This window comes from Scomber scombrus, chromosome 11 (assembly GCF_963691925.1).
Source record: "Scomber scombrus chromosome 11, fScoSco1.1, whole genome shotgun sequence".
In the NCBI taxonomy this organism is placed as follows: Eukaryota; Metazoa; Chordata; class Actinopteri; order Scombriformes; family Scombridae; genus Scomber; species Scomber scombrus.
The window spans coordinates 14,528,152-14,600,240 of NC_084980.1; the positions used below are offsets into that span (position 1 = coordinate 14,528,152).

The 72,089-nt window shown below is 39.4% G+C and overlaps 2 protein-coding genes across 3 annotated transcripts in view; one reads left to right on the top strand and one right to left on the bottom strand.

The window, feature by feature from the left end:
- Positions 1 to 16,879: 16,879 nt before the first annotated feature.
- On the top strand, positions 16,880 to 47,507 carry LOC133990838 (collagen alpha-1(IV) chain-like). Its single transcript, XM_062429244.1, has 51 exons — positions 16,880 to 16,951; positions 19,587 to 19,640; positions 23,502 to 23,591; positions 23,782 to 23,826; positions 24,015 to 24,059; positions 24,168 to 24,230; positions 24,474 to 24,527; positions 24,621 to 24,647; positions 25,553 to 25,621; positions 25,708 to 25,770; positions 26,063 to 26,098; positions 26,203 to 26,247; positions 26,400 to 26,477; positions 28,010 to 28,063; positions 28,235 to 28,300; positions 29,071 to 29,115; positions 29,218 to 29,271; positions 29,367 to 29,424; positions 29,646 to 29,717; positions 32,272 to 32,307; positions 32,475 to 32,639; positions 32,784 to 32,861; positions 33,143 to 33,217; positions 33,352 to 33,422; positions 33,518 to 33,706; positions 33,856 to 34,000; positions 34,120 to 34,299; positions 34,578 to 34,672; positions 36,715 to 36,865; positions 37,343 to 37,465; positions 37,657 to 37,815; positions 38,162 to 38,248; positions 38,742 to 38,873; positions 39,209 to 39,298; positions 39,531 to 39,661; positions 39,810 to 39,936; positions 40,044 to 40,124; positions 40,309 to 40,407; positions 40,535 to 40,582; positions 41,291 to 41,473; positions 41,741 to 41,868; positions 42,203 to 42,260; positions 42,537 to 42,608; positions 43,809 to 43,928; positions 44,196 to 44,291; positions 44,784 to 44,996; positions 45,079 to 45,256; positions 45,370 to 45,484; positions 45,585 to 45,757; positions 46,145 to 46,218; positions 47,494 to 47,507. The coding sequence occupies exons 1-51, from the start codon at positions 16,880 to 16,882 to the stop codon at positions 47,505 to 47,507; spliced, it is 4,776 nt and encodes a 1,591-aa protein (XP_062285228.1).
- A 13,543-nt stretch (positions 47,508 to 61,050) lies between these two features.
- fgf12a (fibroblast growth factor 12a) overlaps positions 61,051 to 72,089 on the bottom strand; it is a 20,938-nt gene continuing 9,899 nt past the window's right edge. For both annotated transcript variants that reach the window (XM_062428379.1, XM_062428378.1), the window contains 3 exons: positions 71,048 to 71,151; positions 62,133 to 62,331; positions 61,051 to 61,166 (listed from right to left, as the gene is read on the bottom strand). In XM_062428379.1, coding sequence (XP_062284363.1) covers positions 61,051 to 61,166; positions 62,133 to 62,331; positions 71,048 to 71,151 — 419 coding nt within the window. The remainder of the gene's footprint in view (positions 61,167 to 62,132; positions 62,332 to 71,047; positions 71,152 to 72,089) is intronic.

The window sequence follows — 72,089 nt, forward strand, 5'->3', positions numbered from 1 at the left end:
ATTAATCAGGTACTATTTGGTAATGTACCATACCATTTCTTCATACATCTGTTCTGTGAAATAACATTTAATTTGCAGTTAATGTAAAGCACACACTCACTGGTGGTCCAGGGTATCCTGCAAGGCCAGGGTGACCATTTAGTCCTGGTGCACCACAATGACCAGGATATCCAGGGGCTCCTTGGTCACCCTTGGCACCTTTCAGTGACAAAACAATCTGTACATGTTAGGCTGTAAACATTCAATAACCCTGGCCATGAGTAAAATAAAGATGTTTGGGTTTTTTTTGCCAAAAAGCATAAAGTCACCAACAGACCAATAATACATCTTAAAATAAATTTCAAACTACCATTGTGAGAGGGATACTCAGAACACAATGCACTGTGATTGCCTTGTTGTAAGTTCTTGCACTTGAAAACTAAATATGTACTTGAATTGAATTATATTTTTTGAAATGTTCCCATTATTATCTCTATTAAACCAAGATTTCTTGACATTTAAAATACCTATTAGACACAACTTTCTTTGTGTAATAATACTGTGGATAGTGCATGTTTGGCTTTAAAAGATGCTCACCTTTAACTCCAAACACAAAAGAGTCCCCTTTCTGACCCTTCCGTCCTTTTACACCAGCAAGTCCTGGAAATCCCTGCAACAAACAAAATAAAATACAAAACTATGTTTCCGTGGCTACAACAATGAACAGATTTATTATATATAGTTTGAGTTCTGTCCTCACCTGTGGTCCTCTTGGACCCTCAGGTCCTTCCACTCCTCGGTCTCCCTTCAGCCCTTGAATTCCAGGTAACCCATGAGATCCTGGATAACCAGGTGGACCAGGGGGGCCTATGCTTCCCCAAACAGGTGTACATTGACATTCCCCTGGACAGCCTGTGGTAGAAAGAAATATCAAAAGTGTATGACAAATTTACTCAGTCAGTCTCTCAGACATATGGATCAATGATGTGACACAATTTTTTTTTGTGTCCCTGTGGTTTAGTCAAATTTAAAGGGGTTAAAATTTGAAAATAAATGCATGAATACCTTGCACACATTCTTTTCTTGTGTACCACGTATAACATTTCTGCTTCTAATCCATTTTGAGAGAAAATATTAGAGGATTATGGCAAAAATGTCCCAGTCGTGTAACCATCAAAACTTGAACCAAAAAAATTATAGTTCTTAAAACCCCTCAAATTCTTAATAAAACAGTGCATCAACTAGTTTGGCATAATGTTACATTACATTCGCATTTTGTCAAAATTGTGAAGAAGGCCATATAACAGGAAGTGGTTTTACACTGGACTTTATCAGGTTTGGACTTAATCAGGTTTGCTCAGTTTACATGTCACATGGTGTAACCCTAAAAATGTAGTTTTTAATTCATAAGAATTCATTAAAATGAATATTTACTTTAAGAATTACATTTCAAATATTGAAACCAAAGCCATGTGCTTGGACAGGGGTCAAATTGATTTTTAAAATGAAATGTCAAAATTGTGTAAGTGCTTACAGTACATCACTTGAGTCCTTTTAAAAGCCTTTCTTTTAATATAAAAAAACCCCTAAAACAATCAAACTAAAAAAATAAAATGGATTTTCCCCGTTAGATGTCATCTTCTAACAGGGGAAAAGTGGCTAATGACAGAGCATGCATGAGTGCTGCTGCATGAAACAGCTGGGTAGTAAGAATGTCCTTTACCTGGCCTCAACCACCTAACCCCTTTATAATATAATATCATCTCTGAATCAGAATCTCTGAACTCATGATGGAAGAATGCAACCAGTTCCACTCTTTCTCTCCCTGCCCATACACATCTTTTAAAGATACGTTATCCAAAATTCTTGTTGTCAGATACAATTTTTCCATCCATCCATCCATCCATCTTCTTTCCGCTTATCCGGGGTCGGGTCGCGGGGGCAGCAGCCTAAGCAGGGAAACCCAGACTTCCCTTTCCCCAGCCACTTCGTCCAGCTCTTCCCGGGGGATCCCGAGGCGTTCCCAGGCCAGCCGAGAGACATAGTCTCTCCAGCGTGTCCTGGGTCTTCCCCGGGGTCTCCTACCGGTGGGATGTGCCCTGAACACCTCACCCGGGAGGCGTCCGGGAGGCATCCTAACTAGATGCCCGAGCCACCTCATCTGGCTCTTCTCAACGCGGAGGAGCAGCGGGTCTACTCCGAGCTCCTCCCGGATGGCCGAGCTTCTCACCCTATCTCTAAGGGAGAGCCCAGCCACCCTACGGAGGAAGCTAATTTCGGCCGCTTGTACCCGCGATCTTGTTCTTTCGGTCACTACCCAAAGCTCATGACCATAGGTGAGGGTAGGAACGAAGATCGACTGGTAAATCGAGAGCTTCGACTTTCGGCTCAGCTCTCTCTTCACCACGACGGATCAGTGCAGAGCCCGCATTACTGCAGACGCCGCACCGATCCGCCTGTCGATCTCCCGCTCCATCCTTCCCTCACTCGTGAACAAGATCCCGAGGTACTTGAACTCCTCCACTTGGGGCAGGATCTCATCCCCGACCCGAAGGGTGCACTCCACCCTTTTCCGGCTGAGGACCATGGACTCGGATTTGGAGGTGCTGATTCTCATCCCGGCCGCTTCACACTCGGCGGCGAACCGATCCAGTGAGAGTTGGAGGTCACGGTCTGATGAAGCCAACAGGACCACATCATCTGCAAAAAGCAGTGACCCAATCCTGAGGTCACCAAACCGGAACCCCTCAACGCCCTGGCTGCGCCTAGAAATCCTGTCCATAAAAATTATGAACAGGATCGGTGACAAAGGGCAGCCCTGACGGAGTCCAACCCCCACCGGAAACGAGTCCGACTTACTACCAGCTATGCGGACCAAGCTCTGACACCGGTTGTACAGGGAACGGACGGCCTGTATCAGGGGGTCCGATACCCCGTACTCCCGGAGAACCCCCCACAGGACCCCCCGAGGGACACGGTCGAATGCCTTTTCCAAGTCCACAAAGCACATGTGGACTGGTTGGGCAAACTCCCATGCACCCTCAAGGATCCTGCAGAGGGTGTAGAGCTGGTCCACAGTTCCACGACCCGGACGAAAACCACATTGCTCCTCCTGAATCCGAGGTTTGACTATCCGACGGACCCTCCTCTCCAGTACCCCCGAATAGACCTTACCAGGGAGGCTGAGGAGTGTGATCCCCCTATAGTTGGAACACACCCTCCGGTCCCCCTTCTTAAAAAGAGGGACCACCACCCCAGTTTGCCAATCCAGAGGCACTGCCCCCGATGTCCACGCGATGTTGCAGAGTCGTGTCAACCATGACAGCCCCACAACATCCAGTGCCTTGAGGAACTCCGGGCGGATCTCATCCACCCCCGGGGCCTTGCCACCGAGGAGCTTCTTGACCACCTCGGCGACCTCAGCCCCAGAGATAGGAGAGCCCACACCCGGGTCCCCAGGCCCTGCTTCCTTACCGGAAGGCGTGTCGGTGGGATTGAGGAGGTCTTCGAAGTATTCCTTCCACCGATCCACGACGTCCCGAGTCGAGGTCAGCAGGGCACCGTCACCCCCATACACAGTATTGACGGTGCACTGCTTCCCCCTCCTGAGACGCCGGATGGTGGTCCAGAACCTCTTCGAAGCCGTCCGGAAGTCGTTCTCCATGGCCTCACCGAACTCCTCCCATGTCCGGGTTTTTGCCTCAGCGACCGCCGCAGCCGCCCCCCGCTTGGCCTGCCGGTACCTGCCTGCTGCCTCCGGAGTCCCACAGGCCAAAAAGGCCCTATAGGACTCCTTCTTCAGCGTGACGGCATCCCTCACCGCCGGTGTCCACCAGCGGGTTCGGGTATTGCCACCTTGCGGCCACAGGACCGGTCGGCCGCCTTGACAATGGAGGCGCGGAACATGGCCCACTCGGACTCAATGTCCCTTGCCTCCCCCGGTACATGGTCAAAGTTCTCCCGGAGGTGGGAATTGAAGCTCTCTCTGACAGGAGACTCTGCCAGACGTTCCCAGCAGACCCTCACAATGCGTTTAGGTCTGCCAGGTCTGACCGGCATCCTCCCCCACCATCGGAGCCAACTCACCACCAGGTGGTGATCAGTTGACAGCTCCGCCCCTCTCTTTGCCCGAGTGTCCAAGACATGCGGCCGCAAGTCCGACGACACGACTACAAAGTCAATCATCGAACTGCGGCCTAGGGTGTCCTGGTGCCAAGTGCACATATGGACACCCTTATGCTTGAACATGGTGTTTGTTATGGACAATCTGTGACGAGCACAGAAGTCCAATAACAAAACACCGCTCGGGTTCAGATTGGGGGGGTCGTTCCTCCCAATCACACCCTTCCAGGTCTCACTGTCGCTGCCAACGTGAGCGTTGAAGTCCCCCAGCAGAATGATGGAATCCCCAGAGGGAGCACTTTCCAGCACCCCCTCCAAGGAGTCCAGAAAGGGTGGATACTCTGAACTGCTGTTTGGGCCATAGGCACAAACAACAGTCAGGATCCGTCCCCCCACCCGTAGGCGGAGGGAGGCTACCCTTTCATCCACTGGGGTAAACTCCAACATACAGGCGCCAAGCCGAGGGGCAATAAGTATTGCCACCCCTGCCCGGCGCCTTTCACCAATGGCAACTCCAGAGTTGACAAGAGTCCAACCCCTCTCGAGAAGACTGGTTCCAGAGCCCTTGCTATGCGTCGAGGTGAGGCCGACTATGTCTAGTCGGAACTTCTCAACCTCGCGCACCAGCTCAGGCTCCTTCCCCGCCAGAGAGGTGACATTCCACGTCCCTAGAGCTAGCTTCTGTAGCCGAGGATCGGACCGCCAAGGTCCCCGCCTTCGGCTGCTGCCCAGCTCACACTGCACCCGACCCCTTTGGCCCCTCCTACGGGTGGTGAGCCAACGGGAAGGGGGTCCCACGTTGCCTCTTCGGGCTATGCCCGGCCGGGCCCCATGGGTGCAGGCCCGGCCACCAGGCGCTCGCCATCGAGCCCCCTCCCCAGGCCTGGCTCCAGGGGGGGGCCCCGGTGACCCGCGTCCGGGCAGGGGAAACGAGGTTCCATTTAAATTAATCATCATAAGGGGTTTTTGTGAGCTACGTTTGTCTGGTCCCTCCCCCCGGACCTGTTTGCCTTGGGTGACCCTACCAGGGGCATAAAGCCCCCGACAACGGAGCTCCTGGGGTCATTGGGACACTCAAACCCCTCCACCACGATAAGGTAGTAGCTCAGGGAGGGGAGATACAATACAAAGATACAATTTTTATCAACTGTATTCACAATAGAGGACAAGTTATGAGTTGACTTATGAGCTTTTGTCATGTTCCTTTTAAACTGAAATAACTTGTTGACTGTCATATTTAATAACAATAATAATAGCTTCGATTTATATAGCGCCTTTCACATACCCAAGGATGCTTTATATTGAATAAAATAAACAACCAAACAAATAAACAAAACAAACAAACAAAATAATAATAATAATAATAAATCAAATAAAAAACAGACCAAAATAAGAATGAGCAGAAGATTGTCAATGTCCATTTCTTCAATAAACAATAGCATTTGACTGTAGAAGGAACATGGTCAGGCAGTGTATCAGATTTTTAATGAAAAATACTGGTAAAATCCATTGATGCAACCCAGTAAATAAAAACGTGAAAATAAACGTGAACTAAAATGTGGAATAAATGTTGTCCACTTTTGCAATGCAAAAAATTGTTTTTTAACAGATTTTACATCATTGGCCCCAACTTATTTAGAATTAATGATTGTTTTTAGTGTATATCCTGTCAGTATTGACAAAACACATTAAACATTTAAAATTGAGTATAATCACATTTTCAGGACCACTTTACTTTTGGTTAAAATAAAATGTTGCAAATGTCATTTCAAATGACATAAAACCAACAAAAACACAAAATATACATATTAATAAACCTGATGCTTGCTTTTAAAACTATTTATTGTATTCCCACAGGATGTTTATATTCTGAAGATCAGTGAGCACATTCTTTGCTTGTGGGATGAACAAATACACAAAAAACCCACCTTTTATTCCTTTGTTTCCTTTAGGTCCTTGGTTACCTGGGTGCTCAGGATCCAAAGGATCCCCAGGTTTGCAGTAGTAAACTGTGGGATCAGGCAGCCACAAATATTGACAACCACACACGAATGGTTAAACATTTCTGCTGAATGAAGGCAAGAAGTTGAATGAAGGGAAAATTGAGTATGAAAATGAAGAGACTTTTATCAGAAATATTTGAAATCTCACCTCGACATCCTAATTTGATCATGTGCACACACACACACACACGCACACACACACACACACACACACACACACACACACACACACACACACACACATCAGAGGGTAAAAATCAGTAAAAATACATTCAAATAATGATGCACAAAATCATGACAAACTAGCAATTATTCAAATATCTTTGGTGATATTATTATGACACATGTAACAAACTCTGGTGCTATTTCTAATATGTGGTAGGTCCAGATATAATGTACCTGGACGACCAGGCTGGCCTATGACACCTTTAACTCCCCGGATTCCTTTAGTGCCCTTTGGTCCTCCTAATGGATGGCTGATGTACCTCCCTGGCTCTCCCTTTTGTCCCTTGAGCCCAGGGAACCCTTGAGTACCAGGCAGACCCAGCTCATCTTGAAAGGTATGAGAGGCAATATAAAACTTCTAATAAGGTAGGTTCAAGACATATTAAAAACCAGACCACTGATGTGAAACAAAGAAAAACAGTATACGCTGGTTCAAGTATACAGTGCATAAAGTCAGGAGTACCTTCAAAGTTAGAGACCATAGACAAAGGTTAAATTCCAACCTGTTATTATTAACCCTGGCAAGCCAGGAGGTCCAGGCTTGCCCATATACCCGGGGTCCCCTGATGGCCCAAGCGTTCCAGGATACCCACGTTCACCTTTAGCACCTGAAATAGACATATAACCAGGATTTCGGAATTCAGAGATGCTTGATTATTCTCATACAGTAAGTGGACTTGTACACAAATCTACATACATCTAAAAACAAAACAGTGTATCTGACTATTTCATTTCAATTGACGGTCTACAGAAAGTAAATTTAACCACATCTTGGTGCTTAGAAAATAATGATGTACAGTGTATTGGATTATGTTGCATGACTGTTTAAAGAAGTCTATAGTACTTCATACATTTTCGTGTTTTTTTTAATGTGTTGTAACTGACATTATACAAGCTGAACACAACTTGAAACAAAAACTTTTCACCGCCACTATGGCAGACCTAGAAAACCATTCTAGGATTGACATCTACAGTGATGAGAACATTGTTTTGTCGATATATAGTCATGATCAAGACTACAACAGTGATACCAATATTATACATTATTGGACCAGTCTACAATCTTGAAATATAATGTTTCATAATAATGTTTAAAATAAAATAATTTGAATAGTAGTGCTTCATGTGGCCACATTTAGCACAACCCATACTGCTATCATCTCACCTCTGATGTCACTTCCATTAAGCAAGGGACCTGGGAGACCTGGATCTCCTGGGTAACCCTGTTGGATGCAAGATTACAAGAGTGATTTACATAACATTTCTTAAAATGAGAAAAATGATCAAGCATCCCTGATCTTGTCCATTAAAAGTGACCGTCCCACAGAGCACTGGGGGACGGTCACACTCACCTTCGTTCTATCCTTCAAAATAAAATCACAATTTCACTGTGTGAATGCTCAACCGGATTAAACATAAATTGACTCTATGTGTTTGTTATCTTAGCCCAGAATCACCATATCATCCTAAGCATCCGGATTTTGAAAAGACATTGCAAGAAATTGGGTCTGTTTCGGAGAAAAACCCATACAATGTCAGAGAATATATGAGTTTATTTCTCATAAATTTGAAGGAGTAGAATGGAAGTGAGTGTGTATGGATGTGCAGCAATTGACGTGTGATCAGAAAAGTGAAGTAATAAATGTGTGGCCGTCCTGTTCAAGCAGCAGAGCCTCTGTTTTTATTTTACAACCTATTTAAGTATAAGGCGCAGTTACACAAGTATCTCCTTATTGTTAAACCCAACTGAAAAGTACAATTAGATCAGTTCTTCCATGGCAGCATAATGCACAAACGACTCCTCTCCAGTGTTGCAGAGTGAGGTGATTGCTTGATATATACAGTCTATGGGTAGAATAAAACACCTTTTTACACCAGTTTTTTTCTGGCAAATTTGTGAGTTTTTTGAGAGTTTAATCTCAGAAATTCAGTTTTTTTTTTTGAAATATTACCCCCCCTCCTGCAGGTCAGTATTATTATTTATTTATTTTTTAACATATGGCCCTAATACGCCGTCGTAACCACCAGGGGGCAGTGAACAAGTAGAGTTTTTTGTTTTTTTCCACTTTCTTCCCAAACTAGTGCATTTCTACTTGTAAGAGGACCAACAGTGAACTTCATCTGTCCTGCTGGATCCATGTTGTCAATTTCAAAGTCAGTGTAAAGTGTAGAAAATTGAAAGCTTTATACTTTTGCACCAAGTTGTGCACCGCTCACCTTTGGTCCAAGTCTTCCAATGAGACCTGGAAGTCCTTTCTCTCCATGGAAACCCTGAACATAAAAAGTACGTTACTTTAAATATCTCAGTGTAGTAGCATAGGGAAGACTTTTAATTATGTGACAGGTGTACCTCAGGTCCTGGTGATCCATCTGTACCTTTTGTACCTAGGGCACCCTACAGATGGAAACAATGGATAGATATGGATATATATATATATATATATATATATATATATATATATATATATATATATATATATATATATATATGCATGTGTGTGTGTGTGTGTGTGTAGGTATATGTTTATTTAAATGTCTAGTGCAGCATGATGAAAGTCACCTACCCAAATTCCAGGAGAACCACGATTCCCTTGCTCCCCTTTAATTCCACCACTCTCACCCTAAGGTAAAAAATTAAAATGAAATACCTTTCTCTCTCCCACTGAACAGACATATCCTTACATACAGGATAACACTCACGCTTATGCCCTTTGATCCACATAATCCAGGAAGACCTTGTTCTCCCTGAGATGCACAAAAGACAATAATTGCAAAAATATTGCATGGAGAGGGTTAAGTTTGAGCTGCAGCTTTTAGATTATTATATACTGCAACATGATGATATTGTTTGCACAAATTGCACAAAAACCTTAGAGACAATAATCAAGTTTGATTTCCTTTTAATACAGATCTACATATGACCAAAAATGCGGAAGTGGGCATTTCCTTCACCTTGTAACCTTTGGGTGGGAGAATATCTGGAGGAAATTCAAAAACTTCTTCTGGTCCTTGTGGGCCAGGTGAGCCTTGTTCACCCTGGGATATCAAATTAAAGGGGTAAAGACATTTGTCGGAGTTGTAAATTGGATTAATCCACACACACAAGGAGAAAATTCAGTGTATAGCGGTCAATGAACAAAATAGTTTCTTACATCATCACCCTTAATCCCTGGCGGTGAGCTTCCAGGGTCACCCTACGAAACAAACAAAACTATTTAGTATGTGTTTGTGTAAATCTATGTGAGCATGTAAGTGAGGATGTTCTAATACAACATGTACTGGTGAAAACGTAAAGCAGGTAACTTACTGGTGATCCTCTTCCACCTTTATGTCCTTGTGCACCCTAAATGGAATCACAGGTAGAAACATACTCTTTCATAGATAAAGCACTGCATTTCCTTTCATTATTTAGATCATGAATATTAATGGTCTAATAATAATGCTGTACACTGTGCAGGTACATTAATAAACAACAACGCACTGTCTTGTTGTAATTCTAACCTATATAAAAAGAAAGAAAAACAATTCACCATAGGTCCAGAAGGTCCAGGAGGGCCAATTTTGCCTTTAGACCCTGTGTGGCCTTTTCTTCCCTTGGTAAAAAACAAAACATAAATAAATAAATAAACAAACAAACATATGTTAACAAGTTAAGTTGACCACATGAAGAGAGTGTAACATTTGAGGCATTTAATCTCTGCTTCGTTTATGAGCACAATACTACTTAAGAATACGTCTTTAGTGTCAAAATAAGAATAGAAAACATACAGGTAGGCCAAATTCTCCATCTGTACCAGGGTCCCCCTGTAAGATAAAATAAGAAAGGAAAATGAGAATGATGACAGTCTTTACAGACATGGTAAATTGCAAATTATTATGGAAGTGATCAAAAAGAAAAGTGAATCGAAACCAAACTTACACAATGTCCTGGGAGGTTACCATTAAAAGGTTCTCCCTTGATTCCTTTAGGTCCAGGCATTCCCTGACAAGTAGAAACAATAAGAGCTGACATCAGAAAAAAATATAAATAAAACCTAATCCTAATGGAATGAAAGAGCTGATATTTTATATTTATCGATCATAATACTGACAAAACATAGAGTAAGCGTCCTTGGGTATGTGAAAGGTGCTATATAAATCGCACCTATTATTATTATTATTATTATTATTAGTAGTCAAATATGTAGCCTACTTTATTAAAAATAATAATAATAATAATAATAAAGTAGGCTACATATTTGACTATTTAATTCAACCTAAAACCTTATGTTCTTTGACAACATTTTTTCAACATTCACTGCCAGTGTTTAATTAATTATTCCTAAACTAGACACATACTCAAACTTCTGTATGGTTAGGATATGGTTAAGATTCCCATGTAGTACTTTACCTAGCTGCATAACTCTGTTAGAATGCCAACATTTTGTCCAAAAGCTGGTGAGGAGCATTTGAAGGTCTGATTCGTAACTGAATTATGGCAGAAAGATCAGAACAGTGGCTGCTCTACTCACCGGCAGCCCATCGATACCTCCCCGACCAGGCATACCAGGGACTCCTGGTTGACCCCATGTCCCATTACAGCCATCCACTCCAGGCAAACCAGGTTCACCACCTGCTCCAGGGTGACCCTCAATAAAATAGTACAGAAATGGTGTTGAATTGCAGTGTATTAGACAGCAGTTATGGGCTCCCTGAATTTTTTTTTTTTTTTTTTTAAAACATCCTGACCTTCAGGCATATATTTAATGTTGAATATTTCACAATTATATAGGGGTCAAGATAAACAACTTGAGCTCTTGTTCGTCACAAATTCTTTAACAAGCTGCATTAGGGAATGAAGATAATCAGGCCCACATCTTCAGTGTGTCATGATATGTCCACTAGATGGCACACCAGACACATACTTTAAATCACTGCACCAGGCACAGAAGGTGTCATCATAGGTTCAAATGGATACTTTTTGGTTATCCATTAATAATCCGGCTCCTGCGCCATTTATGGTTGACTAAAAGTACTGTTGTTCTTTCTTTAACAAAAATGTGCTGATGCCAATTTAAAATTGGCATCAGCACACCAGTTGTGTTAGACACTTGTTCGTGAAGAGCAAATCTGTTCTGGTCGAATAGGCTTAAGTTGTGTAATTAAAACTGTATTGGAATTCACATATTAAAAATAAAATTTCTGCCATGTTAATTAAACCTAATTTCAGCACCTTGCACTGTCTAATTAGTATGGTACAACCATGGTATTAAGCCTCTTGTCTGTGGGCAGTATTACGTGTGGCAAGTTAATATTCATTGGGATTGCAGGAAACTACTACAATAGATTTGTGAAAAGTTATAAACAATTCATATAAACAATGAAAATCAAAACTCAGGCTGCCTTTTGCCTACCACTGATTTAAAGTAAGGTGGAGCAGTGATTTGAATTGGGTGGTTATAAAGTTGGTAACATAACATGACATATTTACAAATGGAAGCATCTCAGATCTTACTATCAACGGTTTATTTTTGATTTATTTTTGAAATTGTATTATGAAAAATAAGTCAGACCATGTTTTGAGCTGTGCAGGGTTTGGAAAGTTGGTGCAATTCCTTCAGAGGTTTACTAACCTTTATGGGATTATTGTAGTCAGTGTGAGTTGTACTGTATGTGTGTGTTTCTAATTTGTAGTTAAAGAAATAACAACAGTAGTTTACTCACTGCCGACCCATTATTACCAGGAAAACCAGGAACACCAAGCCTCCCCTGAAATGTAAAAAACAGGATTTTGTTCATTGTTCACACTCACCTCATTCATTTATCCTTCACTAGCACTACGTTATTTTTGAATGACTTACTGTGATTATTATTAATTGTATTTGCAAGAATTATCTGCCTTTCTTTCTGTCTCTCTCTCTTTCTCTCTTTCAGACACAACACACACATGCATACACAACATGCACGTGAATGTGAAAACTAACGCGATCTCCTTTGGGCCCGGCTGGTCCATGTGATCCCTCTGCTCCCCTCATGCCTTTCTCTCCAAGATGCCCTTCATATCCCCGGGGTCCCATTTGTCCCGTGGGTCCTTGCTGGCCTTCTTTACCTGGAGCCCCCTACAAAGAGAAATATAATGTAAGAAAATCCCCCTCCAAAAAAATAATCATATACTTAAACTATGGTTCTTAGTGACAATTTTAGATATAAGAACTTTTTTTCCTCCTAAAGCATCATTATGATATTTGATATTAAGGGCTGTTATCCAGCATATCAATAATGTTGCACCACATGGATGTGTATTCATATTATAGCAATTAATTAGAAAATGTAAGTATGTACAATAGCTATTGCATCATTAAATCTATTGTTTTATTATCTGTTCTGCCACTGGACTTGTTAGGCATCCCTGACTAAGACGGGAAACATTAAAAAAAGGACAATTTAAACATTTTCCACAGTTTACTTATTAGTAAAAAAAATCTACTAAAATTCAAGATCTCAACTTTAGTATTGAGAGAGCAATTAGTACATACCCGTGCACCTTTGGCAGGGAGACACCGACATACAGAGCAGTCTCTCCCTTGGCATGGGCCTTCAATCTTACCCTGGAACAACAAAGAAAGAAAAACCTTAGACGTCAATTACAGATTGTCGACCATTATTGCACTGTATTTCAGACAGAGACATCAGCAGGCACATCATGGTTGTGAACTGGTTAGATGTCTGCCAGTCTTGTATATGTTTAGAATATATGTTTGAGAATTAGCCTTGGACATGAGCACATTTCCCTTGGGAAACTGGATGTCCCTGATTAGAAAACTTTAAACAAGTCAGTGTTCTCACATAGACGAAATAACAAGTGTCCTGACATTCATGAAAATAAAAGTCCATTCATAATGCTTTGAGATTGTGTGTTCCTGACTCCACACCTCCAAATGCCAAGTCTCTCTCTCTCTCTCTCTCTCTCTCTCTCTCTCTCTCTCTCTCTCCCTCTCTCTCTGTGTGTGTGTGTGTGCACGCGTGTGTGTGTGTGTGTGTGTGTGTGTGTGTGTGTGTGTGTGTGTGTGTGTGTGTGTGTGTGAGTGTGTGTGTACTGGAAGTTTCACATAGCTGAGAAGTCTGTGTCTCAAACATTAAATAATGTTTTTCTTAATGCACCCTAAATATTTGGACAAGTTTGGGCTGTTGAAATTCTACCGCACATCTGTTGTCTATCCTTCCTTAAACTTTGCTCTAACACAAATTTTAGCTTGTCTGCTGAAACATCTAGCAATATATTTCCATCTAATTAATGTATCCGGCCAATATTTGAAGCATACAGCTATTTGGATACTTGAAATACATATTATACCAATACTAACTAATGCTGTGTTCAAGCATAAATAGGTGTTACATCAGCTGCCCTTGAACAATATTGGCCAATTGTTTGTTTTTTTGCAACAGTTATTACACAAACATTTCCAATGTTTTCTTTGAGAATTTTGACTCCAGTTTCAAAGTTTTAAAATAAACTTTTTGCTTTTTGTGTTGGCCAAACTACTGTATGTAGTAGTGACACTGGGTTTGCAGTCCCAAATATTAGCAGTATTTTGGCATTTCTGTACTGCAATTGTTACTTATCAACTAACATATCAACCAATACACTAGTCTACAATAAATCAACTTGACCAATATATTATCCTGGCCAATTTATTCTTCTAGCTCTGGTATGCAATCTTATACATGATGTTCCCATAAGAACAACAAGCAGTCCTGCACAAGTGTTACTTTGGGACAAGTACCGGTACTATAATAGATAGATAGAATATACTTTATTGTCCCATAAGGGGAAATTTGTCATGGACTCAAAGTGCGTAGTGCATAGTAGTAGCTGCCCTTACAGACAATAAATATGCATAAAATACATATAACAGCTAAAGATAACAACATAGAGAGCAACATATACAGATTCCAGGTGCATCAAGTACATCAAGACATTTTGATAGAAAATACTGAGCCAGCACTAAGTGTAGACCATCCGCTTTTGGGATGATCGACTGTGTTTGGGCCAACATAAGTCATGTGTATACAAACAGGAACACACTGACTTATACAAAAAAAACACAGAGATATAAGGTAAATTGAGAGCATCAGGGTCAGGGCTATCATGGCTGTTAAGTTGATAAATTGTTGTTTATGACAGGTCTAAACTACATTTCAGGCTCCTGTAGCAACATCAGCTGTGTTTACTGTGTTGTTTTGTTATTAGAGACACCTCTTGTTCAGCAAGTGTCACAGAAGCACTGACCCAAAGTTTTGAGGCTGTCTGTGATGGTGTTTCATTAGAGTGCATAATATTTTGGTCCATCCCCTTTCAAATAATTGAGGAACACCTTTAAAACATTTTCAAACAAAAATGTAATGTGATAAGCATTGCACTGGTGTAATGGGTTACATTAGGTTATAGAAGTGTGCATACTGCAGTAAACCAGTAACTCTGGCTATGTTGTAAGGTGGTTGTAATTTTTACTCCATTAGTATGTAAGATGCCAAAATTTTAGAAACATATCTCAGTATAATACAGCCCATTACAAAATGTACCATAGTCTGTGTCAACAAAAAACAACATAAGCTGTATTTAAATGTAAACATAGTCTTGAAACGTAGTTAAAGTCCTTAGGCAAAAGGTGTAATGTGTGTGCTCTTCCTAGTCTTGATCAGAATATAGCCTACTGTATGATGTGGCATTTCAAATAGTTAGCTGCTTATCTAAATTAAAAAACACTTTTAGAACAAAAAGAGGACACTTCTTTCTTTGGCAATATTTGTGGAAAGATTAGATGTGAATCAGCAATACAATATGGTCATACTAAATCTACAAAACATCATTTGTCGTATATTATTGTGATTAGACTGTATTGAAACTATTATTTACCACGTTTTTAGATTTAATGGCTGTCATAGTAGTATATTATGTTTACTTGCGTATGAAGACTTAAAAAGCAAAATCTTACTGCACTGAGCTGTTGAACAAAGATGACCAGGACAAGGATCCACCTGTGAATGTAACAATGGTAATCAATTAACTGTAGTCTCGTTTAGCCCCAGCCACTGGATGTCTTTTTGTCACACAGTTAATGTGACAAAACGACAAACATACTTGCTGGTTATGCCATTACTCTGGTTTCTTGCCAATCTAATACAAACCTCACAAGATGTGTGAGGTTTCATCTACAAATATTAAATCTCAAATAGAAAAAAAGGCACCTCCATTTGCTAAATTGCTGCACATTGGTTGCTCTTGTAATGACCTGATAAATGTATCAGGATAAATGTAATCTACACATCACGTTGCAGGTGATACCACAGTCCAAGTGTGTCTATGTCTGTGTGTAGAGGTCAGTTGTATACAGAGTCTATTGGAATGCAAGTATGCAGATGTGATGAATACCTGAGTAAACAGGCAAGAAGTGTGTTTTTCTTCAGGGTAATGGGCATGTGACTTGCATTAAACTTTGTGAGACGTATCTTATAAATGTTTACAATTGTTTAAATGATTTTCAGTGTAACAACACTTACTGACATGTATACAGTAAACTGTAGATGTGGGGATTTTAAAAACAAAAATCTTGCCATGTGTTGTTACAAAAACTCTCTCTTTCTGTATCAGTTCTTTATTTTACTGTTAAAATGTGACATCATAATTTATTGATCTACATTTTTTAATGTAAGGATATATAAAGATATCATGCATAGCTATTGAGTTAAAATAACTTAAAATGATTAAATATCATCATCATTGCAGTTGGACGTACCTGAGGGAGCACATTGTCACAGCAGTTTGTATGGATCTCATCTTGGCTTCTGAACAGGTGAGCGTTGGTCTCAGTTCTGCCCCCTGTGGTAGATAAAAGGTAGAATGAAACACCAAAGTCACCAACAGTCAACCTTTGGACACCTGTAATGCATGGTTAACTTTATGTGAAAGTAGTGAAAAAAACTCCATGCAGATAATCCTACTTTAATATGAATCACATGCTATCATAATATCAAAAAATGAGAATATACAGCAGATGACGATGTTATTGTTGCTGCCCTCTCACCTCATTCATCTATTTAGATTTGTCTCTACGGTCTATACATAGCAGTCTCTCATGCACAAAGAACAACTTTCACAACTCACCCAAATTCAGATACTCAGAAGAATCTCAGTGCATCCTAAACAGGATAATCTCTGGCAAGATACAGATTAATCTCCTGCCTCCATATCAGTAAAATACCAAATGAAGCAACTGCCACTGTTTGTAAGTCCTGGAGTGAGATGAGGGGAGGAAATGATTGACCGCATCAGTAGGTTCAGACCACCTCCTCTTCAGGGTGAAGTTGAACAACTCTGTGCTGTCTTGTCTATGAATGCACTTGAAACCCAGACAGAGAACTTTAATCCAACTGTAGCAATGGCTTAACATCACAGTACAGGAGTGGATGGATGTGAGGGCTTCTTGCTGAGGAGGACGCTTAAAAAGACATTCAGCATCCCCAGGGTGTCTTACTCATGAGCTTTTGACGTAACTGCAGCAAGAAAAGCCATGGAAAGGACAGTGTTTGTAGTTCTTCTGATACTGTTTGCTGTGATACTGATGGGCACTGGGGCCAAAAATGTAAGCTGTTTTTTTTTTTCATTACTGACATAACATTTTATTGGCTGACCTTTTCCATTGTGCTGTATACTGTATATACATGGAACACAGTCGTGTTCTCTGATAATTTCTGGATTATATTGTACCTTATTATTAATTTTACAGTAGACTGCACAGGCTGAGTTTAGTTACTGAGTATAGTGGTTGATTGATTTGTTCAAGAAAAACCCTAGCATCCATTCAGCTTCCATCATAGTAGTTTCAACTTGCCCTTTTAAGCAGTGCATTAGTAACATTTTACTTGTGCATTTTTGACATGATTGTTAATGATGTTTGGTATAACTAACCTTTTTCCTGTATCTCTCCCAGGTCCCATAAAAACAAATCCATTAAATCACTATTTATTGGAAACTAACATAAGTCGTTATGTGCCTTGTGTTTTCCCTGTTGTGTATGGGTCAATGATGTATCAGGATTTTCAACAACTCAATTTTAGAATAATAAAAACCAGCATATCTAATGCAGTAGTTCAAACATTCAGAATGTTGTGTACCTGACAATTCATATTACAATTTGAAAGTGATTTTAGTGGAGGGTTTTTCAAGATTAATTGGCACTGGCCTTAAAAAAAAGTCATGTGGTGCGACCATGATTCATCTTGAAATATCTTATATAAATAAAAGATCATAATTTACAAAAATTTAAAAAAATGCAAATACTTTGTTTCCAACCACTTTATATTACTGAAATCTTGTAAAAAAAAAAGATGTGAAGCGTGTAAAGTACATGAATTTATTTCAAGATAAATCATGGTCCCACCACATGACTTTTTTTAAGGCCAGTGCCAATTAATCTTGAAAAAACCCCACTAAAATCACTTAATTTCAAATGTATAATATGGATCTTCAGGTACACAACATTCTGAATGTTTGAACTACTGCATTAGATATGCTTGTTTTTATTATTCTAAAATTGAGTTGTTGCAAATCCTTATACGTCATTGACCCGTATATGTTAGCATTAGTTATTCTTTAGAGCGTTCACTTTAATATACAACGCTGTGGTGTGTATGCAACTGAAATGTCTGTGCTTATCTGCAATCATCTTGTATCCAGAGTAGAAGAGGTTTGTTTCCCATCTGTTTGTGCATTTAGTGCAGTGTGTACAGTGTTGTGCACTGTCAAGTTGGTGGTCCTTTTTATGGGAGGTCATGAATAAGCACAGGAAATGGGAGAAGGAGAACGGAGAGGTATCTGAACACACATGTCAATGTTTAGACTAAGAGGAGGAAAATGTTATATAACTGCACTAAAACACATATAAAGGTCCAAGCTGGCTTTTTTATATTATATTCCGCCTGCCAAAAACAACACAAGCTGTGGTGTTAATTATTGAATGTAGCCTCTTCTGTATATCAGTGAGCATCAGCTATTAAGACTTAAGGTCACTAATGATGAAAAAATATAAATGTTTTTAAGGGGGAGGAACTCTTAGAGCCATGGCAATACAATGCACCTCCTCCCCTATTATGCAAATATTAAATTTCCAATTAGTACTATTTTTTTCTGACCCATTAAGACAAAACAAGAACAAAACACAATCCAAGCAGATACTCCAAGTCTTATGCCTATGAGCAAAACAAAACAAAAAATCACTGGTCCATCTCATAACTGTTAGCTGCAATATTTTGTTTTTGAAGAGTCTTTTGAGTTTGGATAAAGTCCCACATGTTTTCAGCACAGCATTGCAGTTTTTCCACAAACTGACTCCACAGTGTTGTTTTGCATTTGTTTTTAATGGTGGTTTAATGAATAAAGAACCCTTGGATACTGGGCAATTTTTGATTTATTACTCTGAATTCACCTTAGCCTAGTGGAGATCTAGCAATAAACCAGTGCGCTGCTGAAAAATTAAACCAGATGGTTCCTCTGTTAATCCAGGCGCAGTGCACTGTGGTTTATACATCTCCATTAGGCAAAGGTGAACTGAAAGAATGAACTAATCTGAAATATGTTAATGTGAAATGATACAGGTTCATGATATCAGTGGTTCATAGCCTTGTAGTTTTGAAGCCCATTGACATCCATCTGTTAGCCTCGGTGAACATTCAGCTCTGCTGATAAATTCCACCATGTTGAACAGAGACGGGCTTTTAACCTGGAGAGTGATAGATGGTATTTTAAGGAAATTATCTTCATAAATCCTCTACCACTCCTCTCAAAGTAAACTCTCTTCAACGTTGCACTTGCCACCATCACAGCAATAACCTGTTTCATCACTTAAAACAACAGACAGAATCTGATTGAATTTATTCATGTGGGAACAAAATTTCAAACAAAAATGTATTCAAACATTTTAAATATGGACCCATTTTGAAAATGAAGCTAAACAAAAAAGCAGACCAGTCAAAACCAAAGTCAAGAGAGTGTAAAGATGTTTATTATGAGGGTTTACTGTCACAATAGTGGGAGAGCATTGTCATTTCTGTGTTTAAAATGAGCATATTTCATATGCACAACAGTACCTCTTGTAAAGATGAAAAAGGATCATGCATGCTCGTGTTCAGTTTGACTTATTTGCTCCTAGTGCCCTCAACATTCTTAATGGTTGACAAAAAATAATTTGATCTACAGTGGGATTTATTTTATTTTTTTAGTGTGTGTGCAATGGAAGATCAAGGTGCCGCTGTGAGGGAGTGAAAGGCAGCAGGGTAAGTGAATCATCTTTTGTCTGTGCAAAACATTATATGAGTGCTGATGTTTACTATGAATGAATATCACTCCCTTCAGTTTTAAAGAATGTGCCACAAATGGTATTGCAAAATACTTTTTCTATTGGCAACACTGTTATATAACAATACAAATGCTTTTACAATATAAATGAAATCAGTAGCCTACACTTGTCACATTTGATGCGAATACATCACACATATATCATCTAAGTGACAAATCAGTGTACATGTCATGATGTTATTTACCTTTAGTTATCACTTCTTTAAACAGGAAAATAATCACATGATCAGATAGAGGGCATGATGTGTGCCTCTCCACACACCAGCAGCGGACCATTTTATGACGTCGTGGTATAAGGAAAAAGTGTAGTAGCCTACGTCACAGGGAGTCCACCTCAGCTTGAGACCAACTATGACTTTCACGTTATAACGTGATAAGTTTCATGTTATAATGTGATTAGTTTGACGTCATAGCGTGATTAGATGTAATTAGATTAGCAGTAACAGGTTACTTGCAGGTGCGAGCTTCGCGCTAGTGATGGTAAGTTCGGCTCTTTTCAGAGAGCCGGCTCTTTTGGCTCGGCTCCCAAAGAAGAGCCGGCTCTTTCGACTCCCAAACGGCTCTCAATTTAGGATCTTTTGTAGCCCTATATTTTACCTTCACTTCGCAAAAATGAATGGTTTGTGTGTTGAAAACCCTTTTGCATTCATTATTTTTATGAGAAGCCTTATAATTGCCTAATTTCGTGCAGTTATTCTGTTACAAAACCATTCTTGTTTAATATTTTAATCAAACTTTTTTATTGCACAAATTAACAAAAAACTGCAAACAAATCCACAGAACCAGAACAGAACAGAACAGAACAGAACCAGAACTTAACTCAAGCAAACAGTATTAATGTCCTCAGTGCAGATTGGCATTCAGAAAAATCAGATGCCTCAGCTTGGATGGGCTGATCCGATTTCTTCTCTCTGCCTGCTGTCTCACTCGCAGTGGAGCATCTTCCCCCCCTCTCTGTTTTCACAAAATGGTATGATCCTATATCCTCACATGTGATTGGCCGCATGGCTGCCATTCTGGCCAATCAGAACAAAGTTCTGCCATGAGCAGAGCTGGGGCTGAGCACTGCTAAGCAGCGAAAGGAAATAACTGGGAGCTGGCTCTCACTCGATGAGCCGGTTCTTCTTATTCACTACAAAGCATGTCAATCAAAGCATGTCAATCAAAGCATCTTTTGCGCATACATCACTACTTTGCACAGGATTTTGAAGTATTGCGTTAATTCAGAAAAGAATTGCTCTGAAAAACAGAAGAAAAACAAATTACTCCGAAAAACAGAAAGAAAAAAAACCCTCAGAAAGACAGAAAAAGAAAAAAAATATACTCCGAAAAACAGAGCTTTTTTTTTCTAAGTGAATGCAATACGCTTCTGTATTCTGTTAGCCCATCAATAGCATATGTAAAATATCTGCAAACATTACGCAGTATGCCATGATGTTTATGGGTTGAATGTACCTGGTTGCATAATGTGGCGGTGAATCCTTTGCATTCCCACACAGCAAGTTCATTTTCCATCTCTAAGGAAAGTTTAAACTTCGGATGTAGTCTAAGAGCTTAAATCCTCCATGCTGTAGTCTGGGTAAAATGAGATTTCTCTCTGGCTAACCGGAGTAGGCGGCCTTGTCCTTTTCCCTGTAATAAGAATTCCACAATGGGTCTTGTTCGGTCAGAGTATCTTCCCAGGCGGTGAGCTCTCTCCAGAGTAATCAGTGATCGTAAAGTTATCATTCCTTCTTAGTTGTGGGATAAACCGTCCAGGTTAATATGTTGACCTTTTTCACACTGGTTTAACTGAATTTCCTAGTTGTTTCTTGACTAAATTTTTTTATGCATTCACTGAAATACAATTGCGGAGTTCACCCAACTTTAAATATGCAGAAATTCAACCAACTCCTAAAAGTGGTTGGAAAATATGGCCTCATATTAGTGTATGTTTTAGTAAAGTAACATTTACACTGTCTGATCATATCATTGCCCTCCGATTGCTCCGGGATTTTTATGATCTTTATGTTTGATCTCCTGCTCCAGTGTTCAAGATCGTCTGCGTTATCTTTCAGAAAAAATAATGTCCTTTTCCTTTTCCATCTCTTCAACCCGGGTGCAGGTGTCTCTCAGGTTATCCTCTTTAGCACTTGCCCAGGATATCGGCTGTCCTCTTGTTTATATGACAGGTCAGTTTGTCATTAGAGCCCTGAATCACTTTCATACGAGATTTGAGCGATCACTTTTCTTGGTCAGCTTCAATCATTGCCATGCAGTGGGTCTCAGTTGGTGTGCTGAGTTTCGTTATATTAAGTTTCTCACCCTGTACTCCGTCTCAGTAAAATGACCAATCTTCCAGCAAAAAGAAAAAGGATCAAATTCATTTCCTCACTTGGAGTTAAGTTTATACTAGTAAAATAGTTGCGACTGTTGAGGCACACAAGGAAGTCAACTACAGTGGCTGCATCCAGCCGAAGTAGCTTCTTATGTTTGTTACAGCATCCTTCATCCTTCCTCCTTGGATTGGAGGAGCCATGAATCAAACCCCCAATCTTCCCATTAGTGGGTAACCCACTCCACCTCCTTAGCCACAGCCATCCTACCAGTAAGCAGTCATTTTATCAATAGCAGTGTTAACAAATGTTAAATCCACCCATTCAAAATAGTAAAAAGACATTTTTTAAAAAATATTTTCTCAACTAGTTTATTAACCATCTGCTTTAATTAAGAAATACCGTAAATAGTTATTGCAAAATATCAAAGGACTTACTATCACTTGCAGGGTTATTGACAGGTCATTACGTGGGGGTGGAGCTGGTGAACACAAGTGCAGACACACAGAGGCAAGAAGACAGGGACATGGTAGGACAAGGTATTTATTAAAGTAGGCCAGGGGAAACTAATACTGGTAGCAGAGAATTTGGTGCTGAGGCTTGGACTGAAAGCAGGGAACCGAGAGCTGAGGCAGGTTGGGGCAAGGGGAGCACGTCTGGAGCGGAATCCATGGAAGCTGGTTTATATTGGGGTCCAGGGCTGACAAGACAAGGGACAGGAGACAGGGACTTCATATACAGGGTTCAGAGCAGATGGGACTTCATGTAGGGAACACAAGGACGGGAGCCAGAGCTGTCTGGAAGGTCATAATGGGGAATCTGTCTGAATCAGGCAAAGTCCAAAAGGGAAAAAGCATGAAGGTAAAATATGGGCTGAAGGTCTAAACTATATGATCAGGCAGGAGCAGGATCAGACAGGATTAGGGTTGGCGAGAACGATAGAGTCCATGGAAGAAACTATGAAATTGGCAGTGAATGGTTGATAGAGACTGGTGTTTGTACTGAGGATCTGATGAGAGAATGGGCAGCAGGTGCAGATACTTATTAAGCGGAAACAAGTGAGCAGGTGAGTGTGGTAAATGAAGGAAGGAAAGTCCAGGGGCACTGAGTGGTCTGGTATAGAAATGGAGAAAATTTTAGACTAGAGAGTGCTGTAGAGACAGAAAAGACAAGAGAAACACACACAGGGCCTTAGATGGAATCATGATACAGGTTTTATAATACATGGACTAACGCTTGACAACAATTTAGTCAGTCTAATAACAGCATTTACTGGTAATACGGTACATAGTAGTGTGCAGCAGTAGCTCAACAAAACAATTGCATATTATTGACAACATTTACAAATAGAAATCTGTATCATTTGAAATTCTATTTCTCTCTCTTGTTCTGTTTGTGTGCGTGTCTCTCTCTGTCTCACACATGGACACACACACAAATACACTCATGCAAATACACACACAGGGGGAAAAGGGAGTTCGAGGTGCTACAGGTCCCCTAGGGATAGAGGGTCGCCGAGGATCTGATGGTAACGCTGGGCCTATGGGACCAAAGGTAGACTTTCGGTTTGGCTTATTTTCTCTGCATGTACAGATCCAATAATGTTGAGAGAGGGCATGATTGACTTGAACTACGTAAAGACTGTGATGAATTACATTGTCTTGTTGTGCAACTACCTACAATAATTTTATGCTCATGCTGCATTTCACCACTAAGATTAATTATAGGTTGTTGTCTTTGACAGGGAAACACTGGGCCAGATGGACCTGAGGGCCCAAAAGGCAATCTGGTAACATAACCATGCTATACAAGCTTGTGTCTGTTTGTGTGTTTGTTTGTTGTTTATTTGATGTCTTAATGAGTGAAAATTAAGTCATGTTTGAATTGGCTTATGAATAACGTGTGCTACAAGTATGTAGACAAAGTTCAAACATTGTGGTGGATAAAGTATCTGTATTTTTTAAACTGTCTTTAAAGGGACCAAAAGGCAAAGAAGGATTTGCTGGGTCTCATGGTTTACCGGTGAGGTGTCTTATTCTGTTTACCATCTGATATATGTATCATGAACCAGTATGTTTTTGTATGTGTTTGTAGATGTTGCCTTTTTATTTTCTGCTGAAATTGATACAGGGTATCCCAGGTTTACAAGGGCCACCAGGCTTCCCAGGGGCCCCAGGCTGTAATGGAACAGATGTAAGAAAGTATTGCATATCAGTAATGATATAACTGTATGTCTTCCACAAAATAGCTTTAGTTAACTTGTGAGTTGCTTGTATAATTGGGTTTTACCTGAATGTTATTACAAAGTGAGCTTTTCAATTGCACATTTTCTAAACTTGAAGAACACATGAAATGAAATGTAAAGACATCTACTAATGCTTAAAAAGGGTTTGTAATACCTGAACCAGTGATGACATATTTTAAATACATTTTTAGGGAGAGGAGGGACCTCCTGGTATTCCTGGGCTCCATGGTATTGATGGATTACCTGTAAGATACAAATTTCCAATTATTTATTTGTTGTAATCAAGTACACTGCATTTATTGTTCAAACTTTGCTTCAACTTTGTCTTTATTTTACAGGGTTCAAAAGGTCTGCCTGGACAAAAGGTAATAAAAATTATGCCGTGCCACCCAGGGCCAGTTGTTAAATACTCTTTATATTAAGGAAAGTTGAAACTGCATCCTGATGCACTGAAAAAAAAAGAAGAAAAAAAAAGACACTGTACTAGCAGGTGCCTTATCTGCCTCCTCAGGCTCCCAAAGCAAATTTTGTAAATAGTCCATGTGAGACCAAACATTTTTCTTTCTTTTCTGTTGGAATCCTGCTGTAAATTTACAGCAATCATTTACAGTGTAATTGGTCACACTGCTATGTCCTCATATGGTGGTTCAGACTACTTTGATTTGGCTACAACCCCTAGTCCTTGGAAGATAAAGAAAACAACTAATATGATACTTTGCCTAGAACTGCACCCACTATATACAGAGGCAGACACCACTCTACATGTTTACACTAAATAAACTATTGGAAGAGATTCATCTGTTTTACCATGCCAGACCCGTGAGACACTCATGACATCTTTCTGGTTCCCAAGGTAAAAAGGTTCCTTCTATAGAGACCGTGATCCAAAACACATGTGCAAGTACATGCTCTCCCAGTAATAATATTACATGTAGACTTACATTTAGTCTATCTATTTATCTGCCCGTCCTTCCTTCCTTCCTTCCTTTCAAAACTGAAACGGTGAGCAGTTGCAGTGTAGACTCCCACTGAGAGACAGGTTTCAGAGGTTGACCATGGACATCTGTAGGTCATGGTGACATGGTGAGAGAGCACAGATACACAAAACTGAGTGATGAAGCCTGCAATATGCAACCATGAAGTATCATTACATCTTCCAATATTACTATTATAAGACATTTCAATACCAAATTTAATGGTTTTAAACCACAACTTAAATGATAAAACCACAACTTAAATGTTAAATACTTTCACTTCCTCCTTTTGACAGGGTGTATCTTCGGGATCAACCCATCCAGTAAAAGGGCAACCTGGGCCACCTGGGGGGAATGGAGATCCGGTAAATGTTCAGTTACATTAGAAATAATGTGTACAGCATTTCCCTAGAAAAAGTGGCACATTGTTTTCTTTCTATATATATTTTAGGGAGCTCTAGGTTTGCCTGGAATGCCTGGACTACATGGAGACCGAGGACCACAGGGTAATAAAGTGAGTGAAGTTGTTTGGTTGCATTGCACAGATACCCCCCCTTTCAACCCCAACTGGTCAAGGCAGATGGCCGCCCACTTTGCCCGGTTCAGTCTGAGGTTTCTTCCTGTTAAAAGGGAGTTTTTCCTTGCCATTGTCGCCAAGTGCTTGCTCATGTGGGAACGTTGGGTCTCTTTAAATTACATTAAAGAGTACAGTCTAGACCTACTCTATGTGTAAAGTGCCTTAAGATGATTGATTGAGATATGTAACACTATGGAATATAAGCTTGATGTTGCATTCTAATTAACAGGGACTTTCTGGCCATCCTGGGGTTCCTGGAGAGAAGGTAATACACAGAAGGCAACTGCAAAATAAAGGATTAACATTTAGATACAGAAAGACCAGGTAATTTATACAGGTTAAGTTAAAAAAAACTGTCCTATCCTACAGGGTCAAGAAGGCAAAGGAGGTATGCCTGGACCTCCTGGTCTGAAGGTAATTTATTTCTTAATATGCTATTATAGTGTATTATCAAAGTTACAGAGGACGTTGCATTGAACAATTATTATTTCTTGTGTTTTTTATAACTGTGACATGTTCATACTGTAACATTATCTATGTATATTATGGTTTTTTTCTTGATGTAGGGGCGGTCAGGACCACCAGGCCCACCTGGGCCACCGGGTCACATTAAGTTGTTTTTATCTGAGAATCCCATAAGACAGGTATAGTAACAGGCTGAGGTCAGATCACTGAAGCAATTAAATATTAATGATGACTGATGTTTGGGGATGATAATAATGTAGCACTATCATGGTTGCATTGAAGCACGTTTAAGTTATAATTTAACAATGTTTTTCATCCACTAAAAGTTACTAGTTTGACTAACAGAACCTCTCCATGGTTAAAAAATAACAGTATTGATGCTGTAGAATGCTGGGAATGCATTTTAAACAGCTGCTGTTAAATTATAACTATTATTATTAAACCCAACTTAGAAGGTAATGTACTGACCAGCTGCAGGTACTTGAAAATATAGTTTCAGTACAAATACAAACATTTCGTAAAGAAAACAATTTCCTGGATGAATTTCAGTCGTGCTTTAGAACACACCACAGCGCAAAAATGGCTCTTACTCTTACTTACTCTTACTTACTCTTACTTATATTATCAGTGACCTCACACTGACCTCTTAAAAATAAAGTCTGAATTCTTATCCTGTTAGACCAACGCTTAGCATTTGATATGATTGACCATGATATCCTATTCAATCATCTTTAAAAGTGGGTTGGTCTTTTTGACTGTGTGTTAAACTAGTTCAAAACATATATAAACTAGTTCAAAACATATATAAGGGAACAGGATATACATTATCACTGTATATGCTGCCACTTGGTGACATCATCAGAGAGCACAATGTATCATTCCATTGTTACATGAATGACACACAACTGTATATCTGTTGAACCAAATGATGCTGCAGCAATAAAGTCCATTACTACCTGTCTTCTGGCAATTAATAAATGGATGAGCTGAGAAAAACTGAAATCCTACTAGTCGACCACAAAACAGGAGAAATGTTGAAAAAATGTTAGTGGGTTTTATACTTGTTTTTATTATATTCTATTATTGAATTGTTACATGCTTTTATGTTCTTTTTATATCCTTTTCATGTGAAGCACTTGTTGTAAAGCACTTTGAGCAGCATTTCTTGTATGAGAGGTGCTATACAAATGTTATTATTCTTATTATTCTTATTATTCTTATTAATCTGAAATTGGCTAATGTAATGTCCAAAAAGTCTCTCAACAACATCACTACTCTATAAATTTCATGGTGATATTTTAATTATAGTTATTATATATATTTACTGTGCAGAACTGGAAATGGTGACACAAGATAAAAGCCATAGGGTCAAATATTTGAATTAATGCTTCAGTGACTATAAATATCAACGCCAGATTTTGTGGAAATCTGATATTGTTTAGGATATTTTGTAGTGCATCATAGTTTTGATTCAAGGGAACATATGAACATGAAAATGCAGTGCAAAAGATTAGGGGTCACAAAAATCATCAGGACTCATCCTTAGAGCATCATGATTATCTTTGATACATTTTATAGCAATGTAGTCTATATAAGTGTTTACAGACAGATAGATTGATGTCACCAAGTTCAGGCACTCAGTTCCACAAATGCCATCACTGCAACTGATGAACCACAATGAACCATAACCTGCAGTTTATTTCTCATTCAGGGTACAAAAGGAGACCAAGGAGACATAGGAGAAAAGGGGTGCAAAGGTGCTCCAGTAAGTTTCTTTTCAAAATCTGCACAAATGACAGCCTCTGATCAGGAATTATGCTTTCCATTTACCATTTTTAAAAATGTCCAAAGCTCCTCCTACTCAATGCTTGTTCTGCCTTGTTAGTAATGTGTTTTTTTCTCTCACATTGCTGTCTTAATTTCAATTTCTTCTCAGGGAGATCCTGGTTATGGCAATTACACAAAAGGAATAAAGGGAGACAAAGGACAGGAGGGTCCAGAAGTAAGCAAATACTTTCCATATTTCGATTAAATTTCACTTTGTGACTATGCGTAAATATGAAATGTTGTGATGTTTCACAACAGGTTTTATTACATTTACTGTTAAACTGATGCACTCTCTCGTTTCACTGCATCACTTTGCATAGAAGGGCTATAAGTAAAACCTTTGAAGTAGCACCTAAAAAAGAATGACCAGCAGAGGGCAGTAATACAAAATGTACCTCTATTTGCAATTAAATAGAAGAAGGAATGAAAGGGAATAACAATAAAATAAGTCTCTTTTCATTGATGTAACCCATGTCATTCCATCATAATTCTGTTGCAAGAAAATAGCTTTGGCACAAGTTAAACTGCACAGTATTAGATCCCTCTCTGGAGCTACAATACAAGTAAAGTAAGTTACATGAGGTAGAGGATTTTATCTCAATGCTGAAATAAAATCTTAGACTGATTCCACACTGAGGTGCACTCTATTGTCTTGTCACCCTTCATAATTGAAAATATAAAATCTGAGCCTGAATTGACCGTGAAATGTACATGTTTACTCCTGAAAAGTTGTGTGCCACATGCCTTGTCGTTAAACAGACCCTTGGGGCTTTTATGATTATTGGCATGTAATGTGACCTATTACTCAAAATAGCTATTTTATGGGGAAAATAAATAAATAGATGCCTTAGACCTTCTGTAAGCTATTCTATTTATAGAAAGCACAACCTACTGATTCAATGCAATACCAAATGTCCTCACACTTGTACTTATTTGTATTTGCAGGGAAAGCCAGGGGAGGATGGCGATCCTGGTCAACATGGATTATTGGTACAGTGCTGTAGTATGCAGGGCCATAATGTGTGTGTCCATGCATGTGTGTGTGTGTGCTTACTCATTGTGTGGATTTAAATATAACATAGTTCTCTTTAGGGAAGGCATGGCCCCACAGGTGATCTAGGATATCCAGGGATACCAGGAAGGCTGGTCAGTGATCATTTAGTTCCAAAAACAATATGCAGTCTGTTGGTGGGTTAGCCTGCTTTGTAACATAATGTTTTAATTGTATATGTCTTCCATAGGGTGAAAAGGGGAATAGGGGTCCCCCTGGTCTACCTGGAAATGTGAGTTTTATCATAAGTGTCTACTTATTACTCATGTGTTTTATGATATTTCCAAAATGTGTTATGCAAGCCATGGGTAGAACCATTAAGCAAACTAGTATTTCAATCTTTGTAATCACTTTCAACCATGATGAGGAATGATGTTTACATTGTGTGCTTTATAAGTAAATCAAGGTGTTCTGTTATTCCACAATGATTTCACTCCATGGCTCTTAAAATTTGGTTTATAGATAATAGCGACTGAACCACTGAAAGGATACCGTGGAGATCCTGGTCCTCCAGGAACACCTGGGTTTACTGGGCATCAAGGTAGATGAACATTATGCTGTATAATAACCAGGCTGACAAATAGTGAGATGAAAGACGAAGAGGTCAGTTCAGCAAAGGCTAAAGTCAGTGGCAACAACTCCAGAACACTTTTCACAAAGGTAAATTGAGTGTTTAATCGCGGCCCAGTCTATGACCTACTCAGTCAAGCATCCCCTGCAAAACATGAGGGATTTACAAAATTCTTTACCATTCATATGTCTTCTATTATAGAAAAAAACTGTTAAAACTGCTCAAAACTATGATAGTCAACCTAAAGGAAAAAGGGCTTCAGAGAGTAAATGTTCTACCTGTTGTCTTGACCCGTTCCCCAGTTTTGTGTTTTTAACTCTTTCAGAGATATTATTGACACATCCTTTGAAACTGGATTTCTTTTTTATGATGCCTTGAAAACTGCAGCTGTAAAACTCCTTCTGAAAAAAAAGAAACTAGACAGTGAAGTTTTAAGTAAATATAGCCATATCAAATTAATAGTTTTCTGGACAATGTTTTCAAAATGTTTTAATCAGGTTTCAAGGATAACCGCTGCACAGAGACAACCCTTGTTAAAGTTGTCACTGACCTCAGAATTAGCACTGGTGCCCGTAACGTCTTTGCTCTTTTTCTTTTGGATCTAAGTTATGTGTTTGACACAATTGACCATAATTTTCTTACCTATATACAGTCCCATCCAAAAGTATTGGAACAGTGAGGCCAATTCCTTTATTTTTGCTGTAGACTGAAAACATTTGGGTTTGACATCAAAAGATGAATATGAGACAAGAGATCAACATCTCAGCTTTTATATCCAGGTATTTACATCTAGATCTGATACACAACTTAGAAGATAGCAGTATTTGTAATGGAACACCACATTTTTAGGTGAGCAAAAGTATTGGAACAGAAAGACTTAAAATAGATTAAAGTGAATTAGACTTAATATTTAGTTGCAAATCCTTTGCTTGCAATAACTGCATCAAGCCTGTGACCTATTAACATCACCAAACTTTTGCATTCTTCTTTTGTGATGCTTTTCCGGGCTTTCACCACAGCCTCTTTCGGTTGTTGTTTGTTTTGGGGGGTTACTCCCTTCAGTCTCCTCTTTATCATGTAAGATACATTGCTCTATAGGGTTTAAGTCTGGAGATTGATTTGGTCAGTCTAAAACCTTCCACTTCTTGCCCCTGATGAACTCCTTTGATGTTTTTGCAGTGTGTTTTGGGTCATTATTTTGCTGCATGATGAAGGATCTCTCAATCAGTTTGGTTGCATCTTTCTTTAAATTGGCAGACAAAATGTTTCTGTAGACTTCTGAGTTCATTTTGCTGCTGCCATCATGTGTTACATCATCAATGAAGATTAATGAGCCCGTCCCAGAAGAAGCCATGCAAGCCCAAGCCATGACATTACCTCCACCGTGTTTCACAGATGAGCTTGTATGTTTGGGATCATGAGCAGATCCTTTCTTTCTCCAAACTTTAGCCTTTCTATCACTTTGGTAAAGGTTAATCTTTGTCTCATCAGTCCATAAAACTTTGTCCCAGAATTTTTGAGGCTTGTCTCTGTACTTTTGGCAAAATCCAGCCTGGCCTTCCTATTCTTGTTGCTAATGAGTGGTTTGCATCTCCTGGTGTAGCCTCTGTACTTTTTTTCATGAAGTCTTCTGCAAACAGTAGATTCTGATACCTTCACTCCTGCCCTCTGGAGGTTGTTGCTGATGTCACTAACAGTTGTTTTAGGATCTTTCTTTACAGCTATCACAATGTTTCTTTCGTCAACTGCTGCTGTTTTCCTTGGTCTGTCCGTTCAACGTCTGTTACTTAGTACACCAGTGGTTTCTTTCTTCTTCAGGATATTCCAAATGGTTGTACTGGCTATGGCCAATTTTTGTGCAATGGCTCTGATTGATTTTCCATTTTCTCTCAGCTTCACAATTGCTTTTTTTTCACCCATAGACAGCTCTCTGGTTTTCATGTTGGTTACACCTCTAACTAATGTATAATTAACTAAGTCTGCACAGGCAAAACCCAAATATAAAACTGAGCGTAGACATTCAGCACTATTTATTGTTTGAATAATCAATGTAATAGGACACAACTGGGCAACAAAACACACTTGTCACTCACATGTTCCAATACTTTTGCTCACCTAAAAATGTGGTGTTCAGTTACAAATAATGCTATCTTTTAAGTTGTGTATCAGATCTAGATGTAAATACCTGGATATAAAAGCTGAAATGTTGATCTCTTGTCGAATATTCATCTTTTGATGTCAAACCCAAATGTTTTCAGTCTACAGCAAAAATAAAGGAATTGGCCTCACTGTTCCAATACTTTTGGAGGGGACTGTATGTATCACCTTGAGAGCTGGGTTTGGCTCTCTGGAACTGTTTTAAACTGTTGTTTCACTATATATGCTCCCTTTAGTTAATATCATCAGGGAAAGTACATTTTCTAGCTGTAGTATAGTGATGGTTCTACCTCTGTAATATTTGCTTTCCTGCAGCAGACTAGCATAAAGTATACAGAAATTAAACAAGTTTCTTCTCTTTTCTCAGGTGTTGTGGGGTTGCCTGGAGCTGATGGACCCCCAGGTGTGCAGTGAATTGACCATTCTCACCGTATTCATCTATATGTCTGTCCGTCTGTCACTCCAGTGGTTTTTAAAATTGAGTTGTATTTCAAAGGTACTGAATATAGATGTATGATTTTAGTGTTTCCTAAATATATTTGTAACTGTCTGTCACTTAACATTATATAGGGAATTATGTGCCAGGCCCACGAGGTCCCAAAGGCTTTCCAGGCCAGACAGGGGAACCTGGGGAGCCAGGGAATGTTTATATTGGACACCCAGGCCTAAAAGGGGATCATGGTGATCATGGACCTCCTGGGGACCCAGGCCCACCTGGACCTTGTGAAGACAGACGTGCGTGTAGTACATGTTTTCCCCTTTTAATTAGATGCAACAGTGTTAAAGATTTGGATTCAATTCCCAACTGTTCACATTTTGGAATAAATGAGGCAATACTGGGTAACCTGATAGAGTTTGTTGTTGTTGCCTGCACTGTAGCTAACATTGCCAAGGGTCAACCAGGAATAAATGGAATGAAGGGTGATCCTGGACTGAAGGGCACATGGGGAATGAAAGGTGGGAAACTTGGTATTATTCATAAATACACTGTAACCACTTCATTTGTGTCAAGTTGGTTGGACATGTATTTAGACATGTTAAATTGCATTCATTAATTTGCTTTGCTTGTTGACTATTACATGATGTTGTTACTATACAGCATTTTATCCAGCCACGTATTGTTTTATCATCTTTATTTTAGTCAATCCAATAGTTTGGTCTATAAAGAGTGAAAAGATGAAGTTAGCATGTGGAAAACACAATTCAATATAATAAAAATGGGACTATGCCTTGTACAGGACAGAAAGGGGATCCCTGTTACTTGTGTTCCGGATCAGGACCACCAGGGCCCCATGGTCTACCTGGCAGCCCTGGTAAAACCATTCACTGCATGAAAACAAACAAACACTGACTCTATCCATCCATGTTCAAATGCATTATGTTTTACTGGTAATAGTGGTGAGTATAAAAAGTTTAAAACTGGAATACACATTATTCTGTTGCTCAGGAAATAATCAAGGACCAGGAGCAAAAGGTGATCCTGGCTTCCCAGGATTTAGAGGCCCATCTGGAATACCAGTGAGAAAACATGTCTTTAATACAGTAGTTTAAAGTTGTTGATGTTTTGTTTTTGTCTTTTAAAAACATTTGTAAACAATCACTCCTCTCTGAAGGGTCCTATTGGCGCAAGAGGATTTCCAGGCCTCCCTGGACAAAAAGGAGAATCATATTCCTACAACAGCCCTGGGATAAAGGGAGAGAATGGAGACCCAGGACAGCGTGGCAGGCCTGGTGTAGATGGCCGTCATGGGACTCCTGGGTTACCAGGTCACAAAGGCAAACCAGGCCCAAAGGGAGATTCGGTGAGAAGGTTTTGACATGCCATTCTTTGCCATTTGCTGTCACATTTTGGCTCTTTAAAGTTTTTAAATGATCAGCCATCCATTTGTAATTTCACTGTTTGCTGGAACAAGTTTTTTCATCCACTTTCTAGTATCCCTTCCCTGGTGAGAAAGGGCATGTTGGTTTCCCAGGTCTGCCAGGGCTTCCAGGACCCGTTGGCTACCCTGGGCCAGTGGAATATGTGCTTCCTGGACTTCCAGGGAGTCAGGGAGATACTGGGGTACCGGGCTTGCCTGGACTGCCTGGATTTCCAGGTAAATAATCACCTTGTCCAATATGCAGTTTGACCAACACATTTATACATAACACACAGACAGACAGAAACTCTGAGAGTAATTGTATGCCCTTTCCTCTCTCCCTTCGTCATTGATAGGCCAGAAAGGGGAACCCAGCCACACCCGTGTAAAAGGAGATCCTGGCTTTAAAGGTCAGCCTGGTTCACCTGGAAACCCAGGTCAACCAGGTAGCCCAGGTATCGCTGGAAAACCAGGTAATCTTGGGCAGAAAGGAGAAAAAGGTGTCCCAATAGGCCCAGGAATGAAAGGACAGAAAGGTAATCTATATGCTACTGAGTTCAAATAAAAAAGGTCATATGTACAGTAACTTTGTCTTAACTTTATCCACATGCCTATACCTTTAGATACGTTTTCATGTGATTCAAGTCATTTTGGAGAATATCTTAATGGAATGTGAAACAACAAACAGCTTAATAGTCTCTGTGTGTGTGTGTGTGTGTGTGTGTGTGTGTGTGTGTGTGTGTGTGTGTGTGTGTGTGTGTGTGTGTGTGTGTGTGTGTGTGTGTGTGTGTGTGCGTGCGTGTATCTTGTATAGGTGACAAGGGACAGCCAGGTCACCAAGGCATTGAGGGTATCGGCCTGCCTGGTCAGCCAGGTCGACAAGGCCCTCCTGGTTCTCCAGGACAGAAGGTCAGATACACAAGGAAACTATACATATCCAGTTTTAACTTCTGATTCAAGGATTCACAGTATTTAATACAGATTCAGATTAAAACAGGCTCTAAAAAACAAAGCTCTCTGAGATGGTGATATTTCATTAATGTAATGTAATTTATTTGTAATGTATGAAGTGTGGTTTGATACTGTACAATGAGAATAAGGGATTGATGAAAAAAAAATTAAAAAACTGTGATGACCTATAGGGTGTACTTTTTATTTACTAATTCTAAATTAAGGCACCATTAGATGTGAACTGGTTTTAAGTAACAGTTTACTTCTAAAGGATAATGAAATTTCACCTCTGAGTGTAGATGGTTGAAGGGGACCTATTATGCTTTACCTTATACGTGACCAAAATTATTGGTACCCTTGCATTTTATTATTATAATGCACTATTCTCCCTGAACATTGTTGAAATTAAAATAATATTAATATTATTATATTAATATTATTAATATTAATATTAACTAATGTGAAACATGGAGGAGTCTAAGTGATGGGGGTTGTTTTGCTGCCTCAGGCAATGGGTTCCTTGAATCTGTGCAGGGCACAATGAAATCAGAAGTCTATCAAGGCATTTTGGAGCGAAACATAACAGCCCAGTGTCAAAACGCTCTGTATCAGTCATGGGTCTCCCAGCAGGATAATGATCCCAAACATGCATCAAAAAGCACTCATGAGTGGATGAGAAGAAAACTTTAGACCATTCTAAAGTAGCCTCCTATTAGTCCTGATCTGAATCCCATTGAACATCTGTGGAAAGAGCTGTAACTTGCAGCTGGGAGACGGCACCCATCAAACCTGAAAGAAGTGGAGCAGTTTGCTCAAGAAGAGTGGGCCAAGCATTGGAAACTTATTCAGAGTTACACAAAGTGGCACCAATATTTTTGGCAACACGGTTTTCATTTGTTTTATTGTATTATAATATGTTAACTTACATATTACTTAATATGTTAAGTGATATGGAAGTATATCAAAAACAAATTTATATTTAATGTGAAATAAAAAGTTATGGAAACCATATGATTCTGTCAGTTTCAACTCAATACAGAGTAAATTAGTTTTTTTTTAAAGGTGGAGGGGTACCAATATTTTTGGCATCTGTATAAAATCTTGTTCAAAGTTTGCTGTGGTGGTTGGATGTTTATTGATATCCCGGGACATCGGTGAGTGGACTGTACAGAGTGGGTCTGTGACAGTAGACTGACCCAGAGTAAATGAAATGGAGGCATTTTATACAGTAAGACCAAGGCAGTTATTAGCAAAGAAACACATTTTATTCTTTACATTTACATTCAGACCATACAGTGTGACACAGGCAAGATCAATGGATAACTTGGTGGAGGGAGGTGGTTCTTAGGTGGTCAGTTGACAATGTGAACTGCAAAGATTCACAACAGGAGGAGGGTTTACATTAAGACAAAAGCTGTTGATGAAATCATCAGCATCACTAAGGCTGTTTCTGCTTGTGCTATTCCTCCCTTAACTTTTTCTAACTGATCCACTGAACCAATAGTTCAAAATATTTCCATATTCTGTTATTTCAACTGGTTTTGAAACCAGTATCCATATCAGAGTAAACTCAACATGACTTTGATATGGATGCCCCAGCTTCTGGAAAGTTGGCTAAATCAGAGCAGAGTGGGCTCTTCAGTAGGGGCGCCTCAAAGAGACAGGAGCTAAACTGGTCCGTTAAAGACAGACGCTGAACTGAGGGGATACAAATAGGGCCACTATAAGAAGTAGTTTTTTGCCCTGGAAATCATGCAGAGCTATTGTAGTTTTTGTAATATAGAGCTGGAAATGAGCACAATAGGTCCAGTGGTATCGTTTCAGTAACACAGACAGTTGTCACACTGACATGCATGCAGTGCATTAGTGTCAGTGGTTTTCACGTATGAAAGTCTTGATTGCTACCTAGCATCACTTCCCACAACATACTACATTACTTAAAGTAGATCCTGTAAACAAAAACCCTAACAATATAATGTTTCCTATATTTGTGATTTTAGGGTGATGGTGGCTCTGGATACCCTGGACTTCCAGGCCCTAAAGGGTCTCAAGGTGAAGGTGGAGCTCAGGGACCTGTAGGAGATCCTGGGTACACTGGTCCACCCGGGATCCATGGCTTACCAGGCATTAGTGGTTTACCAGGAGAAAAAGGTATTCATGCATCAAATACCAAACTGGAGCCCACAGACAAGTCAGAAAGATGAAGTGAGATGCATGCATTCTAGGGGTGTGACGATATACTCAGCTCACGAGATGATACACAATATTGGGTTCACGAGATCGAGACAAGACGAGATTTTAACATTATTTTTAAGAAAACTTTAAGAAAAAATATATGACTGTTCTTTTATTTGAAATTCACAAAATGCAAAATAATGTAGGGGCATTTTGAAACGTTTAACTAATCATCTTGTAATGAATGTTACTTCAGTTCTACTTTCTAAGTACGAATTACCATACGCAGTATGCAATATGCAAGCACTGTAAAACGTTTCCCCATATAGATAGATATTTTATAGATAGATAATTTTGGTATTTATGGAAATAACAAAACATAAAAATATTAATTCACATTCACACAAACATATATGGTCAGTTATTTACCACTTTATCTTGTGCTATAAACAGGAAGTAAAGGATCTGGTGGGCCCCCAGGACCACCTGGTTATAAAGGTTTATGTATACCTGGTCTATCTGGTCCATCTGGTCCACTTGGTCCATCTGGACCAAATGGTCTTCCAGGACATCCAGGTTAGTGTACACAGAAGTCATGTGATATCCTTTACTGTGATGAACTCCAGAAGGACACTGAATACAGATGAAAGTTAAAAATGATTAAATGCTGACTAATATCCTCTTCTGAAATTCATTACTGTCTAACAACTTTAAAGAGTTTTCTTTCTTGTTCCTTCTTTTCTTGTTCTTCATCTTCCCTTTCCCAGGACCTAATGGTCTGAAAGGAAACCCAGGTTATCCTGGGTTTGGTATTGCTGGCCCCACTGGTGAGCCTGGTCCACTTGGTGGACCAGGTGGACCAGGTTCACAAGGGCCTTTTGGACAAAAAGGGATCAAGGGAGAAAATGGCCAGAGTGGTAAAAAAGGTACAACATGTTTCTCTAAGAGCCTAAAACGCTTATCTGATGATGTTCAGTTGTTAAGTCCAAAATTAATGTGATGTGTGTGAGGTTATCACCTTTTTAAATAACCTTTTTTTTTATATGTGTGCTAATCAAATCATATATGTGTAGAGCAGTTAGTTACTTAATGAAAATAAACCTATAATAGTTACATTATTACAGAGAACCTTACATATTAGCTTACAACAAATCCTATAATTTAGAACTTTAATCTATGACAATGTATAGATTCTGTATTGTAGTCTACTTCTGTGTAGAAATGTAGAATTGTATATAGACCACCTTTAAATGTTCTGCTTGAATTTATCAGGGTTCAGAGGAGACCCTGGACCAGACGGGATACCAGGATATGGGCTAAAAGGGTTGCCTGGAATGATAGGACCACCAGGCCAAATAGGTAACACGCAAATGCAGACACACACCATCAGAAACAAGTAAATCAATTTTAGGTAAATCAACAATTATGGCTAAAGGCGTTATTCCTAAATTTGAATCTAATAACATACCTTTCATTTACATGACAAATGATCTTCACATTCAAGATTTCTTCCCAGGCCTTTTATTTTTCCGTTTACCTTATGACTAACAAAAAAAAAGGGAATGTACACTTTTATATTTTAAAGAAATATTTAGCCCCTGATTAAGAGATATTGTCTTTTATTGATGTTATTTATTGATTAGGTATAGATTTTTTTTTAATATGTATTTGAATTTGTTTACAGTTTCACATTTAATTTGATTGATATCTGCTTTTTTCCACACATTAGAATATTGAATTGTGCAAAAATGTCCAGTGGATGTCCACCTGCTGAATATCTGTATTTTCATAATGTTCAATAAAGGAAATAATAATAATGATGGAGTTATTGTTCCTCAATGATTGTTTACAGGTGACCCTGGCCCTGATGGAACCAAAGGACACAAGGGCTTCCCAGGCGAAACTGGGGACAAAGGTGACATAGGTCCTCCAGGCCCTTCATCACCAGCATGTAGGGGCTTCTTTGGGGACCCAGGGGATCAGGGTACGTTTTACAATAAACTATTATTGTAAAAAAAAATAATAGCTCCCAAACCACAAATGCAGGCTTAATATATTATGCTTTATGATATAATATAAGCAATGTTGATAATATTGTAACTATAACTGCACTTTGTCAGGTCCACCTGGTCCAACTGGTCCCTTTGGAAATCCTGGAATTGCTGGATTAAAAGGGCAAAGAGGGAACGAGGGACAACTAGGGCGGCCTGGACAAGGAGGTTTCAGTTTTATATTTGTGTATTGGCTCACCCAAACAATCTAGCTATAATAACAAATTGCAAAACTGTACATGTGCTCTGTGCGCTTATCTGTGTCCAGGTCCACCAGGTGACCCAGGTACTGATGGATCAAAAGGAAATAGAGGGCCTGCTGGTGTAATGGGAGACCCAGGAATCAGCGGCCCTCCAGGTGCACAATTATAGATTTACATCAAATTCATGTCTTTGAATTTATAGGAACCATTCTAATTTCCATTTTAACAATATATTTTTGACATATATAATTTACATATAAAGGACATTTATTATATAATTGAAACGTACCCTAACTTTGCTTACAGACAAAAGTTGTACAGCTGTGTATGTATAAAATGGTCTCTTTCAATGTACCTACTACTAAATATTTGATTTAACACTTACAGGCCTGAATGGAATAAAAGGAGATCAAGGAATCCCTGGAGTTCAAGGTCCAGATGGTGCACCAGGTTCAACTGGTCCCAAAGGAGAGCCAGGCTGCTGTATAAGTGGCACATCTGGACCAGAAGGACAAAGGGTAGTAATAACTGATCTAAAAAGGTTATGTCTTTGTAACTAATAAGCTACTGTAGAGTCCCATTTATTAAGATGTGTATACATTCAAATATATGTGTTAATCTAAATAATTGTGATTTCTTTCTTTTTATTCTTCCTCCTGACCTCAGGGTGAACCAGGATTAAAGGGTACTGATGCAATTAAGGGTCAAAAAGGAGAACCTGGCTTCTTTGGCCCCTCAGGTCCACCTGGAAACCATGGAGTCAAAGGAAATCCAGGACCTGATGGAACAAATGGTTAATACTACGGATTATGAAACGAGGCAGTTTGTGATTGATTTTATTTAATTGTCACACTCTGTTACTCTCTCCACCTCACTTATATTCCACCACTGCTGTTCAAGGTTCACCAGGCTACCAAGGACCTAAAGGTTCAGATGGGCCCCAAGGAAGCAAAGGCCGCCTAGGACCCAATGGACACCAAGGCAAAGTCCTTTGATAATCTTTTGGTTTTTAGATATACTACAGAACAACCACTTAAATCTGACCAAATCAATCTGCAACCTACAGTGTAGCCTTCACTTCTTAAAATATTTGGTAATGAGTGAAATATGATTACTATTTTAAGTGAGACCTCAGACTTACTTTTTTCATATTTCTTTACTGCAGGTTCCCCAGGGCCACCAGGTGTCCCTGGTTATTCGGGTCCTAAAGGTGACCAGGGCCATGATGGGATTCCTGGCCCACCAGGGCCAAAAGGAGACACTAGTAAGAGGAATCCTCCATGACAAGTCCTGTGTGGCTTGATGAATACATCCACATCCTGTAGATTACAAACCTTTCAAAGTCATGGTTGCGGCCAAAACTTACCTATCCTTCCATCTCTTCCCTTCAGTTACAATCATAGGAAAGCCTGGTGGTACTGGTTACCCAGGTCAGCCAGGTGAGTCTCAGGTAATTGACATGATACTTTTTACCTTTTTAGACACATTTATATTTTCACACTTGCCCTATGTACAAAGGTTTGTTTTGGACACCAAAGCATTTGCCTTACCTTGATAACGTGTAGATTCGCAGAGAATCTGGGAATAGAATGACTTTTGGGTAAACTGAGGTCCCTTTCTGTACTCAGCAAAAGCAATACACATATATATGTGCTAGAAGTTTAATGATGAGATTGGTCTAATTATTTCTTAATGATAAAGTAAATAAAGGTACTTAATTTGTTAATGTATTCTTATAATATCAAACAAAGCATGAAATCTCAGAATTTTTTTTATCATATCATGGCGCCCCTATGATGTACCTGTTGCACTGGGGCAGGTCCACTGCACTGACTCTTAGGGCAAAAATACATTTCCCATGAGAGCCTGCATAAACCATCTGAAATGCGAAGGAAAAAATCACTCACCCGTTTAAAACTCATCTTCATCACTGTTTGCATCATGGTGGTGTGACCAAATGAGGAATAATGAAATTATGAAAAACTATTTCATATTTTTTTTTTTTTTTTTTTTTAAAGTTTGACTAATGAAAGAGACAATGAGATATATATATCCACTGGTCAGAAAAATACTGATGACTGAAAATATTCGTCACTGCTGATTATTAATTTTGTTGACACCAATTAAATGCTTTTTCCTATCTGTAGGTCAGCCCGGGAATCCTGGTGATCCTGGCTTGCCTGGCCCAGCAAGTACTGGACCAATAGGAGACAGAGGACATCCAGGTCCATCTGGGGATCCTGGTCGGAAAGGACCACCAGGAAGTGAAGGGGCATGTGTTCCTGGGTCAAAAGGAGACCGTGGCCATCCTGGCATTATTGGTAGCCCAGGTGAGGATGTACTGCTAGAGGATTTAAGGGTCTAACATAAAGGTTTTGTTTTTTTACTGTAAGTAGCACTAAGTAAGGTGTGGTGTAAAGTGGTGTAGCATTTATTCTGCATCATGTACAAACACCAATACTTTTAAATCTGTTTTAAGTCCTAAAGATATTTTGACAAATTTGCTCCTTATGTGCTTTGCTCAAGTCTTAGTTGTCACATTCATTATGATATAATCATTGACAGTAATTACCAGTCTCAGTTTTCCCTATATACAGGCAATCCTGGTTTACCCGGTCGTCCAGGTTGCGAATATATGTTGAAAGGAGACAAAGGGGACCCAGGTCTCAAAGGAAGCCTAGGCCATAAAGGACCCATAGGAGATCCAGGGCCTCCAGGAACATCTGTGAGTTATCTTAGTGTCTAAGTTAGTAGTTATCTTAGTACTGTCTGGCAAATGCCAGACAGAAAAGAGAGAAAACAAAGCCCATTCATATTTGTATTAAACAATGGAGGTGTGATTTTCATGTTAATGTTTTTGTATGATAAGTGGCTTTATTTCACCAGGGTTACCAAGATGAACAACCAAGATGCACTTTCAGGCATCATCTGCTCTTACATCAGAATTGAACTTTTTACGTATTTTGATCATAGATGTATACAGTACTGGGTCTTTAAAATGTATATACTATGCTTTGAGTCTTATCTTTAACCTTTCATTGTTTCTTTTACCTCTACAGTGTGGCGCACCAGGACCAAAAGGTGACCCTGGTCCTCCTGGAATCCCTGGGGCATCTGGTAATCTATCAATTTATCTTGAGCTTATAAATTAGGCGCTCTCTTTGAATTCTTCCCCAGACAACTGCAAGTCTGTCAATTTAGAAGAATAATAGTCTATGACTGATTTATGTTGCCACAACTTAGATGAAATGCAAATGAGACAGACAGTTCAGTGGATGGAGAGTAGATAAGAGGAGAAGATTTATGAGAATTCATGCCACTTGTTTTGTACTTGAAGGTTTTGAAGTGTGAAATAAAAATTATTGTGATCTGATTATAATTTGTGTGTTTTAGGCTACCCTGGGTACATTGGCATGCCTGGTCTGCCTGGTCTGCCTGGAAACAAAGGTTTACCTGGACGACCTGGTGTGTAAAAACTTATTATGATTCACAATAACCTGGATTAGTAGTGAATCCCTTTCCTGTCTTTCAAACTTAAACTGTTTATTCATCTTGCCAGTCAATAAGTTATGAATAGCAGCAAGGATGCAACATTTTCCCCTCACTGCCAGTTAAACTGTCTAACACTTGAGTACCTACAGAAGACTTTCCAGAAAACCATCCATAGTTATATATATGCTGTATACACATATATTACACTGCTCAATGATATTGATGAACAAATTATTCAAGTTGAAAATCTTTACTGATGTACACTGTATAATTTGTTGAGAACAAAATGACATAAAACTGGTCAATGGAAACCAAAATCATCAATCCATTGAGGACTGAATTCAAAATCAGAACCACAAATCAAATTAAAAAATTTAAATCACAAGCTGATCCAACTTCTATCATGGCAACTCATAAGATAAGATAAGATTGTGTAATGAGGCCAGGCATTGTCCTGCACCATCAGGAACCCAGGGCCCACTGCATCAGTGTAAGGTCTGACAATCCCTCTGAGGATTTCATCCCGGTCCCTCATGCCACCCTCATGCAGTATGTTTCTGACAGTTTGGTCTGGTGGAGGGAATTTTATAGGACAGTGCTCCTCTTGTTACTCTTTACACAAAAGAGCACATACTGGTCCTGCTGCTGAGTTGATGCCCCTCTACGGACCTGTCCAGCTTTCCTTGTGTGTCTCCTGGTATCTCCTCCATGATTTTGAGACTGTGCCGGGGACACAGCAAATATTCTTGAGGCCGCATGTATTGATGTGCTATCCTAAAGGAGCTGGACTACCTGTGAAACCTGATTGGGCTGCAGGTACTGCCTCATGCCAGTAGTGACAAGGACACTAGCAGAACACAAGGCTAGAGAGAAGAATCAGTCAGGAAGGATAAGGAGAGAGCAACTGACTGTGGCCATCTTATGCAAAACCATTTCCTTTTGGGGGGCTATCTTGCTTTTGACTCTCCATTGCACTCGTCAATTTTATTTGCGCCAAATCAGGTGAAATTGATTCACAATCACTTGTGCTTACTAAATGGACAGATCGATATCCCTGAAGTGTAACTGACATGGTGTTATACTGTGATGATTAAGTGTTCTCTTATTATTTTTGAGCAGTGTACATCATTTCAGAAATAACTTTCTCACTTTACTCCTGTGCTATCCTTGCAGGTCCCACAAGTGAACCACCAGTCATTATATATGAACCAGGACCTCCTGGCTGGTTTGGTCCTCCTGGCAATCCAGGTCCCCCAGGACCCACTGGCCCACCAGGACCTTGCAGTCATCAAGGTCCAAAATCTCAGCTATATCTGTGCATAACAGATTTGAAGATCTGTTACTTACTCATACAGTATTGTTTAAATCAATACCAAAAACATTGCACTTAATTTTGACAGTTAAATATTATGCCATTAACTAATTTATACAGTGCCATTGTGTAATATTCTGTTGAATAGACACTCCATTCTTGATTATTAAAACCATAACATTGAAATGAATAACTAAAGTGTTAGTCTACTAATTCCACCAAGCTGAATTCCTTTCCTTTTTTTCCAGGCCCGCCAGGTATCAAAGGAGTTTGTGGTTCCACGGGTCCAGTCCAGCCCGGATTTACTGGCCATAAAGGAAACAAAGGAACAACAGGACTGTCAGGTGTGTGTTTTGCTTGACAGGTTGAAAGGCTTTCCATGTGTCCATATCATGTGTGGTGCGGTGTCGCAACACTTCCTAAGACTCAGGTTCAGTTGTGGCAGCAGTATCGCCAGCTGGGTTACGCATTCAAAAAATACATAAATCAGACACTTCAGTTAAGGACTTAGTCATTCATGGCAAACGCTAACCATTCATCGTTCATAAACGCATACATGAACATAGTTAAATCAACAATATCAAAAACTGTGTACGTGAAGAACAGGTTGCAAGAAGTAAAACTATGTTACATTTGTGTTTCTGTGTGCGAGGGATTTCAACTGGAGGCTTGTGTCCACTTTGTGAATCAGCATATTAAAACACATTCCTCAGACCAACAGTGAGAGTTTTCCACCTCAAAACTGAAGAAATATTGCCTACATCATAGGATTTGGTACTTTATTATATATTTTTTCACATTAATTGGTTAAAAAAAGTGTGTTTTTCCTGCTGCAGGTGTACCAGGTGAACGTGGACTTCCAGGCAGCAAGGGTCCTCCAGGGTTACCAGGACCAAGTACATGTTCAGGTCGTGTTGACAGTTTCCTGATAGCCCGACACAGTCAGAGCATTCAAATCCCTCACTGCCCTCCAGGCACTAACTTGATATACTCTGGTTACTCCTTCCTTTACATTAATGGAAATGAAAGAGCTCATGGGCAGGACCTTGGTAAGAACCGAAAACCTTCATGTGCAGGAATACTGTTCTGATTCTGAATCATAAAAACCTTGTTTTTCAAACTGTCTCTCAGGCTCCATGGGAAGTTGTCTTTCTCGTTTCTCCACCATGCCCTTCCTTTTCTGTGATATGGAAAGTAACTGCCGCTATGCTTCTCGTAATGACTACTCCTACTGGTTGTCCACTGACACACTTATGCCTCCCAACATGGTTCCCATCACAGGAGATAAGCTGGCCTCTTACATCAGCAGGTGCCCAAACACAAATAAATATATATATTACTCTGTACTTCCCAAGGAAATACTTTTTGTCTCTTAATTAAAGTATAATTTTCAGTGTAAACATGACTTTGTTGTTGTTTTAGGTGCTCAGTGTGTGACGTTCCCTCCAATGTCATAGCCATCCACAGCCAGACAACCACAGTACCAGAATGTCCCCAAAACTGGGAGTCCCTCTGGTCTGGATACTCATTTGTCATGGTAAAGAAATCAGCATTTTTTTTTCTCAGGAATCTGTGCATTATATTCCATTAATTTTCCATGTAATTTTCTTTCTTTCTTTGACTTTGATGCATTCTAGCAAACAAGTGCTGGTGCAGAGGGTTCCTCCCAGCAGCTGGTTTCTCCTGGCTCATGTCTTGAACATTTCCGCCAAGTGCCCTTCATTGAGTGTCATGGCAGGGGAACATGTAACTACTACCCGGATTCCTATAGCTACTGGCTGGCCTCCATTAACCGCAACAACATGTTCAGGTGAACTGTTCTTCACTCTGTAAAAAAAAATAGAAGTATGCCAAGGGGAATTTCTCTCATTGCAGTTTAAATCAAATTTAAAAAAATATTTTGGTTTTGCATTTCAGTGATGTTTCAGATGTTCTTCTGCCCTCATAATCAAAGGGAGAATTGCATACTCTTGAAATGTGCTCCTGAAACAGCCATTCAACAGCTGTAATCCAGAACTCCACCTGTATGTTACATAATAATTTCTAACTGCATCTAAATCATTGTGTGTGTGTGTGTGTGTGTGTGTGTGTGTGTGTGTGTGTGTGTGTGTGTGTGTGTGTGTGTGTGTGTGTGTGTGTGTGTGTGTGTGTGTGTGTGTGTGTGTGTGTGTGTTGTGTGTTTTCCCTCCTTCTACAGTAAACCTCTTCCTCAGACAGTGAAGGGAAACTCTCTGCAAAATGTCATTGGTCGATGTCGGGTCTGCAGGAGAGGTGACAGATGTGGAAACTGTCTTTAACATTCAGTTTTTTGTTTTTTAATGGTTAATGTGATGTTAATTATTTGATGAATTGGTGTTTTCCTGTTACAAGTCTGCATTTATGCATATATGAATAAAGCACACCTCAGCATTTACAAAATTACCAATGATTTTTGATGGTAGGTCTGATGATAATGATGATGTACATAAAAATGATGTACATTAAATTAAACATCTTTTGATCCATTACATTTTACCGGGACTGTAGTGTGCCAGGGGTGTGTAATTGCTGTATTTAAGTGGTACACTCAATCCTAAATAATAGCTAATAGTAGTAGTGATAAGGATATGTAGTGATACTATTAGCGACATGGCACTGTCTTCTTCTGAATCTTTTTTACTTTGTAAATGATTTTACCTTCTTGCCACTTGGATATTTGCTGTTCTTTAAATGCATATATGTTATTCTCTTCTTGAACTTTTCTCTAATATAACTGTGCTTAATATTATTACACAATACAGTGATATATTGGACACAAACCATCTGTGACTTAGACTAACCTAGACTATGACCATATACCATGTGATATGAAACACCCTGAATAAAAACATGCCCCCCAAAATGCCTTTGACTACAGAAAATATAATAAAGCAATTCTTGCAGTGAGTCATATATACAGATTTGCTGCTGTGACTGATGCAGCCCAGTCAATGAATGACGTAAAAACTATTGACTCACAATAAATGACACATCTTGAGAGGAGGCATGTTGTAAATGTGACCCTCTGGCTTTGGAATTGTTATGTTGTGTTTTCACATCCAAAATATAGTGTCATTTGTGCACTCTCTTTAAAAGCTTTTCTGTGAATTTCAATGTTGCATGGAAAAGATTAAATGGTGCATGGAAAGGATTAAACATTATGACTCATATACTGTTTGCAACTTTTTCCGGTCCATTTCCAAATGTGCTGTATGAATGCAACAATGCAATCCAACTGGTGCTGCTGTTTAGGGGCTTAAAATGAACACGATCCTGAATGCAGATATTGTCTTGTTGGTGGGTTTTTTTTTTAACATTAAGCCTCTCTCTTTTGGGTTTTGTTGATTGTGTGTGTAAAAAAAAAATATATACATTTGTGGAATATAATATTTTAATCTAAGATTCCCCATGTGACCTGTGGTTTGAAAGAGGTCATTATTAAAAGCTGGATAAATATATAATTTTTCATTGTTAAGCCTCATTCCTCTTGTGATTTTATCATCTCATTTCTCTGCTCTATTCACTCAGAAAACTATCACTAGAGTAATATGCCCCTGAGGAATAGTCATTCAAGCTTGCTCATCCATATCAGTCACTGTGATCAATAAAAGAAAAACTCCTTACACAGTATAGCTAGATGCAAAAAGTAATGAACACTGTGTTGTGTTGTGTTGTGTTGTGTTGTGTTGTGTTGTGTTGTGTTGTGTTGTGTTGTGTTGTATTGTGTTGTATTGTGTTGTGTTGTGTTGTGTTGTGTTGTGTTGTGTTGTGTTGTGTTGTGTTGTGTTGTGTTGTGTTGTGTTGTGTTGTGTTGTGTTGTGTTGTGTTGTGTTGGCACACAAATATTCCAAGATATTGATTGCTCAGAGTCAGAAAAAACAAACTAAGCCTCATATGTTTATGTAAGAAAGTCAGCTAACACACACAACAGCTGAGGAAGAGCTGAGTCCACTTGTGTGAATTGAAAACGTGTGATGAAGTATCACACTAATTGTCTCATTTGTTTTTTGACATTTTCAGGGCAAATTCTCAACTCATTAAAACTGGGATGCCAACACATCAGAAAGTACTGACATAACAAACAGCCACTCCTTGAATGCCACCTTGAATTAAAAAAAAAACTCTAACATGGCCTGGTGCAGACGTGAGCATGGATAGAAACACCCTTGCTGTAAAGTGCATAGCCTTCTTAACAGGATTATTCTGCTCCCAACAGTGCACTTACTAATTGTTTAGGCAGCTATATTAGACTTCTACACCTCTCTAATTGGGTTAGAATGGCGATTTGTTGAAAGGTTGATGGGCTTCAAGGTTGTCTCCTGTTTCAGGAGGACACATGTCCTGTTAGTTTTCTCCAATCATATGCGTTACTGTACATGAGCTAGAAAGATATTTCTATTGGTAGTTTTAAAGGTTAACACAGTTTGTTGAAAGGTAAATACTGTATCATTAATTGGTGCCTAACTGTACATTTGAAAAAATGTTGTACACTAGAGACATTTATAAACAAAATTAGAATCCATTGTATAAAGATTTTTCTTCCCAGTTCAGTTCAGGTAGCATTCAAGTTTGACTACAAACAAAGCCACTTGCTGTAATTTTATCCCATAATGGACATGTCATTGCAGTTTCCATGCAAATTACAGAGAAATTGTCTTTTTGCACTCACACTGTTTATGAGGACAATAAGATACATGTAAACTGCAGGTAAATTCTTAGGAAGAATTTGTATAACATCACTTGACGTCACTTGTAGATGTCACAAGTGGAAGGGGAGAGGAAGCTGTCTCACATCTTTATAAAAGGAATTAAACCATTCATAAAAACACACGCTCCATGTGGGATCCCCAAGATTAAATTACTTGCCAAGAGTAATTATAATACTTTCCTAAAAGAGAATAATCACATTAGAAAATGTTCACAGTTATTGGTTGCAGCTGTACCCACTTGCAAAGACTTAAATAAACATACCTGGATTGATATGTTTTGTGTTGTTACCATGCTCTTCCTGTAAAGTTGATATATTTTTATTTGAACATGCTGATCCCTTATGAAATAGACAATTAAGATTATCACCAGGAGAAAATTGATATTTTCGCATTTTCAATTAATTCAATTTATTTTAGACAGTACTTTGACCTACTGTTCCTTTACATTCATCTGAATTCATTTTAATATGAAAAAACTGTAACCCACTAACCTTTGTAATTGATAATTCATTAAATGAGGATCAGTTTAAAAGGAATGGTTTCTAGATTTCCTTTCCATGTAATGTGGTTGCACATTTATAGTATGGACAATTACAAAATCATTATAGCCTGTGACAAATACGGTCTTAATTCAGATGCAGAATAACTATTAAGTTAAGCAGAGCAGAAATCTCATTAAAGAGATGCACAGAACAAACTCACAAGGGTGTAACAAATGATAAACTGACCTTTATGGCCTTTGGATGTCCCAGTGTGATCCAGCTTTATGGCACAGCAGGGTTAATGAAATCACTGTTTCCCCATGTCACATTCATTATTGTTTTATTTTACATGAGTGCACATAGGACGTCACTTACAGGGATTTGCTTTTAAACAGCCTCAGAGCGGATCTTTTATGTTCACAAGTTACACCACTGACCGCATCAGGATGACCTTCATTTGCCCAACATTACATGTGTTTACATAAATGATGACACAGAAAGACAGGGATGGCGAAAACTTCCTTATTTAGACGTATTGTCTCACTTCTTATGACTGCTGTAAATTACATGGTGCATGCTTCGGTGCATTGATGGGGGCAAACACAAAATTGAAGACTGTCTTTATGCAAATAACCCCTCCCCTTGGGGGCCAAGATACCACTTTAAAAAGGGAAGTCTGACAGTGTTGTACCATTAAGGTGAACACAGCAGTGGATGTGGTGGTGTCTTACCAAAAGAAATACTCTCATCAAGAAGCATAGAAGCTAGATTTTCCTGTACAGATGGCCCAAATTGTGTGCGTTTTGGCACTTCTGTGTTTTGCACCGTGTGTTGTGGAAAATTCAGGAACCACGCAGGAATTAAAAGACCTCCAACTTCAACAAGACTCATTGCCATGGCTCCAGAAATTAAAGGACAAACAGGTAAGATGTCTTTATTCCTATTGGTTTAACTTTCTTACCACTTAGTACAACACAAAATACTATTCTTCCTCCCAGTGGGTGAAAACAGGCCTCAGTGTGTTAAAAGGTTAATTTGTTCTCAGTGAGTTATTCTGGATGTTGTCAGAGTTCCCTGTCTGATTTCTGTCTTTTGATTACACCATGTAACACATTTTACTTGCCATTTGTTCCTGCTTCATAACTGTTATTTCCTAATTGCTTATGCCTAAAAAGTGCAGAAAATGGCCATTACCTTCAAAACCTTTTCTTTTGTGACCAGAACAGTGACATTTTGAAATGTACCCATTTTCCATAATATCCCAGATAGGTTCACTGCTGAGTGGCTGATGTAGAACTTCTTGCTGCTTTCTGTTGAGTAACCCACAGGAAGGGTGGCAGGGAAACTCATACTGTGTAATTAATGCAGCCACCGGGACAGGCAGACAGAAATCAGGAAGTGTAGAGTCTGAACTCGTCATCGGGTACAGAAGGCTGAGGTGTTTACCAGGGCAGAGACAAGACTGGATGATCTGAGCAGAGCAGAGCAGAGTTGTAACCAGGAAGTCAAATCGATAGTGAGTCCTTGACAATCTTGCATAAGAAGCAAAGAACAATCTGGCAATGACTGAGTGTGCAAGAGAAGCATATATACTGGATTGAATCAAGGTGGCTGCAGCTGAGAGTCCATGTGAGAGTGATGTGCTGATGAGGTTGGAGTGGCTGACTGACAGAATGGGACAGTGGTGGGGTGAATGGAAAAATACCAGAGCAGCCAGTAGAGTAGATTGTGACAGCTGCATTTTAATTAACCAGATAACTTCAACAAACCATAATGGACACATCAATGACATTACATATGCAAGCTTTAAGTTTAATCATTACCACACATTAACATTAATAATGTAGGCTACATTCTAATTTGAGAGCACTTTATGCGCCTCATACGAGCAGGGGGACCAGTGTGGTGGAGCAAACATCCACTACCCCTGGCCTATGTAGGGGAGTGCCCTTGTAGGGGATTCCTGACAATAATTGCCAGCACGACTGATTAGGGCAACACAGGTTCCCTGGCTTTCTCCCACAATATTACCAATAGATCCCCCTAAATCAGACATGTCCAAACTAATCCATAAAGAGCCATGTGCCTCAGGTTTTTGTTCCAACCAATCAAGTGCCCACAATGAAAACTGAGATCAGTTGATTAAATGAGTCAAGCCTGGTGTGCTCGTACGGAGCCCCCGAGGGGACATGGAGGTCAAGAAAAAAAATCTGTACTTATCTCGGGATCCCGACTTAGTTATCTCGGGATCCCGAGATAAGTACAGATTTTTTTCCCCTACTCTCCGTGTCCCCTCAGGTGCTCCGTAGTGACGTCAATGTTCTTCCGGGTCAGTTTGGTATCATGGAAGACAAGAACAACAACAATGTAGCAGTTCATAGAGTTTTATTTCGAACTTGGCCTCAAATATAAAGATATTAAATCAGTGCTTGACAGAAGGCACGGGTGATTTGTCAGTTTTGTCTAACCTACCAACCGAAATTATGTTTTAAAAAAATCACTTCTGCTTTAAATAAATATTTACATTAAAGTTACACACATTACATTCAAGTTATCCCGATGGCTGCTGAACTGATCCGGAAGTACATTGACCTCGAAAAGGTCAATGTACTTACTAGGTAAGTCGGAATCCCGACTTACCTATCTCAGGATCCTGAGATAACTGGCCTCTTTTTTTTTCCACCTTGTTTTTTTTTTTGGCCTCATGTCCCCTCAGGGGCTCCGTATGCTCCTGCTCAGTTGGAATTAAAACCTGCAGCCACATTGCCCTTTATGGAACAGTTTGGAAATCCCTGCCTTAAATCCTACACACATTACCTGTCCTCCAAGAAGACTTGCTGGATTGTAGCCGATTGTCATCAGAACTTTAAAAAACACAACTGTAAAGGAGTTCCTGTATGTTGCTGAACAACAAAAAAAGAAAAGGCTGTGTCCTTGCTGCAGTGGCTTAAATTTGTTTCTGACCAAGATCCTTTACTCTCTGTATTAGTCACCTGTATATGTAAGTGTCTATGTATCCCATCCTTCTTGTCTCTCTCCACTATACATGCCTAATAAAGAGAAAATGAATTTTTAAAAAATGTTTTCAAGATGTGGTTGCTTGTTTCTCTTGCAAGCAAAACTGAGTGAGGCCTGTAAGGCATATTTTGGCAAGCCTGTCTGGAAGGTACGATGGACGATTTGGTTGTGCAAATTCGCCCGTTTTCATAATTGGAAATAGGTATATTTTAAAATATCGTTGTGCGGGTCACAAAAACAAAGTTTGAGTAAATAATACTAATTTCCTATGTTTAGGCATAAGCAATTAGGGAATAACACTTACTACCCTGGAACAAATATTGTGTTACAACATGTTAATCAAAGTGCTAACACAAATTTGCATTGGCCTTTCTGGTCTTGTGCAACAAATGTAATAGTGCTGTAATTTTGACTGATGTTACATTTAAAAAAACAAAACAAAGTAATTTAAAAAAAAGTAAAATGACCTGTTGTTGGTAGGGAAATTGTGTGCCTGCCTGTTCAGAATGAGAAATTCTGGATCTTTCATGTCTGTATGTCAACCATCAGACTTAGATATCAGCAAAGTCAGTGTACATCCATTTCACGTACTCATATATTTTAGTCTGTAAGTTTTTACATTATCTAAACATCATGTTGTTTTTTCTATCCATAGGAATTAATGCAGAAACAGAACATGGTACAGTTGCTTTATAGACTTTCCAAATCCGAAAAAGGAATTAACCTCCAAGGAACCAAAGGCACAGAGCGACAGGAGAAGGAGCGACGTGGTTTGGATAAGGGCGTGACAATTCTGGCTCGCAGGGCTGGCTGCAGAGTCTTCTTCTGGAAGTCCTGGACTGCCTGCTAACTCAAGTGCAAAACTGTCAGACCATAAAATGTGTATCTCAAGTGTCTTTTTGATACTAAGGTGTAGTTTTCCCTTGACATGCTCTTTAATGTATTGCTGAGTTATTGACTATATTGCAATGTATGACTGTATATGAATATATATATCTTATATTTTATCAGGTATGTCAAGCCACTAAAGCCTAAATCCTTTGAGCTGGTAGCATTGTATATTAACACCCTGCCATCCACCTGTTAAATGTCTTAAATCTTGGCATACACATTTAATTTCAAATATTTAACATTAAACTGAGACCATTTCTCATATTTGCAGTTAGTCAAACAACCGCTGACCTTCTCGATCTTGTATGCCTGCATTATTTACCAAACACCTGAAAGTCAGGAGGAGGTTTACACAATGAAATGGACACTAATATTTAATAATTAGTAAATGAACAGTTGTTTGTAATGTGTAATTTTTATTTTATTTAAAACAGGGACAGGGACCTTGTTAGATGGAACATACAATAAATTAAAATCAATATCAGAATTCACAAAGTTGTGCAAAATTGCATACATTCCCAACCCCCACCTTTTATAAATATGTCCCCCATCTCTCTCTCTCTCTCTCTCTCTCTCTCTCTCTCTCTCTCTCTCTCTCTCTCTCTCTCTCTCTCTCTCTCTCTCTCTCTCTCTCTCTCTCCCTCTCTCTTCCTCTCTCTCATACACACACACACAAATAGGGTGTTGTTGTGGAAAAGCTTTTGACTTGTTTTGGTTTGTGAAAGAGTTTTTAATTTACCATTGAGCACTATGAAGAGCTTAAAAGTCAACAAGCTCTCCTGACCTGCAGAAATGGGTGCTTTATTTGAATGTGTAGTTGTTTTGTTCTATATCAATCAAGATCACACACATCAAAGTATATCTTTCTATATGGGTCCTCTTTTGTCAGTAGATGTCTTTTTGTTTGCCAAATTCATTCTGACAGATAAGATTGTTCGTCTCTTTGTTATAGACTTAAAAGGTAATAAATGTACAGTGTGTTTGATGTCATGGTAGACCAGCAAAGAAATAAACCAACAACTTTAAAGGCAGCCATTCATTTTCAGCTTCTTTGATGTTCCTCCCATTCTTATCCCATTGAAGCATATTGGATACCTTTGCCTTATTTAAGCATACTGTGTAGTTTTGGCACACAATTTGTAATGAGATAATATCTGTGTGATTGTGCATGTTCCCTTATACATGTCTGTAATAGCTTGTAACATCATGTTCCCTTATACATGTCTGTAATATCTTGTAACATCATGTTCCCTTATACATGTCTGTAATAGCTTGTAACATCATGTTCCCTTATACATGTCTGTAATATCTTGTAACATCATGTTCCCTTATACATGTCTGTAATAGCTTGTAACATCATGTTCCCTTATACATGTCTGTAATATCTTGTAACATCATGTTCCCTTATACATGTCTGTAATATCTTGTAACATCATGTTCCCTTATACATGTCTGTAATAGCTTGTAACATCATGTTCCCTTATACATGTCTGTAATAGCTTGTAACATCATGTTCCCTTATACATGTCTGTAATATCTTGTAACGTCACATATTATTGCATTTAAATAGCTCAGCAGCTCTGCATATCCTGAAGGTCTTTCTGTTAAAAAATACATCGATCTCCACTGTATTATGCATGCATGTAGCACTGAGAGGCAAATTTGGTGAGACTTACATGAACTCATTAACCTCAAACAGGTAAAATAAAGCTGGAAAGCAGGAAAAGAGGCCAAGATTGAGGAGAAATGTATCAAATTGGATAAAGGGGTGGAGAGGGAATACAGATTAGGGAAGTGAGAAAGTAGAGGAGGAGAGGTGAAAAGAGGATGAGCGAGGGGATGAGAGAGAAATTACTAAAGTAGCAGTGTTGGAGCATAACTGCAGTCAAAGCTAGTCTTAGTATCCTTTCTGTCCCCAGGCTATTGGGATTCAACAGAATAGCTTCCCCCTGTAACAGGGACCACTGCCAGCACATTTACATGCTCATACTGCGGAGTGTCTTCAGTACAGTGATAGTGTGAAAGTAAGAAAAACAGTGTGTGAGCAGGTGTGTGGGGGTGGGCAGCCATGTGAGTGGGTATAAAGTGTGTGTGTGTGTGTGTGTGTGTGTGTGTGTGTGTGTGTGTGTGTGTGTGTGTGTGTGTGTGTGTGTGTGTGTGTGTGTGTGTGTGTGTAAGTGTGTGTGTGTGCGCACTGTCCATGAACCTCTATGTGTCTTATGTCTCTTAAGTATCAGCATGCTTACTTGTGGTATCCCTCACAGTACTCATCTGCAAACAGAAGGGCCGAAAGCAGCAAATCACAGAGAATAAGAAGCAGAGGGAAGGTAACGTGATCTATTTTTATTGTCTTGGGACAGTGAACTGTCACAGAAGATGCTGCAGCAGAGATGTGAAGGTTTGAATTCTGTCTCTTTAACCATCTGGACTAATTTCATTCAAACATGCATAATCACTCCAAAGCAGTTCCTCTTTCCCCCCGCCTCACTTCGTCCGGAAGTAAACACATTAGAACCAATTATCCAATACTTTTGCCAACTTTGAGCAGTTGATTTGGATGAAAAGACACAGATTACAGACAGCGAGAGCCAGCTAGATCAAAGAAGCATCACTGAGCCTTAATTGAACAGAGACCAATTATTTTTAATGAGTAGAACTGAACGCCCCACTTCTGAGTAGGAGTTCCCTCATTCTCTCCCTGGGAGGACGAGAAAAGAGAAACAAGTGGAGTCCCAGTGGTGCAAGCCTATATCAAAACAAACAGAGGTAGACAGAGAAGGGAAAAAAGGATGCATGGGATAAAACATCAAGTGTTTTTACTCTGCGTCCTCATGAGTCTGAAAAACACAAAGTCATATACAGATCTGTATACATAAATGCACAGGGCATAAATAGATGTCTCTATTGTTGACCCAGCTAATTGCAAAATCCAAATGTTCTCCAGTATCTATGCCTTTATTTTAGTTACTTTGTTTGATATTATTGCAGTTATCAATTTATGACAGAATGTTATTTGATATAATCCTGGCAAAGGGATTTTTGTATTGCAGTGTTAAACTGTGTCAGATGTGACCTTTAAAGTGTAATGAAAGCCATTCAATTTACTTCCACAAACCTGCCACATGTTAACACAGATGGTTTGAGAGAAAAGAGGAGAGAATGAAATTACGTGGTACCACAGGATAAGAATTGTTTTGGTGGGGGGGAATCACATGATCGTATTGGACAAGCTGAAACTAATTTAGCATAGTTTTAAAACCACCTCCTGTTATGTCGGTTAAGTGAGCAATATAAGAGATTTAAGTATCAAATCAGTTTAGATCAGGTGCACAGTGTGTTTACAGTATTCACAAGTAACCTGCTGGCGTAATCTAATTCCACAGCCACTATATCTGCCAATTAGTTGAGATACCTGGTATACAAACTTGACATTCTGTCCTGATGGTGGCACTAGAGGAAGCTAAAATTACATTCTCATATATGATGTTAATATGTTTTATGTCTTTTGTAGCATAAAGTTTAAGTAATGTTTCTGAACAGTAAAGCTTGAACTCAGAAAGACTATTTAGCATTTATTTTTGGAAAATTGTGTTTGAAAATGAGATAAATGTAACTGTATAATCGTTTGTCATTTTTGTTTGGAATCTGCAGTGTAGTAACAAGCCAAACTCCGGTCTGTAGGATATGACAAATGTGCCTTTTCTCTTATTAACTTATTGCACAATGAAACAGAGGACATCAGTTTAATTCAGAAAATAGTTGGAAAGGTTAAAACTTTGTGAAAGTTCCTATGTTAGTAGATTCCCTTTTTAATTGTACTGTAGTGCCTACATTTTATGAATGTGCTCAACAAGCTGAAACATGTTAATACATTTGATTAAAAAGTTACTTTGGAGCAATGGTTCATATGATAAATTAAGTGTATTTTATCCAAGGTTGTCTTTAGGAGAGGAGAGAAGAAGAGAGGAAAGTGGCCTTCAAGCTGTTTGCAGCCCTTGCCCTCCCTGTGTGTACCAAACAGGTGACCCTGTACCAACTCCCATGGGCGTCTGAATAGCTGACCTTAACTTGTTTGTGCTCTTAGTGAAAGTTAATTACAGAGTTAGATGCAGCGAACAGGACGGCATATTGATTGTGATAAAACGTGACTGGTTTTTTACCCACTGTTTTAGATTAAGACACATTTAAAAATGCAATACAATTGGTTGTGTTTGCTTTGTTGTGACATATTCTGTATGTAGCCACATGTGATAATGGATACAGCAGCATTTTCTTCTTCCGATATTTCATGTTGGAGATTTCTTTGAAGTGAAGAAGTGGAAAAGACATAAACCTAACCCTGCAATCAACTAACAGACTAAGGTGACTCGAGGAAGCTTTAGATGTGTGCAGGTTAATGAAAGTGTTTTTGTATTAAGATAGTGTATAGATTAAAGAGACATATATATTTTGGCTGAATGCAGGAGATTAACTTTTGAGTGATGAAATATGAGAGAAAAGTTTTACTATCATCTTTTCTTCTGCTCTTCAGCTCTTCTCTTTAAGCCCTCTGCCGCTTTACTTCTCGAGCTCACACAGTTGGTATGTACTTGTCGACCAAGGTGTCAGGCATGCAGTCTCTTCATCTGTTTACTGTAACTGAAGGAAACACCAAAATAGACAAAAAAGAGAACAAACTACCCTCTCCTTTGCCCCCCCCCCCCCCTCCCTTTCTGTTCTCTGCTGCAGCCATCATGCAGGAGAAAAGACAAGCCACTTCCTGAAAGTCAGGGGAGACCTCATCCTCCTCCTCCTCCTTCTCCTTGCAGACAGCACGGAAGGTCTGTTTCCATGACAACAGGAGAATTAAGGGCGAAGGAGCACCATCCCAAAATGACACATCGGATTTAGGGGCTAGTGAGAAGATAAATCACCCCCGGTGAATTGATAGAAGAAGTGGATTGGTTTTCGTGAATTCAAAGCGCATAAAAATGGATTTAGTTTGTCTGCTTATCACACTGCTTTTGTTGTTGTTGCAAAGAGCGACATTACAGCAAGAAAAAAGATGCACAGACACATGAAATCAATCACTGAATGTAGGTAAAAGTTTTTGATAACATAATCTTTATTCTTAAACAATCACTAACTTCATTCTGATTTTTATTATCAATGCATATTTTTTTAAATTTCATCTCACAATTCATAATGCATATATGAGCGTGTTCCAATGCAGTGAAACTATCTGCAAACTTAAAAATAATAAATTATACTTAATATCACATACAACAAAAGCCTTTGCTCACCCTTTCATACATCAATAAACCCCCCTCCCAAAAAAAGTGCTCTCCATTACTGTTATTTTTACCTCCTAGCTTTTTTCCCCATCCCTTTCGCAAATCCTCTCATTCTGCTGTCAACTGTAGACATCAAGTACATCCAATTTCATGCATTGCTTTAAGTCCACATGTATCTCATTTGCACCAATATAAACCTCTATAAAAAGATATATATGCTGGTCTTGCCTTTTGACTTTCAGTGTCACGTCTAATATATTGTATGTATCACTGTTACGCTGTAGGTGCTGTGGAAGTTGAACTAATCTAAGCTCTTGCAGGTAACTTGCACCAGCTGTGGACCTGGACTTCAGGTGGAAGACACTCCAAGATCCATGATGGTATGTCACTGCGATTTGCTCTGTGCAACTGAATGTGTGCTATTTTACTGTACATACCACCAACCGATCATATGGTTTCCAACCAGATGTAGGAGAGATGTGTAAACTCTCACTAAAATACTGATTGAAACATTGCATAAACATTTTTTGGACCAATTCTCCCCAAATCTAAAACAGTTCTCACCTCGAAATGAAACCAAGCTCACATCAACTCTTACAATCATGCGATGTTCATGCTTTGTCTCGCCACCTCTAATTCCTTTTGTCTACCTTTCTAACCTGGCTAGGCTCAGCTGTACACCACCTTTAACAATAAAAACACCATTGACCCCGTCCCAACCTCCTTAAACACCACACCTGTGGCCAGGCTTTGTGCAACGGGTACTAGACAACGAGTGACTATCCTTCACGTCTGGCCCCATTCACAGAACAATTGTAGGACTTCCTGAGTTAGACAAACTAATTGGGGTTTAGGAATGAGCTATGCAGAATACACCAGTACGCGGTGTACCGGTCAATTCACCTTGTTTATACAGCCCTGTCAGCATGTTGATATATGAAAGAGAAGCTTTCCTACACAATGTAGCAAATGGCTCATTTCATGGGTCACAAAACTAGGAGAGATGGATACTGTGTGGATTACCATGTCAGAGAAAATAAACGGCAAAGATACTCTCACCGAGATTGTAAAACATCCTCCTCGAACCTGGCTAAATCCTGATTAACTGGCTCCTCAATGAGATTCTTTGTTTTCATTGTGATGGGAAAAACTTTATTATGGAGTTCTTATTGAAAAAATATCAACAAGACAGGTCAATGGATTATTAAACAGTCAGTCACCCTGTCCACCAGTGTTGAGAAATCTCTAATGCTTTTAACAATAAAAAGGAACAGAAATAGAATCACTTCCTGAAAACAAGTCAACACATATCTTAACTGCCAGGCCTGCCAAAACCATCCTTTCTCCTGCTTGGAAAATATAGCTGAAAGACAATTTTCATGATTTGTCCATAAAGTTCAAAAGCATGAATACTGTTATATACTTTTAAAGTTGTTGTTATAGCCTAGTTAACAGCAGAGAACGGGTCTGTGTTTCTTGAGGTGCAAATGTGAAGTGACCAAGTGTCTTTTGGTCATGGCTCATAGTGCTGATGCTGGTCATTATTTTCCTCTCAGCTTTTGTAGAGAATATTAGTCTTTGCCATTTTAGACAAGCTTTGGACATCTCTTCACCTAAAACCTAATAATCCTTGTAAATGTTAAAGAGTATATTGAAGTTATATCAAAACAGCTTTTCCTTTTGTTCAGACTTTTACCTACTTACTACAACTTTCTTCATCAGTCTTCTCTATTGACCAACACACTATCCACAGATATGTGTGGTCAGGTTGTTATTACTATTATTTAGAGACATACTAGACTGCTCTCTATTATATTGCTTGTAACATCCCTGTCCAGTCATGCAGGACACGATATGGGGAGTTCATGTGAGAGCACGTGAAACAGCCCTATCTGTTCTATTAGTCCCACTTACAGTACACACCTGAGTAAATTACATCCCATCCTAAGCACTCTGTTTCCATTGGAGTCCAACACAGAGAACTGTCAAATACATTCAGTCTTACCCTCACACCAGAGCAGGTAGTGCGACAGTGCATTCAAGATCAATCTGTGAGAGAAAAAAATACATTATAATAATTGAAAAAAATAAATACTTTTTTTAGTCTCAAAATCCAAAAGAAAGCCAGAATAACCATGGTAGTAGCTGTGATGATACGATCAACGGATTAGTAATGATGGTGATATAGTTATTATTGACAACAATAACACAATAAAGCGTATGAGAGTGCAATAGCATTTAAAAAAAATTCAATGTTTGAAAATTGAACATGTATTAAAGCTTGTTTTTCACAGCATAAATTGGAAATGATAGATATTTGTATTTGTGTGAAGAGAGACCACCATTCTTTGTTTATCACAGCTTTTTCTCTTTTTTTGCATAAAATGTTGGTCAAGTCCTGATTGAAAATGTATATATACATATACATACACACATATATGTATATGTATATATATATATATATATATATATATATATATACACACACACTCTGGTATCGTATTAATTCATCTAAAAGTTTTCACAGGCAAAAGTTCAGTTTTTGTTTTTGTTGTCATGGGTTTACAGTAATTGCCCCTCCTCGCAACTCCCTCTTTTTCAGAGGGGATGGTGGTGCGTAATTGGGTGGGGGGCGGTGAGTTTTCCTATGGCCCCTCCCCCCCGAGTCAGGGTGAGGCCACGCCCCCTGTTGGAAAGCCCCTCCTGCTGATGCTATGTGGAGTCCTGATTGACAGCTTTCCCTCCGTTCATGGTGGGAGTCCCTGAGCTCTTCCTGGAGCGATGCTTGTCCTCTATCTCATGCATTGACGGCTCCCTGTACATACAAACTGTGGCAAAGATGTAAAGAGGAGAGGAGAGGAGAGGAAAGGAGAGAAGAGAAGAGGAGCTCAGACAGGGGACAATGGAAAGTAGATTGGAGAGATGGATGTGCAGACACAGACAAGGTCAGGTGTGAGAGGCTGGGACAATTACACCAGGCTGGAGGGGATAAGACAGGGAACTAGAGCCATGTCAGCACTTTTTTTATCACATTACTTGACAAGTTTTCATGATAATATCTATCACACATGGCACTCACTAGAAAAACATTAGAGGTGATTTAAAAATAAACTTGTACCAATGTCAACTGAAGAAATGTTAAATGATCAGCAAAACAATACACTTGTATGAAAGACACAGAGACAGCAAAAAGACAGGTTAGCCTTTAGTTTACCCCAGTTTCAGGTGTTTATGCTAAATTAAGATAAATGGCTACTGGTTGTAGCATGATACTAAGCATACACACATGACAGTGATATCAATCTCCTCATCCAACTCGTGGCAAAAAATACATTTCTAAAAGTGTCAAAATATTCCTTTAAAGGGTGGAAAGATCCTACACCTGTTTCTATTATTTCTGCATGTTAAACATTTGAATTTAAAAGTCAATATGGCAGGATCAACAGCAAATGTGTATACTTAAAGTGACTGCTAATTTTTAGTGATGAAAATTAACTTGCAGAGACATGAAACCTGCTTCAGATACATAATCCATGACAGTGAATGGACAGAAATGCCATTGCCATCAGATAGTTTTAGAAAACTTTTTTGTCACTTAAGGATACTGTAATACCTGAAATAGTCTTCTGCCAAATATAAATATTTTAAATAGAAGGATTAAACAATAAATTCCAAAATGTTCATAGTGATATATTAGGTACAGAGATTACACAATAATGTTTTATATCATACTGTAAATGGTAGGCTACTAAACAAAGCCCTCTAAATGCCATTTTCTTCTAGATTTATCATACCTTCAATGGGCCTGGGCACAAAGTGTGACGATGGCTTAGTCTTCTTGACCCTGTTGCCTTTCATAACTTGTCCCTCCTTAGTGAGGCCAAGGAACCAGGCCCGGCCCGACTCCTGCTGCCGGTACACAGTGGACGAGTAGATCACATAGTAGTTCTCAAAAACAGACTCCTTGAACTTACACTCTGGCGTGAACATCTCCTGAAAAAGGAGAGCGTGAAAGATACAGATAAAATATGTGTATATAGGCTCACACATACAAGAATGCGTAAAAGTAGATATAAATCAATGCATGCACACACCATTTGCATCCATATCCATAGCAAAGACACACACAGACAGAGACAGCAAATAACCAGAAGGATAATTTGAATGAAGACTAATTTAAGAAAAAAAAGAAATATCTCTGCCAGACTTGGCTCTCACCGCTGGCATGTGCACACTGCCAAGGTCAGTAAACGTATTGGCACACCCACCCACCCGCCAACCAACCCACCCACACACATACATTGGAATTCAAGTAATGAACATGATAGTCTTATTAGAATAATGGTGAACAATGGAAGATTTTTATCTCACAGCTTCATTATCAAAGCAGCAAGTCAAGGAGAAAGTCAAGGGGAAAGACAGGAGGTGGAGAGGAATGACAGGAAAAACGAAAAGGACCAGATATTGGATACGCCGTCGGGACAGGGAGCAGCATCAGATTATTGCTATGACAATGCAAGAGACAAAGCAATGCTCTTGACTCTCAAATCCATCTAAGCTGGAGCAATTTGGAAATTGAGTTCATATGTTAATGAAGATAATGGTGGCAGTGACCTTTAAATTGGAAAGACTGTGTCTTTACTTTTCCCAAACAAAATCCATACTTAATAAATCAGATGAGCTGATTAAGGTGTTGTGACAAGATGACAAGATGGATGCCAACCTCATCACCTTCGTCCCTGCTCTCCTCTTCCATTTGAATGCTTCCTGTCTGCAAGAAGCTAAATTAAAAACAAACGCCAGTCAGTTTGAAGAGCAGGGAAGTAGTGTGTGTCCAAAATAGATGCAGGTGATGCAGAGCAGCTGGCTTGGTGGATGTTGTACCATCTGAATTTAGGCAGACTTTGTACTGTAAGTGTGTGTGTTTGGCTGTCGGTTCTGTATTTCATTCATTAATATCTCCTGCAGGGTTCTGTACCCTTTTAAAGTTGTCCATTTGACTGACAACCCAACTTGGCTTCCCGCTGGAGGTGACTGTTTATGTGTTTGTGTTTGTGTGTGTATACAGTGCGTGTGTATGAGAGAATAACAGGTAGAGAGTAGGTAAGAGAGAGTTTTTAAAAGTATAAAAATGAATTATGTTTGGGAGATATTTTCTCAGTTAACTGCTGTGCCTAGCCATGCAGATTTTGACTTTGGTTTAATTTGTCAAGGTTTTAGAGATACCAGTCTCTGAAATGTTGACCTCCACTCCAATACAAAGGAGGTGAATAGAATTTTGTATGTGATGCTTTCCAAAAAAGGAAAAAGATAATCTGAAAATGGTGGATAGCTTTCATTGGGATTACTTTCTATAGAAGTCCCTGCATTCTCCAGAATAACAAGCACACTAATTCTGAAAAGTATCACACTTAAAATTGTCAAATGTCAAATTTGTAAATGCTTTGAGCACCGCATACAAAATTTAATTCATATCCATTGTATTGGAATATAGCCAGAAACCTTTGAGAAGAATGTCATAAAACCGCCGCAAATTAATGTAATGGTTGGTTACACTGGCTGTAAGTGAGGAAATGTGAGGAGGTGGAGATTGTACTTTGGGTAAATTGACCTTAAAAACCTAAAAGCATTCTATGCAGCATGAATGGGTTTTTTTGGGCTACTTGGGGGCAGAGCAAACACATATGCCATAACACATATAACATAAAAAGTACATATTACCTTATAAAGTTGTTATGGCATATGTGTTAACAAAGAGTTGCCTATTTACACATTAAGCATACACAGAGCAAAATGATTAATTTGGAGTCATGTTTTGAACAGACACTCTCCTTTTAGCTCTTTTTTCCCTCTCCAACCAACCAACTCCTGAGAATACTATCTAGCGCTTTCACTGCCTAATACTCTACCGTAATTGACCATATTTGTATATATTGCTGTAAAACCAGCTAGTCAAAAACTGTCTGCAAGTTCATGCTGAGCACATTGCATACTGTGGATGTATCAAAGCTGTTTGTTGAAAACAGCTGCACACAGTAATGTTTTAGGTCATAAAACCAAAAAAATGAATTAAAAGATGCTAAGAAACATAATGAACCTAAGGAGAACTGCAGAGTAGGTTGATCATTTTGTGGTTTCATCGCTATGAGTGACAACCTTCACATTACATTCATTTGACCCGTTGCTTATATGAAAATGTTGATTAGTGCTGCTTTAAAAATATCTGACATATGCTGTTTAAATTGTATCTAGGTCTTCGCATGCACAGCATGCCATAGTACAGCATAAGTATGACTGCACAGTTATAAGACACAGCAGTGCATGGCAGGTTGTGTAAAGGACTCTGGACAGGTGAGGTCACATGGTTGGCATGTGGAAACGTCTCACTGGTCAGCAGGAGGGAGGACAAGGTTTGTGGAGAGCTGGTAGGGGAGTTTATCTGGGCCTGCTGACACACTGTCAAGCAGCAGACATCTCTCTCTCTGTTGGGGGGCTGGAGGTCACGTCGTGCCTGTCTGGCGGTGTGTGTGTTTGTGTGTGAACATATGTGTTTGAGAGGGAAGGTGGCAGACAATGATACATTACACACCAGCAGGCTTTGCCCCTTCTTCATCTGTTGTGAGCCTAAATCAGGTCAAGTACACATACACACCTACACAAACGCATAAATGCACTCTACTATCCTGCTCTATACAATCAGTCACTTTGCTTTGCTGACACGCTGTAGAATCCCCTCCAAATTTGTCCACAAGGACAACACTCTGTTACTGTCTATGAAAAGGCTTGGAGCAGTTTAGAAAGTACCCTACCACTGGCTTGGGAATGATAGGAATGGAATGTAAGTGCCTTTGAAGTCACTTACCTTGTTTGCGGATGACTGAGTGGAAATATGAGGTGACGCGACGGGGTTGGAGTCTCTTGTGATTAATGAGATCTCCTCAATGGACATGAGTGAACCACAGAATCACACAGGGAAGAAAACGCACACATAAAATCAATGCGACACGCATGCTCTTGCACATTAAAATGCATGGCAATAGGTTTGCCCTGTCACTTCCTCTGCCAGGAATACATAATCAACAAAAGTTGTTGCCACCACCAAACAAGTGGAAAAAAACTGGAAAAAAAGACGTGCCACATTTCAGGGCTAACAGAAAGGTAAAGGACTTGTTCATGAAAATGGGCACGTGGGATTGCTCATATGCCACCATTAGGGCCCTCAGTAGGGAGCTAAAGATAAATAAACACAGGGATGCACCTGTGCCCCAGTGGACAAACACCAAACACTGGGGACAGAATATTAATGTTTAGCACAAAACAACACCCCCCCCCCCTCCCCTCTCCCCCCCCCCCCCCCCCCCCCCCCCCTTTACACAAAAGGTTGCTACCTGAATTTTTCGTATTCACTTGTTTTAAATGGACTGATATTACACCATAGGCACAGATCTTACTATAAACAAGGTAATAATTTAAAGGTACCCTGTGGGGATTTGACAGCTGGTTGCATCATTAAGCTACATTTATAAAGGCTTGTTCCCATTTCATTTATATCTAATGTTCTGCTAGCACACACATGAGGACTACATGTACATCCATGACCAAGCAGGTGAAGCCATTATATTCCTTATAACTGCACAGAGCAGTAATGCAACTATGTACATAATGTGCATGCAAGCTGTAAAGCACAAAAAGAATACAAACAATTAAAGATGCAAAGAAGGTTAGAAATAATTCATAAGTTGCTAGTAAGGCCTACATGTGACATTGGCCACTGTGACAGTAAGAGAAACTGGAATTCACCCCAAAGATTGGCCCTTGCTATCAAATAAAAAGAGATCTGTATGACAGTTTTACAATGAGTGTTTCAAAATATTGAAATTGACTTTTGCATATTCGGTAAAACTTTATAGGTGCAAAAAACTCATAATAAACATATGTTAACGAAAAATGTGTTCGATTTTTTTGTCATGCCACTAACTAGCAAGAATGAACTTTTGCACACGATTTACAAGAAAAGTCCACAGGGTATCTTTAATGTAATCATTTTGTAATAGCAGGTGTCATCTGTTTCTCTGTATTTGTCTGTATTTGAGAAAAACAGATGGCACCTTTCACTGTGGACACTTCAGACACACATTAGGGGGTTGATGATTGTATTTATGTGTTGGTGGCTGCTGGAGGGTGGGTGGTGAGGTGAGGGTGCATGTTTAGCAAATTTAAAATGAAATGTGAAGAAGAGTGATATGTAATTGAGTATGAAACGGGGTTGCCAGCAGAACTGGGTTGAACGCATTCTGAATCAAAATCAGTTTTGGCTCGGTATGACACTGTCAGAGGAGAGAGGCATTAAGGTGCCCTGCTGCTGCTGACAGCCGTTCTTTGACTTTGGCTAGAGATGCAGAGGATATGGGAAGGACCCCCATTTAAATATGGGCCTGAGCCACTAGTGCATCTGAGAGATTAGGCCTCGCTGAGAATCCCAGGCTTTCCATGGAACTCCTGAAGAGCTCATTATTATTCAGAGAGATATTCAGGTCGGGGACAGTCTAGACTTAGTACTGAAAAACTCTTCTCACTCTTTTTCTTTCCCTGTCCTGTCCTCCCCTTCCTGTTTATCCTTTTCTCTGTCTCACTCAGATAGTAAATTACTTTGGTTGCGTGTTTTCCATCCTTAACGTCTTCCAGAAAAGACATTAAGGGTTAGCAGCTATAATCAAATCCCAAACACATACTAATGCTCCAGTGGTCATGGAAAAAATAATGATTGAGCCAAACATTTTCTTTCTCCCTAAGTACAGTATGTATCATTCTGCTCATGCTGCTCTTTACTCTCCCTCTCCTCTTTTTTTCCTCTCTTTCCCTTCAGAGAGTACTTACAATCCATTATCTGTCATTAGCATTGTCAACACACACATGCAACTGTAGATTGTGCCGGCACACTAGCTCAGAAACAGTTATTCAAATTATAATTTATCAGACTGACAGAAAATTAATGTCCAACAATTTTGATAGTGAATTTGTTATTGAGGTCATTTATCAAGCAAAAACACCAAACACTGGCTGTTACCAGCTTCTCAAATACAATTTAAAATGTCACTTTGGGCTTTGGAAATTACCATTTTTACCACTTTGACATTTTACAGCCTTATAGCAATACAGTAAAAAAAAAAAAAAAAAAAGAAGATCATTAGCTGGAGCCGGAGTGCACAACCAAACTTCCAACTTCTAAGTCAAAATACAAAAACTGCTCACAGAACCGTTTTGTTCTTGACAGGCATGGGAGTGGGGCAAAAGACATAGGCACAAATATGCATTATCATTTGTCACTAAAACAAAATCTGAAACTCTCCCCTGACACACCACCAACTCCCCCAGGGCCTTGAGTTTAGGTTTTACTGTGACACATTTCTTTTTCTGTGACATAAATAAGAAGCAGTCAAATTTGTGACTGATTGAGAGAAAGAGTAAGAACAGTTTAGAGGCCACTGTGAATGTGACAGAACGACAGACAACTACAGATAGATAAGACAGACAGACAGACAGATAGATAGACAGGTAGATAGATAGAACGATAGAAAGAACGATAGAATGATAGAAAGAACGATAGACACACAGACAGATAGATAGATAGATAGATAGATAGATAGATAGATAGATAGATAGATAGATAGATAGATAGATAGATAGATAGATAGATAGATAGATAGATAGATAGATAGATAGATAGATAGAATGATAGATAAAATGATAGATAAAACGATAGAATGATAGAACGATAGAACGATAGAATGATAAATAGACAGATAGATAGATAGACAGATATATAGAACCATAGATAGAACGATAGATAGAATGATACAACGACAGAACAGTAGTTACTGGTGTGCAGTAAACTAGGTCATATTGAGAAGTGTTATAAATAATGGAAGGGAACTCTTCATTGTACATGCTCAGCCCCCACGCACTTCATCGCTAAACACTCCACACAAGTGTTATCACCCTGCTCACCCATGGCTACATCAGCTTCCAATCAGCGACAGCCTAAACAGTAAGCTCTGCAGTCCAGGCAAGAAAAGCAAACCAGCAACAAACATGTCCCAGCCACCTAATTGATCTGATCCACAGTAACAGTACATTGACTACACTAATTACCTGAAACCTATATGAAAGATTGCTGAAACTCACAGTGCCAACACAACAACTTCTGAGACTCCTCCTGGTTACTGACACAGAGAAGAGAAAGCTTGTCGCATTCCCTCGCTAACAAGACAGTGCACGGAAGTAGAGAGAAAAAAAGAAAAAGGGAGGGAGTGTTAGAGAGATAGGAGGATATCCCTCAGTAATTATCTCCCAAGGGGGGCTGAGGGAGAGAGCTGTGCATCTCTGCTCTCTGATGTTGGGAAGACAAAACAAGTCAACAAAAACAGGCAGGGTGAAACTTTATAGTTAGGAGAGAAAAATAAATAAAACTGAAGACCTTGGGAGGAGAGAGAGAAGAGTGAGAGGGAATGAGATACAATGTATTACAATCTGTATTGGTGAATTAGATGGGTAAATAATGAGAAACAGAGGCTCCATCCAGTGTTTTGCATGTTAATTTGGGCTTTTTTATGAGCACTCTGTGGCTCTCCAAGCCTCCCTGTGATCCAGCCTACCACGCGCATGCTCCTAACCAATGCATGCTAAATTCCCATCACATCAGAGCAACCGGACCTCCTCCATATGGCCTGGGGGTGCATTCACTCCATGTCTTTAATTAAAGCAGCCTTTCAACTGTTACTGCGAAAATGTCTCACCTTCTGACAAACACTCCCCTTTGCTTGTGATAGAAAGGTCAAAAATGTGTTCCGGCGCCCATGAAAATGATAATTAAATGGATAAATGGAGAGTCATGTTTGTCAAGCTGAAAGCTGCCATTTGACACTAAGGTACTGAATCATTTTAATTAATAATAATCATGTACTCTGACACAAATGATGATTTCATCAAGGGTGGGCGTACACGTGGGGGGTCAGACAGCGTCCCCAACATGGAGCTGATTTAATGAATTAAAGATTGCTGTCTGGGCACTGTTGAAACTTTAATTACAAATAGATGGGTGGGTGGAGGGTTATTGCAAACCTCCTAGTAGAGCTGTGGATTGTGTGTTGTTTATGAAACTTTAGTTATGAATGAATTCGTCTATGAGTCATAACAGCCTGCACATTTATTGTACGTCCCTCTCACTTGTGAGTGCTCATACATCTGAGTTGCAATAGTTGTACTGAGTGATAATTGCCTTAGAATGATGGCACTGAATTCACTAGACTTCACTAAAATTATTCAAGTGCACGTGTAAAGAAAAAAGCCACATGAACGCCATTTATTTGGTCTATTTCAAAATGTTCTCCTGTCTGTCTCACACTAAAGCTGCTCCCTTATCAATGAATGTAAGTTGCAATACAGAAGATGCTGGCTCACTGTGTCCTTTGAGTATTTTGAAAAAGGTTGACGGGCAGTTTGTGAGTTCCAGCTCCTGCCAGTTGTTTGTCGTGGCTTTCTGGCAATCAGACCGCAGCCAATGTTTCCCTCAGCAAAGATTTGTGTGAACAACGCCCTCACATCCTCTTCTTTCTTCTGTAACATCGCCTTCAGCTGGATTAGGAACCATGCGACTGGAGGTTATATAACGATGCCAACTAGGGATGTCTTCCTGTCTACATACTGTATCTCTGTCTATGCCACCACCCAATTTCTCTTCTGCTTTTCTCTCTCTCTCACACACACACACACACACACACACACACACACACACACACACTCACTCTCTACCACTGCAACTCATTTCCACAACCGTGCTCCAGAAGCACATCTTCATCCTCAATGCAAGCAGCTACGACGTAACGTTATCTCCAACTGACATCCATGACTCTGTCCACCCCCGCCCGTGCATCTGCTACCCACACTTGCCTATAAGCTTCTAACATCTTATACTGCAATAAGAAATCCATCCTCACAATATTTACTCCCCCACTGAGGGTTGAATGTATTTTCATAACCAGACAAAGTAATTATTTTAATGCTGTGAGATAATTCAACTTTTTCCCCCCCAAAGCAAGTTCTAAACTTTAATAACCATGCAGAACATTGGGGTAAAATGACATATGGCTCAGATTAATTCCTGAAAGAAAAATGTACATGAGAAACAAGTGAAAACATGTCCCTAAGATTGCATTAATATATAAAGGATATCTTTGCAGTATAGTATTGCTTCATAGCAACAAGAATTCTGAATAGAAATCAGGATGAAAGTTGAACAAAGCTTCATCATCCACATAAAAAAAGACAAGGAAATTCGATGGGATTTCAATTCATGGCCACTACATAACAAGCCTCTGTTAGCAGCCAGTAAAAGAAGAAGAAGCAAGTTTTAAAAAGGGCTGAGCACTGAACTTGATGTCAAATTAAATGTAAAACATGCGCAGTGCTGCTTCAACAACAAAGGGGGGGAATAAGTGCTGCACGGCAAAACAAAGGCACATCTGAAGAGCTCTTGAATAGAGCAGAGATGAAAGGGTTTGGAAGGGCTGACTATTTGCTGCAGTGGGATAATAAAAGAGACAACAAACAGAACAAAACGCAACACATGTAAATGAACCAGTACGCATGCTGATTTCGCACACACGTGCACAACCTAACATTGCGACCGGTGCAAGGGGTTGTATCTCACCGAGCTGTAGAGCATGCCCTCGCCATTCATGGCAATGTAGAAGCCACTCTTCACCCCCTGGATCGCCACCACTCTCAGACCCACAGGAATAAGATTAAACAGGGCTGCAGAGCAGACAGAGTGAGGGATAAGGAAAGAGGGAGGGACAGACAGATACAAAGAGACGGAGACAAAAGAGAGACCATCAGAGACAAAGGACAGAATAGGACAATTGAGTTTTCACGTAACCCTTGTAGACATGACAGCTTCTGATCTCTGTTTTTGGCTATCTGTCAGCAGTAAAGGGAATAATACAGGACAGAGACAATGGCAACACTAAAGCCCCTCAGTATAACAGTGACACATTAAAGGAATAGTTTGACATTTTGGGATATAGGCTTATTTGTTTTCTTGCCAAGATAGATGAGAAGATTTATACCAATCTCATGTCTGTAGAGGGAAACAAAAGGTAACAAAATTCTGCCTACAAACCCCTGAAGATCACTAATTAACATGCTATATGTAATTTGTTTAATCAGTACAAAAAACTAAGGGTAGGTGAAATGGGGTTCTCTGATGAATCAGGCGATTGTCAGAACAAGGAGAGCAAACGTCAGAGATAAAAAGGATTGGAGTACACTGACAGATTTGCAGCCTTTAATAGTGCAAATGGAGAAAAAGCACAAAAAACAGAGGATAAAAAAGGACATGTTGTGCTTTCAGGGAGTGTTATGAGTCAGACTATTTCTTGGCTGGGCGCAGTGACTCCTTGGAGTCTACGCAGGTTGCCTGGCAAAAATCAAGGAGACTCGAGGAAGTCGCTCTGTCTCGCCAGGAAATAACCCAGCACATAACCCCTTCTAATATAGTGTATTTCCCAAATGTAAAACTATTCCTTAAATGTTAAAGCTTAAAAAACTTCCTGGTGGCAGGTAACTGAAATGATGTATGGCATAGCAGAGCATTCAGGGCTTTAATGTTTTATGTCAACAGCTACAGTATATAGCTGAATTATATTGTCCTCATCCAATCAGACAGCACCTTTGATAATATGTTATTTATT

Excerpts from the sequence above, each read along its gene's own strand:
- LOC133990838 (XM_062429244.1), top strand. The coding sequence starts at position 16,880 with ATGGAAAGGACAGTGTTTGTAGTTCTTCTGATACTGTTTGCTGTGATA. Across the intron at positions 24,648-25,552 it reads AAGGTCTGCCTGGACAAAAG|GGTGTATCTTCGGGATCAAC; the intron begins GTAATAAAAATT and ends TCCTTTTGACAG. Across the intron at positions 39,299-39,530 it reads AGGAATCAGCGGCCCTCCAG|GCCTGAATGGAATAAAAGGA; the intron begins GTGCACAATTAT and ends TAACACTTACAG.